This window comes from Elephas maximus, chromosome X, assembly GCF_024166365.1.
Source record: "Elephas maximus indicus isolate mEleMax1 chromosome X, mEleMax1 primary haplotype, whole genome shotgun sequence".
Classification (NCBI taxonomy): domain Eukaryota; kingdom Metazoa; phylum Chordata; class Mammalia; order Proboscidea; family Elephantidae; genus Elephas; species Elephas maximus.
In genome coordinates, this window is record NC_064846.1 from 66500633 (window position 1) to 66572721 (window position 72089).

Here is a 72089-nt window from a genome sequence, read left to right on the forward strand (position 1 = left end):
CCTATAAAAGGACTTTGTGACATCAATGTTAAGTCCTTGCTTCAAAGATGTCAATTATAATCATCTGGAAATTTCTGATTATGTTTTAAAGATATATCTAAACTAGATACATTTAAATTAGTTATTTTTTGTGAAAAATATTCATTATCTAAAAGTTTTTACTTTAATTTCAAATGGAGTTTTAGCTCCTAGAAGCCTAGAAGTATTCACCATTGGAAGGAAAAACAAAAACAAAACCCCTAAACTGCAGGCAACAATTATGGCCTTTTCTGGCACAGAGGCATTGACCGGCTATTTAAAGTCCAGGAATAATTCTAACAACACAAGAAAATGCATGCATTTTGGTAAATATGCTCTAACTTTCACTGTTGAAATTTCCTTTAGATCTTGCTTTTTCAAATAAGGAAATCTGGCTTTTTTCCTTGATATTATCCTGACTTGTGACTTAACTAGAAGACTTCTTTTTCTTCTTTTTACTGTGTTTCTTGTGCTGTTTCTTCTTCTTCTTTTTTGCTTTTTCCATTGTTTTTTCTTGCTCTTCACTTCTTTTCTTCTTTTTTGCTTGTACCTCCTCTTCATAATCTGATTCTGATGAGGACTCAGATGATAAAGGTTTATCCCCAGAATGGATCTTCTTTCTTTTTTTGCTAATATACTTTTCCTTCTCTGTTTCATCCTTTGATTTCTTTTTCTTTTTTAAGGATTCTTTGTCCTCTGATTCAGATGTAGAGCTGTATGAAGATCTGAAGGAACGATTCTTCTTTTTCTTTCTCTTTTTCCCTTGTCTCTTATCCTCATTCTCAGAATCTGAAGAACTGCTGGAAGAGTCAGAGCTTGATGAAGAAGATGAAGATCGATAAGATTTCTTCTTTTTCTTTTTCTTTTTTTCTTTTTTTTTAGATGAGCTCACATTTCCACTTAATATTTTCTCTCTGCTTTTTTCTAGTTCTTTCTTCCAATTCTCATTCATTTTTTCTTCAAATTCAGCTAATGCCTTGGAGCCTTTCTTTTTATTTTCTAGTTGTTTTTTCACTTCTTCCCAGGTAGGTCTTGGCCGATTCAGATAATCTTGTATTGTTGGCCCTATGTACGGAGATGTGCCCTTCCATCTGGCCATTGCTACAGGATTCATATAGGCCACCCGATTATCTCGCTTTCCCATGGTTGCCTGATGCTTGCCAGGAGAGGTTCTCAATCACTAAGGAGAAAAAGAACAGACACACTCCTTAAGTTTTTCATCCACCAGTATACCAAACAGGCTCTACTCTGTAAGAGAAGCAGATGGAATAATTACAAAACACATTTAATACAAGGCAAAAATAAACACACTGTGGTAGATTAATTACTTTTGTGTGTGGGTTTTCTAGCCATGCTCTTTTAACTCCCACCCAGGTGACTGGGCAGGACCGTGTGATAGGGTAATTATGGCCTTCCAAGGGGATCAGTCAGTTTTGCCTTAAAAGAAAGCCAGTCCCAGGGCAGAGAGGAGAACCCTACCATCACCAAGGAAGAACAGCCAGGAGCAAAGAGCACATCCTTTGGATCTGGATCCCTGTACTAAGAAGCTCTTAGGAAGCAGGAGACCAAGGGAGAGCAAGCTGTAACCCTGAAGCCAGTGAGAAGTGGTGGCAGGAGAGACCCAGCAGCAGGAGACAGCGTGGTAGGCTTCCTGGCCCACAGAAAGAGAAAGCTGAGTGCCACTGGGTAGAGGCCTAGGGCCAGGGGGAGCCGTGCCTGGGAGCTCGGTTGGGAAGAGGCTATCCTGATGGAAGAACTGTATCCTGAGTGTTCCTGAGCCTGAATTTTAACTGTTACTTCCCTTATAATAAAACTCCATAACCATTGAGATGATCTTTGAATTTCGTGTGGCCACTGCAATGAATTATTGAATGCAGCAGAGAAATAGAGAGTGTTGTGGGAGGGATGGTTTATGTCAGAGTTGGTAAAGATGTTGGAGAGAGAAGTGTGTCTAACCTCTGCCTCCTAGGATCAGCCTTGGGCTGTTGACCTCGGTTCTCCTTCCCCTTTGTAGGGTTGGAGGAGGTAAGTGACCGCCTCCACACCATTTCTACACATATCAACTTAACTATTCACTGCCTATCAAATAGTACAATTGAAATTTATAAAATCTTTTATCTTGAGAACAATACATACACTTAAGATGTTTGCATGGTTTAGACACTGTTGTATGAACATAAACTTAGTATTTTGTATACCTCGTGTAAAGTTCTGACAGTTCTCTAAGATATTTAATAACTATTTCCTTTTTTATATTATATGATAATTACCTCTTTCCTTTCTTTCATTCCTGCCTTGTACGGTACAATCAGAGAGAAATTTCTATAGCTAAAATCTGTTCTAGGCAGCCCTTCTCTAGTTCAGGAAACGGCAGCACAATTCACTTCACTCCTTATCACAGAAATCTAGAAGTCTTACCTGTCAAATCCTCCTTCAACTTTCACACCTAATTCACATTAATAAATCTTGCTGAGTAACCTCTATAATAGGTATCAAATCTATTCACTTCTCTCCAAACGTACTGTCTTCATCTCTCACTGGGACTACTAATCTATATATATATAGAGATTTTTTTTTTTTAGTATCTATTAACTGTTTATTATCTTCTAGGAACTACTTAGTGCTTTGCAATGCATTATCTCATTTAATCCCCAGATTAACCCTATGAACATCATCCTATTATTATCCCTGTTTCACAGACAGAGAAAGGAAGGCTTAGAGAATTTGAGTAACATAAAGTCACAATGCTAATAAATGGCATAACCAGGATTCAAAGTGAGGCAGTCTGACTTCAAACCCTGAACACATAACACATTATATTGCTTCCTTACATCCACCTCTTAATTGATAACCCGATTTCAGCCCTTACTCCCTTCCAATGCAATTTTAGACAGTAATCAAAGGGATCTTAAAACACTCCAGTGGCTTTACATTTTAACAGGAATCAAATCCAAACTCCTACAAAGGTCCTATATGATCTGTCCTGCTTATCTCTCTTAATTTCGTTTAGGGTCAGTCACCCCCTTTCTCAATTTCATCACCTCCTCTTTTCTTGGTTCCTGGAACATGCTAAATTCCAAGCTTAGCTAGCTCGGCCAGTTCTACTTCATACTTCAGGTCCCAGTTCAAATATCAATTCCTCAGAGAGTTATTAGGCTTCCAAACCCACTGCCATCGAGTCGATTCCGACTCATAGCAACTTATAGGACAGAGTAGAACTGCCCCTACCTTTTGGTAGGCAGCCGTAGCACTTAACCATTACGCCACCAGGGTTTCCTATTAGGGTTACCTGTATAAAAATTGCCAATTTTTTTTAAGGATAAAAAGTCAAATATTGGCAATTTCATAAGGCTCAATCTTATACTAAAATAGGTTGCCTCTGTTTACTCCTATCCTCATTACTCTGTACTCCAGTTGTTTGTTCATAGCAGTTATTAGTCATTATTTTATTTGTTTGATCATTTGGTTTTTTGTGTATCTTCACCACTAAATGTAAGACCAAAAAGGCTAAGGGCCATGTTTTTTCTGTCTTACCATGGTGTTCCCAGTACAAAACACAGCATCTGGCACATACTAAGCACTCAATAAAAATTTGCTTAATGCTGAACAAATGAATGGATGGATGGATGGATAAGTAACACTGGGAGAGAGGTGGATTCAGAGAAAACCTCCTGGAGTTGTTAATGTCTATACACGATTCTGAAGGATAAAAAGGAATTCACCCAGGAAATACGGAAATGAAGGTCATTCAAATCAGAGCAGGAATGTGTAGGAAAAAAAAAAAAAAAAAACCAAGGATCTGAAACAGTGTTGATGGAACATAAAGCACAAGAAGCCGGTGGCAGTAAGTGAGGCTGCACTGACAGGAAGGGTCCAACCCTAAGCCCAATCCTAATACTAGGTAATTTTAAATTTTTTGGATTTTGTCCTATAGCTGGCAGGGAGCCAAAAAGTGTTTTAAATAGAAAAATGATCAGGCAGATCATAGATATTTCCAACAGCCTCCATCTTGATTCTGACCCTTAAAGTCAACCTAACATACCTATGCATCATAAACTCAGTGGCAAAAATAAGATAAAGTAAAGGCATTTCAGTGCCTCTTGGTGATAGTTTCCCGCACTTGATTTGCTGTGTTCTTCACCTTATTTACCTTCCCCTTCAGTTCAGCCAAGCTCCTCTTAAGTATTTCTGTCATTTTCATAGTTAATGTTACCCTAAATACCTGGCAAATATCATTCTTTCCCTGATTTGACCACCAGACACCCTTAAGGACTTTATTTATACTCAACTTCCTGGTACCTTCCGCTACTGGAACTTAGAATAACATAAACCATTCAAAGCTCAGTTCCTTACAAGCTAACCCTAATATCAGTTAGAAAGATAGGCAAGGTCGAGTTCACAAAGACCTTAGATGTTATGCTGAGGAGGCATTCTGTGAGTTAAGTCAGTGGAAAGATAGTGACATTTTCAGCAGGAGAGTGACATGGTCATAACTGAGTGATTCAGAGACAATTTTTTTTTTAGAGTGAAAGGTAGACTGGAGGCAGGTAAGACTGAAGGCAATGAAACCACTAAGGATTAGTACAGAGTAAAAAAATGGAAGAGTCTGAACTAAAATAGTGACACTGTGAAGGAAAAGAGTGGGAATGTGTAAGATATGGTGAGGGATTGTATTGAAATTAGTGACAAATTGGATAAAAAGGGAGGAATAGGAAGGAATCCAAGATAAGGTTCTGGCTTGAGAGACAAGTAAAAGGTAGGTAATATACAGACTTTGATAAAATGTTCAATTTTAGTAATGTCTGAGGTACCTGTGAGATATCTGAATGAATCTGGATATAGGAAATTGGACATATGGATGCTGGCACTCTGGAGAGTAATCTGGGTTAGAGATATACATTAGCTCATGAGAGAAAATGAAATTACCTTAAAGGAGGACACAGAATGAAAAAAGGTTTGAGCATTAGATCCAACTGAACTCCAACATGCAAGGGTTGGCAGAGAACAAATGACCTACAAATAACACTTTAGAAAAATACAGAGGAAAGAGTCAGACAGCAGGATCAGAGAATAAGGAATCACAGAAGCATAGGGAGAATAAAGTTTCAAATTGAGGACAATAATCCTCAAAGGTGTATGTTGACTCATTTTATCTGAGCAATTGTTAAATATCAGAACTTGGGGAGGGGAATGAATGTTCATGAATAGGGGATGGATTATATCAATTATACAATTATACTTATATAATTATAATGGGTTATATCAATTATACAATAGAATAGAATATCCAGAACATATTGTTAAATGAAGAGGTTCTCAAAATGTAAACAGTGGCTATCTCTGGATATTGAGAATTACTTTCTTCTTCATGTTCTTTTGTAATGTTTATATTTCTCATAGTAGGTAATCTGTTTATTTTCAATAAATCCAGAAGAAAAGAAGGAAAAGATGTAAAGTACAACAATATTAAATGCAGCAAATAGGTCAATAAGGTAAGATCTGAAAATGCTCACTATATTTGGCTATTAGGAAGTCATTAGTAACCTTTGTTAATGCAATTTCAATGAAATAGTGGGAGCAGAAGCCAGATGACAGTGGGTTAAAGAGTAAACGGGAGGTGAGAAAGTAGAGACAGAGAATCTAGGTTCAGTTGAGAATGACAGTAAAGAGAAAAGAATGTAACTATAATGAAGGACGTAGAGTTAAAGAATATGATTTTTTTTTAAGCATGGAAGAAATGAGCATATTGATAGGCTGATTCAAAGGATAAAGTAGAAGGACATAGCGTTTTTAAAAAGTAGGAAAGAAGAGGAAATAACTGATGTTGCAAAATCATAAAAGAAAGAGGAGTCAATGTCACAAGTAGAAGACATCTTTTCTTCCAAGAGCAGAGGTAAAGTATAAAGGGTATGGATGCAGTAGTCCTACTGGTAGAGTAGGTTAAGAGCTTGGCTGCTAATCAAAAGGTCGGTGGTTCAAATCCACCAGCTGCTCCTTGGAAACCATAGGGTCACTATGAGTTGGAACTGACTCAGTGGCAATGGTCTGGCTTTTGGTTTGGTTATGGATGTGGTTATTTTTTTGGGTGGGGGTGAAATGGAGGAAGTTGAAGTGTTTCTCACATAATTGCTGCCTTTTTCACTCAGTGGTAGGTGCTCAGGTCATCTACTGAGACTAAGGCAGGTTAAGGTATCACAGGGATTTTGAGACCAATACTTAAAACTTGGAATAACTGCAGAGGGGAATGGGAAAGGGTGCTGCCACCAGACAAGTGTTGTAGGAGGCCTTCAGAACTGAAAAATCTGTGTGTTCATTTCCCGGATGATAAAGCACACGAATAAAAGAGAAAAAGTAACACCAACAAAGTCACTTATTCAAACACTCTTCGTTTTAAAAGTGTTTTGGCTTACTTTCTCTGTTTCTGTTATGCAACAAGGAGAAACTTGGCTCACTGTATTTTGTTTATTTGCATAAAATATGCTAACTTTGTGTAAAGATTAGATTTAAATTGTGACAGCCCTGCTGATAATCTGGGTGTTTTAACAGTCATTTGTTCATTCATTCATATAACAATTCTCCTTTGATCATCTCTTATGTCCCAGACACTATGTTTTATGCCATGAAGATTATGGTATAGTAACGGTTATAGTCATGACACCACTATCAAATTGTCATTTGGCTTATGTCCTCTCCTCACTATATAATTATAACTGTGAAATGAAGGAAAAGTATAGGATGCTATAAAACGTATATAACACGGAACCTAATTTAGAATGAAAGGTCAACTCTGAGATAGTGACATATAATCTGAGACCTGATGGATAAGCCAGAGCTAGTCAGACGAAGGGCTTAAACAGGTTGGAAGTAATGTAAGAGTGAAAATGGAATGAATGTTCCAAACACAAGGAATATCAGATGCTAAAGCCCTGAGATGAAAAGGAAAAACCAAATACAATGCAAAATATTCACATTATTACACTGTATAGGATAGTCATCATACCACTTTCTCCTTTTTGAAAGTGACTATATTTGTACTTTTTGTCATTGATCAAGCTCAGGTAAAAGTTAATGGGAGTACATAAATCGGATAAGAGTCTAATACACAACATATATATTTAAAAAAAAACTTTTACAACTTAACAAAAAGAAAAACAAATCAATCAAAAAATGGGCAGAGAACTTACACATTTAACCAAAGAGAATATTCAAATAGCCAACAAGCACATGAAAAGATGCTCAATGTCATTAGCCATTTAACAAACAAACAAAAAACCCAATTCTGACTCATGGCAACCCATTAAAAAAAAAAATGGCAACCCATTAGGGACATGCAAATCAAAGCCACAATGAGATACCATCTCACTCCCTTTAGAATGGCAATGATTTAAGAAAAAAAAAACCAGAAAACCACAAGTGCTAGAGAAGTTGTGGAGAAACTGGAACCCTCATCCATTGCTGGTGGGAATGTAAAATGGCACAGCCATTATGGAGAACAGTGTGGCAGCTCCTCAAAAAGTTGACCATAGAACTATCACATGACTCAGCAATCCCATTCCTAGGTATATACCCAAAAGAAGTGAAAGCAGGAACACAAACAGAAATCTGCATACCAATGCTCACTGTAGCACTTTTCACAATAGCCAAAAGGTGGAAACAATGGAAATGTCTATCAACAGATGAATGGATTAACAAAATGCAGTATATACATGCAATGAAATACTACCTAGCCATAAAGAAAAATGAAGTCTTGATGCATACCACAACATGGATGAACCTGGAAAACAGCATGTTGCATGAAGTCAGTTGCAAAAGGGCAAATACTGTATGATCTCACTTATATGAAATAAGCATATATACAGAAACTAAAGATTATTAGTGGTTATTGGGGTGGGAGGGAGGGGGAAAGGGAGAGTTTTGCTTAGCAGATACTAAGTTTATGTTGATGGTAGTGGAAAAATTTGGAAAAGGATAGTAATAAATGTTGTTAACATGAATGTAATTAACATCACTGAATCGTACCTGTAGAAATTGTTGAATTGGTGAAGGTTTTGTTGTGTATATTTTCAACACAATAAAATTTTTTTCAAAGTCTGAGAATGTAAGTTAATCAAAAGCCTATTTTAATGTTTTGGTGTCATTTCTATTTTAAGTATCACCAAAGCCAGCGATTTTAGAGACTTATTCTCTTTAACAAATAATTTAATAACATCTTCAGTGAGATGTGTAATTGTAGACAAACTCTCACACAGACACATGCACTTGAGTTGAAAATCCTATTCAAAATAGTTGGCAATCTCTGAGACTGATCTGAGGCACCCAAACTTTTCTGCAAAGGTCTGAGCCTTCGGATGAGGCCACTATAAAAAGAAGTTTTATGTTCTTTGTTCACACTAGTTAATGTAAGTTTAAGTACCATGCTACTGAAATAAATGCCTTTTATAAAGCTAGGATTTAATATAGTAGCAACTTATATACTGCACTACAAAATGATACTAATCTGCACATATATACTACAATACTGTTAATTACCACACTATGTTTTGCCATCTTACGTTGCATGATAGTACAGAGAACAGACGTGGTACCATCTAATTCATAGGCCAGATAGGAGAGAGGGTTTATGGAGAAGTTGAATGATACCCTGCAATTTCCTGAAAATCTCTAGCTCCAGCAAGTGTACATAATATGATACCCTTACTGCTTAAATAAAACTCAAGCGTGGAGGTATCTTATTCTAGTTAACATTACTGTTCTGTGGGAGAAATTATTGTTCCTGTCTTAACTGGGGTCATCGTGATCGAAAACTGTACTGTGTTGAAACCGTTCTCCTCATGTGAATGCCCTCTAGCATAGTTGTGTCATCAAACATTTGTCATTCTAGGGAAAAGGTACAGAACTTAAAATGCCTCCTCTTCTTCCCTCTACAGAGTTGTCAGTCTGTACTACTTGAGGATGATACCAGAGAGCTTAAAACAGCAACAAAATATTGCAGACATAAGTGATAAAATAGAAAAAGAATAGGTACGAGAGGGAAGAAGCTCTAAGTATAAATTTTAGCCAGCTATTTGTTTAATTAAAAAAAAACCACTTTATCCTCTTATTTATCTTAATATATTAATATTTTTTGGATTTGATATTCAGAAAAACAAATCCCTCTTCACCTTCTATGCTAATGTGGCAAAATTTTTTTAAACAGACTTTTTACTTTAGAATAGTTGAGAGGTTAAACTAGTGCCATCGAGTTAGTACAGATAATTCCTGTATACCCTGCACCTATTGTTAATAACTTATATTAATATGGTATATTTGCCACAACTAATGAACCAATACTGATACACTATGGTTAACTAAAGCCCACACTTTCTTCAGATTTCCTTAGTTTTTACTTAATGTCCTTTTTCTTCCCCAGGAACCCATCATTTCTCCCACGCTCCTCTAGATTGTGGCATTTTCTCAGAGTTTCCTTGTTTTGATGACCCTGACCATTTTGGGAAGTACCAATCAGGTATTTTGTAGTGTTCAATTCCTGATGTTTTCCTCATAGTTAGAAGCAGGTTCTAGATTTTTGGGAGGAGGACCACAGAGGTAATGTGCCATTATTATCATATCAAGGGTACATATTAACAACATGACTTAACACTGATGATGTTAACCTTGATCATGTGGCTGAGGTAGTGTTTGTCAAGTTTCTCCACTCTAAGATTACTCTTTCCCTCTATTTCCATACTGTATGCTTTAGAAGGCACTATGGCCAGCCCACACTTAAGCAATGAGGAGTTATACTCCACCTTGAGGGGACAGTATCTACTTAAATTATCTGGAATTCATCTGTACAAGATATGTCTATTCTTTACCTCCATTAATTTATTTACTTAATCTTTTACATCCATATGGATTCATGAGTATTTATTTTATACTTTGAGTAATATTCCAATACAATTGTATTTATTTTGTTGCTCAGTGTTCCAGCTTTGGCCATTGGGGGCTCTTTCGGTTGGCTCTTGCGCCCCTTTTACATGTCCCCATCATTTAGCTTTTTCAGCACTTCCTTACTTTTTGGCTCTACAAGATGCTCCAGGCTCATTTTGTATTCCCTGCCTCAGCCCTAGAATTAGTTATTTCTCCAAAGAGCTTTGGTTTCTTTATTGTAGAAATGTATCAGAAACTAAGACCTGGATGCTGGGTGTGCTCATGGTTACTGGGTATCACTGCTTCTCGGCTCTCAGTGGACAGAGCTAGGAAATACATGAAATGTTTTCAATTCATTCAGTCACATATTAAGTTTGAATGACATGCCTGAACTGTGAATACAGATATGAATTATTTAGAGACAATATGCAGAACACTGTGTTAACTATAATGTGACCATCTAGGTGACATGACTGACCTGTATCAATAGGATCCATGTTATTCATTTCTCCAATAGAAGAATGGATCTTTCCTGCATACATTTCTGAGATTGTTTGAAAAGGCTAGGATTATAGTCTGAAGAAAACAGCTACGGCCCACAGAAAAACTAAATTTGCAAGCTTAACCACTTTTAGCACTCTGTTCTAGCAAAGAAACCATGAACAAAATAACAATATTGTTTATAGCACCAGTGTCAGTGTTTTAGGAATCCTGCTGAAGAAAACCTTATGTACTTAAGTACCAAATTCAGCTAAGCATTTGCCAACAACATACTTGTTAGTGCATTTGATGTGTTTTGGACCCTCACTAGCAACTTTTTTTTTTTTTAATTGTGCTTTAGGTGAAAGTTTACAGGGCAAACTAGTTTCTCATTAAACATACACATATTGTTTTGTGACACTGGTTTCCAACCCCTCGATGTGTCAACACTCTCCTCTTCTTGATCTTGTGTTTCCTATTTCCATTAGTCCCGCTTTCCTGTCCCCTCCTGCCTTCTTGTCCTTGTCCCTGGGCTGGCGTGCCCATTTAGTCTCCTACATGGTTGAACTATGTTTGTTACTGTTTGTTTCATAGGCCTGTCTAATCTTTAGCTGAAGAGTGAACCTGAGGAGTGACTTCAGTACTGAGTTAAAACTAGCAACTTTCTTGATTCTTCCTTGAAAATAGATTATCTCCTAAAATGTTTCATTTAGATGTGATAGAACGTGGTTGTATGTGATGCAACCAAAATGTCCCAGAGCCCTGAAAATTCCAGTTCCTCTATTCAGGGGGTCATCTAACATGGACCAAAGCTAAAAGAATACTAGTTTATTTCCATCTGTCTAACAAAACTACTTTCATAAAATATACCTCTAAAAAATAAGGTATGCCACAATATCCTTTCCCAATTGTCCCAGTTTCTATTTAACAAATGTCTTATAACAGGAATTTTGTAACAATCCTTGGCAAGATTTTTCAAGTTATAAAGCTTAAGTCAGTGCTGTTCAACACTGAACATCTAAAATCAATTTCATTTACATTTTACCAGTGTGCAAATGAAATGGCACACATATATTAGGCATCAAAGTGAGTTAGAACTGCACATTCCGGTTATTCCTTATAATCTTATCTGCATTTTACTGGTAAACTAAAATTTTCTATTTTATAGCAGAGGATAAGATGCCTCTTGAGACAATGCACTGTGCATCCAAACTGATTTGTAGTCTAACGTCTATCAACTTTTCCCTAGGACCTAGTTGTACTAGGATACACATGTCATCTCTTCTAAAGATTTATAAAAGATAAGGACTTGAGCACAGGAAGCAAAATACCAGGGGAGCTCCTTACACATTGATTTATGCCTGGCTGTAAATAGCCTACTTGATTTTGCATGTATCAATGTATCAATCACTATTTTCTCCACCCTTTACCTTCACATGAATTTTCAAATGTATTTCTGAAAATAAGGAACAAATAATTTGGCAGAATGTATACATGTGAACATACTGGTTATGAAATACCTAAAAATGTCAGTTATTTATTGAAGGTGGGTACATTTACATGAGTCACATTTCACATTAGAAATGACTACATACGCACATTTCCTAAAAATTCAAAGGACAGCATATAGACTTAAATTCAAAGGTCAGAGTATATAGGCTTATCTCATAACTAAATTATAGATATCTTTGAGAAATAATAGTAGGGAGCATGACAAACGGATAAAAGCATCACAAACTGCAAATCTGTAATAAACTTACATTATGATGCTGGAATCAAAGGGGACAAGATTTCCATGACTGGCCTGTCATGGATCTTATACGGAGGGATCGCTCAATATTCATCCTCAGATAGAGGAAAAACAGTTCCCAATTCCAGGAAGAGTAGTGAGGAGTTTTCTGAATGAAGACAGAATATCTCAGGAAAATTTACTAGACGGGATATATTAACTTCGCTGATATAGCAAATTGTCATTACAGTTCATTATCATTAGGCTTCAAGGCTCAGCTCCCCATTTACTCGCTGAGTGTTCTCAAGCAAATCATGTAACCTCTCTGATGTTCAGTTTTCATATCGGAAAAATGGAGTTAATATATGATCTTTCCCTTTCACAGTCCATCCTCTTCCCCTAGGCTCAAATGATATACTCTTTGGCCATGATTTGAAAACTAGAGGTCTATATACATGTAAAGAGTTGCTGTTATTGCTATGATTATTATCACTGTAACAATAATTACAACTATTCAATCTCATCATAAACAGGTACTCTGTTCCAAATGGTTTGCATGGATTATCTCATTTAATCCTCAAATGTCACAGGCCAAATGCTTCCCTGAATGGGTAGAAAAGAGTCGGATGTTAGTAAAATCAAATTTAAATTGGTTGATAAGATTAGTTTCTTTAAAGTGAGACAAGTTGAAACAACTGTTATGCAAGTTGAAACAACTGTATGCTAATTTGTCAAACCAATCTAAAATTTTCAGATATATGAAATAAAAATCTGAGTTGTGGGCTGGCAGTGAGATGGGAGTCTAGCCTAAACTAGTCAGTGTATTTCTCTGCACTGCCATGCGACTAGCTACAATTAACATTTATGGTAATAATGATAATTTGTAAAAATGGAGATAAATATACAGAAAATCTAATAATGACATTTAAGTTATTAATTTTGACTTCTTTCCCTACCCAACCTCAATCATCAGAGCTGTTAAAATGGACTGATTCAAGTTTTCCCTTCTCTCTTCACAACTACAAGTCTCCTGGTGGAGATTCTGAATGAACAGTGTTATTTAAAATCAACAAAAAAAGGTAATGGAAACGACCCAAATCAGCCTGGATAGTCTAAAAACTCTACTAAGAATTTCTTACTCTTATATTACAGGTTACTTATAACCTGTACCTGTTTCTTAGTATGGCTGTATATATGTATGTCATATTTGTAGATCATCATTTATAACTTCATTTTCCCTCACTGGACTGCAGATTCCTAAATGATAAAGGCTTTACGGCATTGCCAGACTACCATACTCTATGCACTGCTATGGCAGATATTCTGAGTCACAGCATTTGCTAACTCGACACTCGACAATATGTCGTATAGACTTAGTTTATCAGTCATTTTTACTTATTATATCAGTGCCAGCAGCAGTTGTCATGTAGCACTCATGAATGTAGAATAATTTTGCACTGGGAAGTCAGCCATTTTCATCTATACTCTCCTGAAGCTTTCCCTGTGATTGACACTGAAAGCATCTCCCTATATAACTGCTTAAATCAAAAATCTGAAGATTCCAGTGCATTTGCTTGATTTACCCCAAACTCAGTAACTCTAGATAAGTTTTTTTTTCTCTCTCTCTCTCTCTGGAAAAAGTCACTTCTAATCTGAAATCCTTCAACAGTCCTGAATCTGGCCATACAGATTACACTTATAAGCAATTTCTGAAGTCTTCTGATAAGCATCCCTATCAAACCCTTGCAACTGCCTGGATCGATTCTAAAATGTTTGAACATGAAATTCCTCATCACAGAAATAATTTTATTCCAAAAAAATTACAGTGACACTTAAAATGCTCATGGCATGCTAAAATGGAAGACATTGCTTTTCATCAGTCTGAACTACAGGTTTAAAAAAATGCATCACGGTTATATAGATGTATTTCATGACCATACTACAATTAAAAATAGAAAAAAATACATTGGACTGAGGTTAAATCTTTACGGCAAAAAAAATATAATTTGAATGTAGGTGATTCACTCATGCATTAAACAAATGTGTGCTGAGATCCTACTATGAGCCAGGCACTGGTGTTAAACAGGATAAAGTCCAGGGCTTTATGAAGCTTACATTTTTAGAGGAGGGAGATAATTAAAAATTTTGGATTTCATTCCAAATATGTCAGGAGAAATCTCAAGCCTTAAATAGAAAATACAGGGAGGATAGAGGAGCATAGCAAATGACATAATTAGGAAATAACCAGAAAAATATAGAATATGGTACATTCTATAAAATAAACAGCCCGACTTCGAAAAAGCAATTTAATGGCGCGGGGGGGGGGGGGGGGGGCGGGGCGAGAAATACCGGTGTGGGAAAAAAGAGATTTAAAGAGACATAACAACCAAATGGAAAGTGTGAACCTTGCTTTTATCTAGATTTAATTTTTTAAAAAATGTAAGGTTTCTTTTTGGGGTGATGGAAATGTTCTACAATTAGGTTGTTGTACTAGTTGCACAACTCTTATAAATTTGTAGAAAATCACTGAACTGTGTGCTTAAAATGAGTGATCTTCATGGTATGGAAATTATATTTCAATAAAGTTGTTAAACATTTAGGGGAACAAAGTGGGGATATCTGAATATTGATTGGGTTGTAGATGTTATCAGGCAATTATTTTTAATTGCCCTAAATATTACAGTACCGTGAGGAGGAGAATGCCTTTATTTTAGGAGATGCATGCTGAAATATTTAGGGGTGAAGCATCATGACATCTATAATTTACTTTTAAATACTGTCTCAAAATTGAGACAGCAAGTCCGACAAAATGCTAAAGTTCTTGATGCCAGGTTGTGGGTATATGAATGTTCACTATAACTGTCTTAAGTTTTACATGTGCTTGCAAATTTCATAATAAAAAGTTGGAAAATATATTAATTTTTAAGAAAGAAAAAAGAGCCATTGAAAGATATTAAGTAAATCATGACATGATCTGGCATTCTTGGGCATCTTAAAGAAATTGGACCCGCTTCCTGTATGATTTCATCAGGTAGACAGGAATCTCTCAATGGCTGAAAGATGCATACATTTAAAAAACTGGAAAATAATTGATAAAGAAGCTACAAATATACCTGGCCTAATGGTGCGTCTGCAGTAATATAAATAGTGGCCCTGCACTCCATCTTTCCATTCTGCTTCCTGTTCTACCATCTGCCTTTCAATTTTGGCTGATTCACTTTTGTTATATGTCTAACATGTAATATCAAGGATTCCCATTGTTCTTACCATAAAATACAATGTCTTTAATTGAGTCTATCGGCCCCAACCTAAAACAATATAGCCACTGCTTACGTCTTCAGGCTTATCTTCTGCCACACTCCTCCTTCCTCTCTTTGCTTCAAACTCCGTGGCCTTCTTTCAGTCTCTCAGATACACCACATTCCCTCCCCCTAGGGCCTCTGAACCTATCATTCCCTCTATAAGTGCAATATGAATAACATTTGTTTAGAGAAGCCTTTCTTGATGTCCTTGGCTAATTTCTGACAATTATGCTGTAATAAAACTTGTATGCTTCCTTTTAACACTTACAATTATAATTATCTAAATATCTGTATAATTATTTAATACCACTTTCCACCATTAGATTATGAGCTTTATTGGGCTCACCATTCACACTCTCAAAAAACATCAGTATACAAAAATGCTGTTATTTCTGTCATTTAAAAACAAAAAAAAAACCCACCTCCCTCAATCCTATTTCCCCAATCAGCTATCATTCCATTTCTATGCTTCCCTTGCAGCAAAACTGAAAAGAGCTGTTCATATGTACAATTTTCAACTCTTCTCTCTCCTTCCACTCTCTTCTGAACCCACACCAATCAGGCTTTCACCTCTACCACTCCACAGAGACTCTTCTTGTCCAGGTTACCACTGACCTTCACGTTGAAAAATCTAATGATCAATTCTTAATCTTCACATTAACTTCATTCACCATCATTTGACAGAGTGGATCCTCTCACTTCCTTAATTAAACACTTACTTTTCAACTGGCTTCCAGGATCACACACACTGTAGGTTTCCATCCCACTTTTCTGGCTACTCCAGTCCAGTCTCCTCTGCAGGTTCTTCCAATTTTACACAAGATAAATAAGAAATGAGCTAATGTTTGTTAAAGTCTTTGCACTAACTTGGCAACAAGTTTTAGGTTACAGGGCTAAAACTTAGAAGTAGCAACAAAATGCAAGCAAATTGCAGAGATGTGCTGACCAGAATAAAAGGTTCTTCAGGAAATGCAAACACCCTCCTTAAAAGGTTGTGATTAGCATATTCTCACCATTATAGTTATCTATTCAATTGTAAATAACTACAGATTACTCCCCCTTCCTACCTAAGCCTGGTTGCCTAATTAACTCCTTCCTCACTGCCTATTGAAATTTCTCTATGCTCGATCAAATCATTTGTTCTGAAATCCAGTTTGTTTAAACAAAATTCTGCCCCAATGCCAGGACTCCTTTTTTATATTTCTATAAATAGTGCTTTAAAATTTACAAATTAAATAAACAAAAGAGCAATATTGGGGTAAATTTTTAAATAATTTCCCCATCCTAAACAATCTAAGGAACAAATTTTTTTAAAAACAATCTAAGGAACAAATTAATTTTCTACCTTCCTCAGTGTCCCTAAACTTTGTTGACCAACATAGACTGACCAACAACAGATCTTTCTGATGGCAAGAATGGATATCACCCTAAAAGACGTAGAGTGTGTGGTCCAAGGACCGGTGGGGGCCTCCAAGATCCTTTTAGAGGGTATGCAAGGTTCTCCTTTTTCCAGTTACATATTTGTGTGTGGCCTGAATTGAATGTAAAGACATGTGAAAATTATTAAGCTTAGTGACAAAGAGATTTGAAAAATATAAGATAATACACCTCACTAAATATTTTTAACTTGGAAAATAGTTGTTTTTCATAAAACGTTAAACATGTAATGGGCTTACTATTAGTATTTTTAAATGAATTAATAGACATATTTTGAACATTTCGCAGTTTTAGGTTTTTAATATCCTAAATATCAGTAGCTATTATTTACCACAAAAACAAACTCTCTTTGAGTTCCTCAATAATTTATAATAGCGTAAAGGAACCCTGAGACCAGAAAGTCTGAGAGCCATTGTTCTAAGAATATGTTTATCTAATTATGTGAACTGGCCATCTCTGTCAGAGTCATCTCGGATACCTGTTAAAAATAGAAATTTCTGGACTCCATAGAAGATTCACTAACTTCTGTGGGACTGGCCATGAATTTATACTTTTTAACACAGCCCCCAGGTGATTCCTATGCACACTAAAATTAGAAAAATCTAATGCAGAGTTGAAAAGATTGGAATCTGGGTTCAAACCCTAGCTCGGCCACTTCCTGACTGTAACCCGTCTATACTCAAAAAAACCAAACTCCTTGCTGTCCAGTCGATTATGACTCATAGCGATCCTACAGAACAGAGTAGAATTGCCCCATAGAGTTTCCAAGGAGCGCCTGGTGGATTGAACAGCTAGCGCTTTGGTTAGCAGCCATAGCAGTTAACCACTACACCACCAGGGTTTCCGAGTCTATACTAAAACCCTCAACGCCAATTCTCTGCTCTTATTTCCCCTCCCCCATATCCTGTTATATAATGCTCTTCCTCTATTACATAGTTGCCCATTTTCAGAGAAAGCTTTTAAGTTTCTACATAGGAGGAACAGAGAGGCAGCAATCTGGTCCTTGGTGGCCCTTAAACTCACTGCAGTCGAGTGGATTCCGACTCATAGCGAGCCTACAGGACAGGGTAGAACTGCCCCATAGAATTTCCAAGGAGTGCCTGGCGAATTTGAACTGCCGACCTCTTGGTTAGCAGCCGTAGTACTTAACCACTACAGCACCAGGGTTTCCGTCAGGGGACTTGAAGTTGTGCTTCTATACGAAGCACATTGTTTTTACTTAAGATTGTTTTATTTGGGGTGGTTTTTAAGAAGATGATGAAAATTCTTACAGGATAAATTCTGCCAGACTGCTCCTTGGCATCGCCACTTACCGATTTGCTTCTGCTTCTCAACAGAGAAAGCCTTCTCAGAAGGATTTTATTTCCTAATCTTCATCTCAGAGTACCAAGGAAACTGACCCAAACCAGTTAACCCTGTATAGGGGACACCTAGTGCCTCACCACGGGCTTTGATTTGAATACACAGTTCTGACCAGTCTCAGGCCTGGAACTGGTCAAGTTATTGATTCAGCCAATTAACAGCAACCTAACGGAAACCCTTGAAATTTGCCCCACCGTGAATTAACCCTTTAAGAACCACAGGCGTATTTAAAGACAGAAATGTTCTTTTCCATAGAACAAAGTTCTTCTCAAAGTGTAGTCCACTAACACTCAAGGCCAGAATCACAGGATGTTTTTTAAAAATGCAGTTTCTTATGCTCCTTCCTAGACCAATTGTAGGAGAATCTCTGGGAATGACATTGAGAAATATGTAATTTTAATATTTCCTCAAGTGATTATGGTGTAAAGTCTGAAAACCACCATAAATATTGAGGATAGGAAAAAAGTATCTCTTCTAGTCGCATCTAGTTTCTTTTATTGATAGCAAACGGAGGGATCATGCCATCCACATGCCCTGCAGTACAGACACAACATTTGCTTCCTTCCCCATAGGCAATACCTACTATTCTGTCAATGTGCCAATAATATCAGGATGAGGGCAGCCAATTTATACTAGCTAAAGTCACAAGATATTGATGCACAAATCATAATGCCAATCTATCTGTTTATAATGGAAACTATTATTATAAATACAGGAATGTTGTTCAGTTTAATAACCAGCATATGCTGGCAGATATTTCCTTGGTGAGCCTGAAATTACTAAAAAGAGAGTCAGCAGATGTTCTTAATGATTACTGCCTTCAACATTTAATCTGATCTACCTAACCATCTTCACCATTGGGGATAAGACTAGACTACTCCAGTCTGCTAACCAAGGCACCCTTGTTCAAAAGCAGTGCTGGAAACCCACAACTAGCTCTTCAATTTTCCCTAATGTGATCATTTTCTGATAATTTAGTCTTCTGTTAAACTGTGTGATGTAGTGCCATCTATTAGATTTTACCTTTTTAATTTATAATAATCACATTTTATTCATGCTTCCCTGAGACTCAACCAAAACTGTGTGTTTCCAAATCTAAAATCTACTTACAGTCTCTTTGGTTACTTTTGTAGGTGGTTAATCTCGTTGGGTAGATTTAAACTTTTCCTAATTTCACCTTGAGTGTCCGGCCTTTTTGTATTGTTTTATACGACACTTGGAATTTAAAAAGTGCAAGCAATAAATTTTTAAATAGCTCTTAAGAACGTTTAGTACAATACATATATTTTAATGGCAAAAGTGCCATGCAAAAATTTTACATTTTAAGTGTCATAGTCATTTGGGAAAATTTTAAAAACCTTTTCCTGCATTAAAAAGCATTCCATATGAAGTTATTATAAGTAACATGCATGAAATGTCAGCTTTTACAAATTATGTCCAGTCATATTAGCATTTCTATCATTTTGCATTTCTACTCCAACTTCTTTTGGTCTTTCCCTCACCTTCTAAAAATAATAAAAGGACTCCTGTTCTGCCAATACAATGTAATTTTTCTATGTGGGCACTCATTCTTTCCCTTTTTAAATAACCCCTGGAATTTTTAAGGGTCTAAAAAAATTTTTTTTTAAATATATACACTTCTTTTTATTGGATGATAATCAACAAAATTAAATTTAATAGTTGATATTTGCATTTTAATGTAGATTATGTTTATAATCCATTTATCTAAAGAATTCTTTGTTCTGTCTTTGTTCAGTCCTTTTAAATTATGGAAATCCCTCAAAATAGCAACTTGAAGGAAGAAAATACCAATCTTGTTACTTTAAATTTACAAAAGTTACAGAGCAACAGCAGTAAAATTAGAACTAAAATGCATGGATGTACGCTGCTTTGAGTCAGGCCTTCGAATAAACTTTAGAAAAGCTGGGTTTTAATGCTGCAACTCACATTTACTAATTGTATAACCATAAGCCAGTCATTTAGCCTCTGTTAGTACAGTCTTCTTTTCAGTAAAATGAGAAAAGTAGCCTCTGTCTATTTTACGAAGTTTTGTGGAAATACTTTATAAAGGTAAATGAGTCACACAGATGTAATTTCATACTGTTGTAACTGTTATTATTAAGTATCGTCATGATGTCATGGGGGCAGAGAGGGAGGAGAGTATAACTGTATTTAAAAATTCCAAAGCAAAATTTGAAATAAAAGAATATATATTTGAATGATATTACATACACACACACACACACACACACACACACACACAAAACGGTAAGCTTTTGGGGGGAAAAAAAGCTGCCACAGAGCCATTTCTGACTCATGGCAACCCCCATGTGTTTCAGGGCAGTAACTGTGCTCCACAAGGTTTTTAAGGCGGTGACCTTTTGGAAGCAGATTGCCAGGCCTTTCTTTGGGGGCCCTTCTGGGTAGGTTCGAACCACCAACCTTTAAGTTAGTAGTCAAGCACTTAACCATTTGTGCTGGCCAGGGACATAAACAGTACATATTGCTATGCAAATGTTGTACACCACACCAGGTATTCTAAACTTGTATCCTATTATTCTTTACTGCCACTCTAGTTAAAAAAAAAAAAAAAAAAACTCTAGTTACCCACCTTAAAAAAAATATATATCCTCTGATTTGGTCACTCCCTAATGCTTATTTATTTAAATTCAAATTCCTTAGTTTTGCAGAAAGGCCCTTGCTTCAACCTCCTTCTTCAACCTCATTTGCCTTAGCTTTCTTCCCCTTTTTATCTCCTCTTCCTCCATCTACCACTTTAAGCTCTATGCTCTAACCACAGAAAATACTCTCCTATTACTTAAATGGAGCCTTGCTTGCACAGTGGTTAAGACATTGGCTGCTAAATAACAGGTCAGCAGTGCGAATCCACCAGCTGCTTCTTGGAAACACTATGGAGCAGTTCTATTCTGCCCTGTAGGTTTGCTATGAGTTGGAATCTACTTGATAGCAACAGGTTTTTTTTTAATTCCTTAAGTGTGCCATGGCTTTTCCCAACTCTTTGACTTTGAATAAGCACGTTGTTTCTTCTGCCTAGAATACTTTTCCTTCAATCCTTAATCCCTGATTTTCCAGATCCCCCTACCAGTTTAAAAAAAAAAAAAAAGACCCATTGCCATCAAGTCCATTCCGACTTGTAGTGACCCTACAGGACAGAGTAGAACTGCCCCATAGAGTTTCCAAGGAGTGCCTGGTGGATTTGAACTGCCGACCTTTTGGTAAGCAGCCGTAGCGCTTAACCACTATGCCACAAGATCCCCCTAGTAGGAAATAATTTCATTCTCCTGTATTTCCATAGCATGTTCACTCGTTCACTCAACCAATATTATTGAGTGCTTACTGCTTGCCCAGCATTGTGCTAGGAGATGTTATAGGTACAGAAGTGAACAATACAATCACAGTCCCTAACTTCATGGATTTTAGGAATGTACATATTAAATAGTCTATAAATAAGTAGATAATTAAAACTGCTATAGTGCAATAAATGAAACAAACAGGATTATATGACAGCATATAACTAGTACCTACTCCACAGGACTAAGAAGACTTCTCTTTGAAAGTGGGGTTTAAAATAAGGCCAGAAGGATGAGTCATCCTTAAACAGGTAAAAAAAAGGGGGGTAGGAACCTGTTTTTTGGCAAAAGAACAAGCTTGTGAAGGTACTGAGACAGGAAGGAGCTTGGCTTCTTCAAGAAACAATAGGCCAAAATGGCTGGAGGGTACTGATCAATGATGATGATAGTATGGGATGATGCTGGAGAAATGAGCAAGAGCTTGATCATACAAGATCTTTTAGGGAATATTAAAGATTTTGAATTTTATCCTAAGAGCTATATGAAACGTTTTGAACAGAGAAGAGAGAGATGTGCTTGGATTTGCGTTTTAGAAAAATTACTATGTGGAAAATGGAAGGGAAGAAAGTGGATGCAGAAGGGGTGTTAATACAGGTGAGAGATGATGGTTATTTGGACTCGATTAGGGCTAGAATGTTGTGACCTTTGAGCAACAGCTTTAATTGAACATTATACTTATAAGGGAATTGTGGATCCAGAGAAAATTTTAAGCAGGGGACTGACATGATCATATTTTCATTTTTACGAGATCATTCTACCTCTTATAAGGAAAAATGAAGACTGAGAGTGTCTATAAACATTTTTTTCTTTCAACCAAAAATATCTGCTGAAAAAAATTTTAAATATAGATTAAAAAAAAGCAACCATGTACTACACCAACAACATGTAACCATAGTTAATACTTCATTGATCGTATTTCCAAATATTTTAATGAATACTTATAGCCTTATCTTTTCAAAAATAAGTTCATATACATAATATTTTAACCCACTTTCATTATTAAATACTATATTCTTATACTAAATATGAATGAATATTCATCACTAGTGATAGTGTTCCTTTGTGTAGATGTACTTTATTTTATTTAATCAGACTACTGCCATTCCTAATTATATTAAAGTTAAATTTATAAAATTCTCTTTCAACATTTTACCCCACCTTTGTGTTCTCCAATACCATCTATTATTTTTTCCACCTTGAACTCTCTATCCAAGATAAGGCAACCTGTTTGTCCCTCTTATATATATATTGTCAATTTCTATTTTCTTTATCTTCCTATATACCCTCAGCACTGATAAAAAAAAAAAATTCACAAGGCATTTTTTACTTATTTGTGTAATTGCTCCTGGGGTGCTTCATGCTTTTATTTTTTCTCTCCTAAATTAGTTTTTTAGGTACTCCCTAAGGCAATTTTCAAGGTTTATTTTTTTTCTTTACCCTCAAAACAACCACTACAATGTGGAGCATACGGTAGGTGAGTATTAAATTAATATTTATTTTAATTAACAATTCATATTCTTCATTTATAATAGATTTGTGAGCACATACTACGTGTATAACACTGGGTTAAGTCCTATCAAGGAAACAAAAAAAATATATAATACATGATCTCTCAAGGAGTTTATAATCTAGCTGGGAGAAGTAAGGTACATGAATGACTAGGCAACAACATACCATTCAAAAACATGTCAAGATCAAAGATTTGACTGGACTATAATACATAAAATGATACTGGTGAGGAGTATGCTTCTTAGCTCAAGTAGACACATGAGATTACGTGGGCAGCTCCTGTCTGGAGGCAAGATGAGAAGGCAGAGGGGAACAGGAGCTGGCTGAATGGACACGGGAAATACAGCGTGGAAAGGAGGAGTGTGCTGCCACATTGCAGGGAGAGCAACTAAGACCATGTAACAATCTGTGTATAAGTTTTTGTATGAGAAAATGATTTGAATTGTAAGCTTTCAGTTAAAGCACAACTAAAAAAAAACATGTCGAGAAGAAGTCCATGATAAAGAGCAAATGAGGGAACAGAAAATCAGTGACTCAGGGATCTGAAAAAGGAGAGCTAGACTGAAGCTTAGAAGAGATAATTTGGATATTTAAAATTGAGAGAGGTTGAGAACATTTCAGGAAGGAAAAACAGACTGACCAAAAAGATCAGAGATGAAAATTCAGGGGTTGTACAGACAATATGGCAGAAAGTTAAGTTTTGAAAAGATAGGCTGAGGCCAGGTTGTGTATGGTCATTAATGCCTGATTAAGAAGTCTAGACTTTGGGAGGTGGGGCCAAGATGGTGGAGTAGTCAGACACTTCTGGTGATCCCTCTTACAACAAAGACCCAAAAAAACAAGTGAAATGATTATATATACGACAAGCTAGGAGCCCTGAACATCAAAGGCAAAGTTAGATAATCTGACTAAGCAGCAAGGGGAGGAAGAGATGGTTCAGAAGCAGTGAGGAGCTGCCGGACCTGACTCAGTGGGAACCGGCGTCCCTCAGACACTATCCCCTGGAGCGACCAAGGCGGGGCTGGTGGTAGTGTTTGGGGGGAGCAGTTTCTTCAGGGAGAGAGTCTACTCACACCTCTGGAACCAGAGAACAGCCCTCTCAGCAAAAACTAAGTACTTGCTTTTACTTTACCGTGCCCCCAGCCCCCAACCCGGCTTCAGTGACTGTCGATTTCCCTGGGCCTGAGATAGGTCCTGCTGCATGCCCTAAGCCACTCTCCTGGCTTTGGAGAAGGAATAAATTAACAATTGTGGGAAAAGATAATCTGCCAGCTTCACTAAGTTGGGGAGCTCAGGGCAGAAGCAGCTCCTGTCCAGGCACAAATAGTCTGGGGACTTGAATACCTTTTACCCCTGAATGGACCTGTGTGGGCCCATTTCAGGAGATTAAGCCCTTATTGGCAGACTGCAACGTGTTACAGCTGTGGGGTGCAGAGGTGGGTTTTTGATGTTTGACACCACTTTGCCTATTAAACAGGGTCCTCACCTACCCACATCAGGGGCCTGAGGACTGGTGCCTCCACCCACATCACCTAGCCAACCACGACAGGGGTCCAAGGACAAGTGGTGCATCCCAGTCCTTACAACCAAAAGCATTGGGTGCCCATGGTCTGGTCGGAGAACTCACCCACCTTTGCACTCCAGGGAACAGGGACATGCTTTCCCCACAGATACTTGGGGGAAGATTCTCAGCCCCCTGTCTTGTTCAGACAGTGACCCCCTGCTGCAACCAAATACTTGTGCCTACACCAATCAACCCTGCCCCTCTAACACTGTAGGAGAGAGCCTGTACCATACACTTGATGACCAACTACCTGGACACCTGAGCTGAATCCATACAAGAATAGTGAATGGACTGCTAGGCTCCTATACCTGGTAACAACTCTAGCCATCTGGTGACAGGACGTTAGAGCTTCAAAGGCACAAAGAATCAAGCTACTTCACTCAAGCAGCTTATTTGGGCATATCAAGACAAAACAAAGCAAGAAGCTGTGATACAGTAAGCAAACATAAAATTAATTAATACAATAACTTATAGATGGCTCGGAGACAACAGTCAATATCAAATCACATAAAGAAGCAGGCCACGATCACTTCAGCAAGCTCTCGAAACAAAGAATAAAGGAATCCTCTGGATGAAGTCTTCCTGGAATTACCAGGTTTAGAATACACAAGATTAAAATACAGAACTCTTCACACGGAACAAGCCAAGGAACACACACACAAAACAGCTGAAGAAATTAAAAAGGTTATTCAAGAATATAATGAAAAATTTAATAGTCTACAAGAATCCATAGACAGACAACAATCAGAAATTCAGAAGATTTTAACAATAAAATTACAGAATTAGACAACTCAACAGAAAGTCAGAGGAGCAGAATTGAGCAAGTGGAAGGCAGAATTAGTGAGACTGAAGAAAAAAATTAATGTAATCCATCACATAAATAAAACAAAAGACAAGAACCACATGATCTTATCAATTGATGCAGAAAAGGCATTTGACAAAGTACAACACCCATTCATGATAAAAAAAATTCTCAGCAAAATAGGAATAGAAGGAAATTTCCTCAACATAGTAAAGGGCATTTATACAAAGTGAACATCCCACACCATCCTAAATGGAGAGAGGCTGAAAGCATTCCCCTTGAGAACAGGAACTAGACAAGGATGTCCTTTATCACCACTCTTATTCAAAATTGTGCTGGAGGTCCTAACCAGAGCAATTAGGCTAGAAAAATAAATAAAGGGCATACAGATTGGCAAGGAATAAGTATCTCTATTTGTAGATGACATGATCTTATGCACAGAAAACCCTAAAGAATCCTCAAGAAAACTACTGAAACTAATAGAAGAGTTCAGCAGAGTATTAGGATACAAGATAATCATACAAAATTCAGTTGGATTCCTCTACACCAACAAAGAGAACATAGAAGTGGAAATCACCAAATCAGTGCCATTTACAGTAGCCCCCAAGAAGATAAAATATTTAGGAATAAATCTTACAAGAGACGTGAAAGACCTATACAAAGAAAACTATAAGACAATACTGCAAGAAGTCAAAAGAGACATACATAACTGGAAAAACATACCTTGCTCATGGAAAGGAAGACTCAACATTGTAAAAATGTCTGTTCTACCAAAAGCAATCTATAGATACAGCGCAATTCCAAACCAAATTCCAACGACACTTTTTAATGAGATGGGGAAACAAATCACCAACTTCATATGGAAGGGAAAGAGGCCCAGGATAAGTAAAGCATTACTGAAAAAGAAGAACAAAGTGGGAGGCCTCACACTACCTGATTTTACAACCTATTATACTGCCACAATAGTCAAAACAGCCTGGTACTGGTACAACAACAGATACATAGACCAATGGAACAGAAGTGAGAATCCAGACATAAATCCATCCACATATGACAATGGCCCAAAGTCAGTTAAATGGGGAAGAGACAGTCTTTTTAACAAATGGTGCTGGCATTACTGGATATCCATCTGCAAAAAATTGAAACAGGACCCATACTTCACACCAGGTACAAAAACTAACTCAAAATGGATCAAAGACCTAAATATAAAATCTAAAACGATAAAGATCATGGAAGAAAAAATAGGGACAAGCTAGGAGCCCTTATACATGGCATAAATGGTACACAAAACATTACTAACAATGCACAAACACCAGAAGAGAAACCAGATAACTGGGAGCTCCTAAAAATCAAACACCTATGCTTCACCAAAAGGGCAAAAAGATTACCTACAGACTGGGAAAAAGTTTTCAGCTATAACATTTCTGATCAGCGTCTGACCTCCAAAATCTACATGATACTGTAAAACTCAACTACAAAAAGACAAATAACCCAAATAAAAAATGGGCAAAGGATATGAACAGGCACTTCACCAAAGAAGACATTCAGGTGCCTAACAGCTACATGAGCAAATCCTCATGATCATTAGCCACTAGAGAAATGCAAATCAAAACTACAATGAGATAACATCTCACCCCATCAAGGCTGGTATTAATCCAGACAACACAAAATAATAAATGTTGAAGAGGTTGTGGAGAGACTGGAACACTTATACAGTGCTAGTGGGAATGTAAAATGGTACAACCACTTTGGCTATCAATTTGGCTATTCTTTAAAAAGCTAGAAACAGAACTACCATATGATCCAGCAATCCCACTCCTTGGAATATATCCTAGAGAAATAAGAGCCTTTACACGTACAGAAATATGCACACCCTTGTTCACTGCAGGACTGTTTACAATAGCAAAAAGATGGAAGCAACCAAGGTGCTGCTCATCAACGGATGAGTAGATAAAAAAAATTATGGTATATTTACACAAAGGAATACTACGCATTGATAAAGAACAATGATGAATCCGTGAAACATTTCATAACATGGAGGAATCTAGAAGGCATTATGCTGAGTGAAAGTCATCAGTTAAAAAGGACAAATATTGTATGAGACCACTATTAGTAGAACTCAAGAAATAGTTTAAACACAGAAGAAAATATTCTTTGACGGTTATGAGGGTGGGGAGGGAGGGAGGGAGAGGAGTATTCACTAATTAGATAGTAGACAAGAACTATTTTAGGTAAAGAGAAAGACAACACACAATACAGGAAAGGTCAGCACACCTGGACTAAACCAACAGCAAAGAAGTTTCCTGAATAAACCAAATGCTTTGAAGGCCAGAGTAGCAGGGCCGGGGATCTGGGGACCATGGTTTCAGGAGACATCTAGGACAACTGGCATAATAAAATCTATTAACATTCTGCATCCCACTTTGACGAGTGGCGTCTGGGGTCTTAAACTCTAGCAAGGGGCCATCTAAGTTGCATCAATTGGTCTCGACACACCTGGAGCAAAGGAAAATGAAGAACACCAAAGACACAAGGTCATTATGAGCCCAAGAGACAGAAAGGGCCACATAAATCAGAGACTCCATCAGCCTGGGACCAGAGGAACTAGATGGTGCCTGGCTACAACCGATGACTGCCCTGATAGGGAACACAACAGAGAACCCCTAAGGGTGCAGGAGAGCAGTGGAACGCACACCTCAAATTCTAGTAAAAAGACCAGACTTAATGGTCTGACTGAGACTAGAAGGACCCTGGAGGTCATAATCCCCAGATCTTCTGTTAGCCCAAGACTGGAACCATTCTCAAAGCCAACTCTTCAGACAGTGACTGGACTGGACTATAAGATATAAAATGATACTGGTTAGGAGTGAGCTCAAGTAGACACATGAGACTATGTGGGCAGCTCCTCTCTGGAGGGGAGATTAGAAGGCAGAGGGGACAGAAGCTGGCTGTATGTACACGGGGAATACAGGGTGTAGAGAAGTGTGCTGTGTCATTAGGGGGAGAGCAACTACGAGTCCACAGCAAGGTGTATATAAATTTTTGTATCAGAGACTGACTTGATTTGTCAACTTCCACTTAAAGCACAATAAAAATAAATAAAAGTAAGAAGTCTAGACTTTATTCAGATAAAACATCCATTTCCTAAGAACCTCTTATACGACTGGTGGTTCACATGCATAGTATACATTTGTTGTTGTGTTTTGGATATCTGGCATCCATTTCTTCTGTCTCATGGCACTCTGATTTTCTTTTGAGAGCAGTCCAGTGAAACTGGTAAAAGAGGCCTTATCCTTCTGAAACCAAGGGGCAAGCAATTAAACTGAAAAGGAAGTCCTAGATTATGTCACCCTTCGTAATATGATTAGACTCTCCTAGCTATGAGGTCCTTGTGCTTTTCCTGCTTCCTTGGTCTCCAGAGCTATTTCAGTTCCCGTCTGTTTCCAGGCCTGATTCACTAGCCTCCACAGATTGTGTGAGACCGTAATATTTTTCTAATGGACTCAATTTTCCTTTAGTTTACTGGAGTCTGTTTCTGATGCTTGTAGCTAAAAATTCCTAATTGATACAGTTAAGTATTCTTATCCACATTTCACTGGTAAGGCAATTGTGGATAATGAGATTAAGTACCCTCCCAAGGACACAGCTAGCAAATGGCAAATGTGAATCGCTTTGACTCTGGAATTTAAGTTCTAGAAAATCATTTACTAGCACCTGGGTGGCATGGCCAAGACTCAAACTCCAGTCTGTCTGATTTTAAAGTCGGTGGTCTTTTCCCCATACTCTGTTGCCTTCCAATGAAGAGCCAGTGCAGATTTTTGAGAAGGGGCATAACATGATGAAAAAGGCATTTTAGAAAGGCTAATTTCATAGCAGTATGCAGGCTGGAAAGGTAAGTGAGAGAGCTTGAGGTAGGAAGATAAATGAAGAAGGTGAGGTAAATAGTCCAGATGGGAAATGACAGGGGTGTGAACTAGTGAAATGACAGTTGGAATGCCAGAGAGTAGAGAACAATTACTACAGTACTTTATCAGTTTTCATAGCTCTCTCTCTGAAATGTGTATCCCATTAATGTTTTTTTTCTATTTTATCCTAACTTTGGTCCAGTAATTTCAAATTTCCGTGCAGTAAGCGTAAGTCTTTTACTGAATTAGGCAGAATACCTTAGTAAGCATATTATAAACTTATAAGCACATGTACATCATTTTCAGCTAAATTATGTGCATATAAGTCACAGCAAAAAATGTAATTTGTCTAGTGATTATGCGATCAAGCAGCAACTTATGGTTTGAAATGTCTTCAAATCATCACAAAACCACAGAAAAAAGGATATCACGCAATCTAGATAACTATTTGAAGGGACTGGCTCGAGTTTTTCCTACAAGGCTAAAAATAAACTTTTCAGAACCGTGTTTGGCCCACTTGTGATCTTCATTTTCCAGGCTTAAAAAAAAAAATCTCTAGTAGCAAAAGTCATTTTCTCCATAAAAGTAGCTATACAAGACAACAGGAAAAGGGATATAAGTTTTGAAATAAGAAAAAAGAAACCATTTGAATGAAAGAAATTTTACAGTACTTAGGTTGTGAACCTAAGGGAGAGGAAAGCAGTGCTGCCTCTGATAATTTCATATACTCCCAACAAAACACCAAGTTTGGGAAAGAAGAACTATATACAAAGGCTTCAAATGTCAATGAGAATAAAGCAGGGACTGGCTGACAAACAGCGCAAAAGCAAGGCACTAATGTATGATGATCCCTCAACCAGCTTTCCTAAGTGCTGCTCAAGTGAAAGGTGGTTCATACTTGCCAAAAGAAGTAATGGGGACACTTCTTCAGCTTTCTACATAAATTTCGCCTGACCAAATAAGAACCCAAATTTTGTTCAAACAATGTCGCTCACTGTTGTATTAAATTCTCCTTTTTTTAATTGAAAAAAAAAAAATAATACACACTTGTGGTTTACAAATTCCAAAAATGCTTCAGTATAGAAAACAGTAAGTTAAAATTTTCTCTTCCACCAAATCACATTAGTTAGGTGTGTATATTTTTCAGACATTTTTCTATATATATGAAAATATACCAAAAAAAAATAAAAACCAAATCCGTTGCCATCAACTCAATTCTGATTCATAGCGACCCTATAGGATAGAGTAAAACTGCTCCATAGGGTTTCCAAGGAGCACCTGGTGGATTCGAACTGCCAACCTCTTGGTTAGCAGCTGTAGCTCTTAACCACTACACCACCAGGGTTTCCTGAATACATACACATACCATATATAGAGCTATATTTTTTATATAGATGGGATCATCCTGAAGACACTGCCTTTTTTATTTGACTCTGTATTGTGGACATCTTTTGTACACATTGAAGAACAGTTATTTTGTTCTAAGTAACCAAGATAAATGTGTTCTGAAGTGCTAGTCTCTGGCATTATCCTCAACCACTTACATGTCTTAACTCCTTTTTGTGTAAAAACAACTTGACTGCCCAAGAAAAAGTATCTTTTAAACAATAATGAAATGGGGGAAGGTGTTATTTAATAACCTGCAAGAAAAATTCAATATGGTATATAGATGATGCTTAATTCAATCAATAAGGCTTTGATAAGAAAAAAAAAATTAATCTGGTCCTCAGAATAGTCATTTGTATGAGATATCAAGAGCACAATTTATTGAAAGAAAAATCCCTGATATTTTGATATATATTTTCCTTTAAATGCCTATTATATCTATTATTTATAAAGTTTCAGATAACAATTCTTCAGAAAAAGTGTCCCTTAGAAAGTAAATATTAGTGTAACAGAAGAGTTAAGTAAAGAGACATTCTGATTTAATATTAAGTGTGGATCCTTATTAGATTCCACAATTTTTCTTCTGAAGACTCTGCATGGCCTCTTAGCTATGAATTGAGTGAGGTGCTCTTACTTAAGAGTTTGGTTGCAAAACACCTGAAAATTGAGTAAACTAATGTGATTTGCTGCATGGCAGTTATGCATCAACAAATTTGGCACATTTAGGGGAAAATTGGTAAATAAAAGTAGGATATAATTAAAGGCTAAATATAGGCTATTCAGGAAGCCAGTTCATTAGCTGAGGAAGTTAGTTCGATAGCACTAAGCTTGTTCCTATGCAGAGCAATACTATTTGTGGGAATAGAGGGATATACTAAAGAGAATACCTTGGTCCCTGTCCTAGGGAGATTAAAAATACACTTAGGAAAAGAAAGTATGTGTGTACACATAAGAAATGACCTATGTGGTTCTGTTATAATGTTTATCAAAAATCATATAAAAACATAATATAGCATGAGTAAATAAGTCCTTAAGGAAAAGGAGAGTTAAAGAATTATGTTCCATTGGGTAAGCTTTCCTGGAGAAGATAAGTTTGGTGAGGAAGTTAGAATTCATATTGATTGAGCACTCACCAAGTTCTAAGCATTTTACATGTATTACACCAATTAATACATTTAATATGGTTGCAGGAGTACATTGACAGGGAAATGCCAGAAATTCAAGCCAGATTCAGAAGAGGACATGGAACCAGGGATATCACTGCGAATGTCAGACGGGTCTTGAGTGAAAGCAGAGAATACCAGAAAGACGTTTACCTGTGTTTTATTGACTACGCAAAGGCATTCAACTATGTGGACCATAACAAATTGTCGATAAACATTACGAAGACTGGGAATTCCAGAACACTTAATTGTGCTCATGCATAATCTGTACATAGATGCAGAGGCAGTCATTTGAACAGAACAAGGGGATACTGCGTGGTTTAAAATCAGGAAAGGTGTGTTATCAGGGTTGTATCCTTTCACCATAGTTATTCAATCAATATGCTGAGTAAACAATCTGAGAAGATGGACTATATCAAGAACTCAGCATTAGAATTGGAAGAAGGATCATTAACAACATGATATACAGATGACACAACCTTGCTTGCTGAAAGCGAAGAGGACTTGAAGCACTTACTGATGAAGATCAAACACCACAGCCTTCTGTATGGATTACACATCAACATAAACAAAAATCCTCACAACTGGACCAATAAATAACATCATGATAAATAGAGAAAAGGCTGAAGTTGTCAAGGGTTTCATTTTATTTGGATCCACAATCATGACTCATGGAAGCAGCAGTCAAGAAATCAAATGACATACTGCATTGGGAAAATCTACAGCAAAAGACCTTTTTAAACTGTTAAAAAGCAAAGATGTCACTTTGAGGGCTAAGGTGAGCCTGATCCAAGCCACGGCATTTTCAGTTGCCTCATGTGCATCTAAAAGCTGTACAATGAATAAGGAAGACCAAAAAAGAATGGATGTATTTGAATTATGGTGTTGGCGAAGAATACTGAACATACCATGGAGTGCCAGAAGTATAAACAAGTCTGTCTTGGAGGAAGTACAGCCACAATGCTTCTTGGAAGTGAGGATGGCAAGACTTCATCTCACATACTATGGACATGTTATCACGAGGGACCAGTCCCTGGAGAAGGACATCATGCTCAGTAAAGCAGAGGGTCAGCAAAAAAGAGAAAGACCCTCAAGGAAATGGACTGACACAGTAGCTACAACAATTGGCTCAAACATAACAATGATTGTGAGGATAGTGCAGGACCAGGCAGCATTTCCTTTTTTTTTGTACCTAGGGTCACTATGAGTTCGAACCAACTCCATGGCCCCTAACAACAACAACAACATGCCATTTAAAACTCCCATGACTCTATGAGCTAGGTATTATTATTATCCTCATTTTACAAATACGGAAACTAAGGCACAGGGGGCTGAGAAATTTGCCCACTTTCACTAGAGGATAAAAGACCCAGCTTGTACTTATACACAGGTCTGTTTTCAGACAGTGGAGTATCACTAAAAGTTTGGAATTAGGGCACAAATATGATAAAAGTTTTCAGGGAAATTTTTCAAAGAACTATGATAGCACATATTAGAAGCTAGGGAACAGCTTGGAGGCTGCTGCAACAAACTAGTAGTATAGTCTAATAATTCATGTAATTCTGCCTTTTTGTCATATGTAACCTTTCTTACAGAGAAGTCTAGACACATTCCTTTGATGTCAGATAATGAAATAGTGATAATTGGGACACTTGTCATTGTTAGCTACCACAGAATCAGCCCCTGACTTATGGTAATGCCATGCGAAATGAAATGTTGTGATCCACAGGGTTTTCAATGGATGATTTTTGGAAGTAGATTGCCAGGCCATTCTTCCTAGTCCACCTTATTCTAGAAACTCCCCTGAAATCTGTTCAGCATCACAGCAACACGAGTGCCTCCACTGATGATGGATGGGTGGTGGCTGAGCAGATGGTGTATTGGTTAAGAATAGAAGCAGGGTCTCCCACATGGAAGGTGAGAAGGTTATTGCTAAACAAAGAATGTTTAATTACTTCTTTAGACAAACTTTGGTTATAATAGAAGATAAACAAACTGTGCTCAGTGTTATAATTTTGAAATTTTGATTACATCTGTTTCAAGACAGTCACTAAAACAAAACAATGAACCTAGAGAATTTATGGCTCTGTCTTGTTTCTTTCTCTGTATTAAACAGATCTCTCAACGATACTAAAAGCAGCAATTAGTCAATTAGACATCCTGTTCATTTACTTACTTGTAGTTAGCTACTCAGGATGCAATTGTCTCTCTCCCTCTTTCTTTCTTTCATTCCTGAGTTAAGGAAAAGTGGAGTAGTAGCTGCGCATCTAGTAAAGAATACTGAAAATACCATGGACTGCCAGAAGAATGAATAAATCTGTCTTGGAAAAAGCACAGCCAGAATGCTCCTTAGAAGTGAAGATGGCAAGGCTTCATCTTATGTACATTGGACATGTTATCAGGAGGGACCAGTTTCTGGAGAAGGACATCATGCTTGGTAAAGTAGAGGGTCAGTGAAAAAGAGGGAGACCCTCAATGAGATGGACTGACACAGTGGCTGCAACAACAGCTGTGAGGATGGCGCAGGAGCAGGCGGTGTTTTATTCCATCATGCATAGGATCACTATGAGTCAGAACAGACTTGACAGTAAAAAAAAACAGTAGCTAACAACAAAAACAAGGCATACACAGCAAAACCTGAAAAAGCAGGAGCCTATGCAAGGCAGAAACCTGTCAGAGAAGGTCAACTGAATTATTTTCCACTATCGAGAGAAAAAAAAAATTTTTTTTTTCTTTTTTTTTTTTTATCGAGAGAGAAGGAAAAGGGTAAGGTTGCACCCTGTCAAAGGCAGAGAACTTTCTAGGCCCAGGAAAACAAGGCAGTCCGGTCTAGTCCCGGCTCTCACAGGTTTCACTGTAATTCAAATGTCTGGGCAGTGCAAATGGTTTGCATTCAATTACTAACTGAAAGATTGGTGTTTCAAAGCCACCCAGCAGCACCACTAAAGAAAGCCCTGGTGATCTGCTTCAGTAAAGATTATAACTCTGTGGAGCTCAGTTCTACTCTGTAAGCACTGGGTCACCATGAGTCAGAATGGACTAGAGGGAGGTGAGTTTCTTGGTTTTCGGCATATAATTCAATAGAAAAAGCTGTCAGAGTGGAGAACGACTAAACCAAGGACATTAATTCTCATGTTAACAACAAAATGTGGCCTGGGATGCAAGCTAAACTAACTTATTTCCTAAGTTGAAAGGGATGGTTCATATGTAAAATAGAGCAACTCAGGCTGATTAAATTCATTAGCCTTGGCCCTCGGTCAGGCTTCTTTAACTGGGATGGGACTCCCTATCTGGCCCTGGGAACAGTAAAATAATAATGTTGTTGTTGTTAGTTGCTGTCAAGTCAATTCCAACTCATGGCAACCCCATGTGTGCAGAGTAAAACTGCTCCATAGGGTTTTCAAGGCTGTGACTTTTCAGAAGCAGATCCCCAGGCCTGTCTTCTGAGGCACCTCAGGGTGGGTTTGAACAGTTAACCTTTCAGCTAGTAGAAAAACTTTTATGCAGCTGATAAGAGATTTATATAAATTATTGCCTTAATTCTTGTAACAAACCTATGGGGTAGTTACTATCATTATCTTCCTCTTACAGATAAGGAAACTAAGGTTCAAAGAAGATTTGTGACTTGTTCAGGGTCATACAGCCAGTACCCGGCAGGATTTAAACCCAGGCAGCCTGACCCCAGAACCTGCGTGGTTTGTTACCTAAAACTTATAAGAATAGGGATCATCAAAGTGAATCTTCCTGGAACATCAGTTTTACTCAGCAACAGGAAATCTTACTCTCTATAAAAACTAATGTCAATAAATTATGGAATACAGCTCAAATGTTCAAAATCAATTTACAGTTAAAATATACAGATTTTAAAGGAATTTCAACGGGTAGCTCCAGACCATACTCTCAGGTCCCTCAAAGTACAGATTTCATCGCTGCAACCAAACCAAAACCAAACCCATTGCCATCGAGTCAATTTCGACTCATAGCAAATCTATAAGACAGAGTAGAACTGCCATTCTTAAATGACAAATTCCTAGGATATTTCTTACTTAATTTTGAATTGAATAGGTTGGCATTTACATTAAGCTCTGACCTCCCAGTGTCTGGCTGCTGACCAAATAATGTCATTAGGCATATTAGAATTAATGAAAACCATCTCTTTCATTAAATTAGTTTGCTCTGGTATGCCTTATATGTTTGAGATAAGACTCTTGTGTAAGCCAGAGGAGCTTGAAGACTAGTTCCCCAAAAGCTTCTGACACCATGAAAACATAAACTATTGTCAAAGGAATGGAAGAGTACCCATAGCTGTCACTTAACTCCAGTTCCAGCAACTGTGTACAGGAATTCATTCACTTTTGTTCATTGATGATGCTACAGTAAGAGTGGTTAAGAACTCAGCATCCAAAGTCATCCCATCTGGTTTCACAGTTGTGCTCTTCTAATTATAAACTATGTGAGCTTGGATAAATTACTCACTAAGACTTAGTATACTCAGTAAGTTGTATGAGGATTAAAATGAAATAATAAAAGTAAAGCACTTGGTCTTGTATCTGATACACTGAAAGTGAGAAATAAAGTTAGTTGTTACTAATTCAGTGACAGCTAAGAATTTACTACATAATGCTTAGGTCAATTACCCATTGTAAAAGGACCTGAGTGATCTTCATTTACTCTTTTATCTGCCCCTAAACCAAAACCATTCACATTAGTAAAAATGTGAATTCATAATGATAAATGCAAAATTGTTTGTAGTGGCAAATAACTTAAAACACCCAGAATGTCTATCAACAGGGAAGGCCTCAGTTTCCCCAATCTGTATAAGGAGATTTATCTAGATGATCTCTAAAATCTAAGGAGATTTGCCTAGATGATCTTTAAAAATCCCTTCCAGCTCCAACAAGGAAAAGATTTTCACACAGCTGTTATTCAGGTTTGAAACCACTACTTTAACCAAAACAAAAAACAAAACTAAGGCATTGGTAGGTATTTAAAATTAAGTCATAATGCACAGTACTCTAAACTTAACCAATACATAAAAGGTAACCAATAATAATAAAAAAGTTATTAATATCAAGAACAGAACTCATTATTTAACAATTGGGAGATATTATATTTTAAGATATAGGTAGATAATTTTATGGAACTTTTACACTCCCCACTTTTCTAAAGGTATCAAAAACAAATTAACTGGGACAACTAGATGTCCACATGCAAAACAATGAAGTTGTACCCATACCTCACATCGTGTATAAAAATTAACTCAAAATGGATCAATGGCCTAAACATAAGAATACCATACAATTCTTAGAAGAAAACTTCAAGACGTTGCTTTTGACAGTAGATTCTTAGATGTAACACCAGAAGCACAAGCAACAAAAGAAAAAAAAATAAACTGGACTTCATCAAAATTAAAAACCTTTGTGCATTAAAGGACTTAATCAAGGAAGTGAAGAGACAACTTACAGAATGGGAGAAAATATTTGGGAACCATATACCTGATAAAGGTTTGATATCCAGAACATATAAAAAACTACTCCAACTCAACAACAAAAAGAAATAACCCAAATTAAAGACAGGCAAACGATGTGAATACACATTTCTCCAAAGAAGATACAGAAATGAATAATCAGCACATGAAAAAATGCTCAAAGTCCTTAGTAGTCACGAGGGAAATCAAAATCACAACAAGATAATACTTCATACCCGCTAGGTTATTACTGGAAAGAAACAGAAAATAACAAGTACTAGCAAGTATGTGGAGAAACTGGAGCCATCCTGCATTGCTGGTGGGAATGTAAAATGGTGCAGCTACCGTGGAAAATGGTTTGGTGGTTCCTTAAAAAGTTAAACATGGTATAAACATATGGCCCAGGAATTCTACTCCTAGGTATATATCTAAAAGACTTGAAAGAAGGGACTCAGATTTGTGTACACCCATGTTAACTGCAGCATTATTTCACAGAACCCAAAAGGTGGAAACAACCCAAGTGTCCATCAACAAATGAACGGATAAACAAATGTGGTATATCCATACAATGGAATATTATTCAGCTGTAAAGAGAAATGAAGTTCTAATACATGCTATAACACTGAAGGACCTTAAAACATGCTAAATGAGATAAGCCAGACACGAAAGGATAAATATTGTATGATACCACTTACAAAAAATATCCAGAATAGACAAATGCATAGAGACAAAAGTTTTATTAAATGGTTACCAGGAGTTTGGGGGAAGGAACGTATGGGGAGCTATTGCTTATGGCATACCAAGCTTTTGTTTGGGATGTTATAGAACTTTTAGAAATTGATACCAGTGATAGCTGTACAAGATGGTGAATGTAATTAATGTCACTAAATTGTACACTTAAAAATGGTCAAAATGGAAAAAAAACTGTTATATTTACAATAAAAGTACAAAGAATTGAAATACAAAAGCATGAGATAGAATAAGTTTAAGGTTTAGATAATGCAGTTCGTATAGCTAAGGATTGTCAGGAAGTAAGATAACTCTTGGCAAAGGGGGCTGTGTATGGGATAAAGTAATAAAACCACACTCCATTGGGTATTTTATTCAAAATTACTTTGATTTTTTTTTCCTTTGAAGTAACAAGACACATTCTGTAGGCAGATAATGCCAAGCCATGTAAGTGGTTGGCTATTTGACCTTAGAACTACCAGAGCCTATTATTAATATCAAGGTATTGCCAATATCCATGAAATTTCCACCCTCATGTAAATTAGGGGTGTAAAATCTGTCAATTTTTAGATTCCTATGCTGCTTATAAAGAGTCCTGGTGGCACAAATGTTAAGAGCTTGGCTGCTAACTGAAAGGTTAGTGGTTCGAACCCACCAAGCAGCTCTGCTGGAAAAAGACCTGCCTATCTGTTTCTGTAAAGATTAAAGCCAAGAAAACCTTATGGGGCAGTTCTACTCTGTCACATGGGGGCACTATGAGTTAGAGTTGACTCAACAACACCCAACAACAACACGCTGCTTCAAAATTGGAAGTTACAGTATAGTAAAAAAGAAATGCTATTAGTGGCTTGAGACTGTATAACAAAAAAAGGTTTCTTTACAATAATGATAAATAATAACAATATTATGAAAAATAGCAAAGAATATTGAATTTGCCTTCTTTTTGCCATTATTAGACCTGTTTTATAGAGGAACAGAGGCACAAAGAAGTGAAGTAGCCTACCCAATACCATACAGCTTGTAATGGAACAGCCAAGATTCAATCCCAGGGATCTCCAGAGCCTGTACTAACATCTTTCATGTCATATTGTCTCACTAGAGAAATCAAATTCTTAGGCCTTATTATTACTGGAATTCTTTTCTTTTTAACCCTAAGAATGGGTTTTGTGAATTGTGTGTATGCTCTTTGGTACAACAATGACCACAATCTCTGATATGCTGTGGAATATGTTTTGTTTCCATCAGCAGGAATGCCTGTAGTACTATAATACTATTTTTTTCTGAGAGAAGACAGCTAATCAAATTAATAGAATTGCGTACTCTGGGTGAAAATTGGCCAAAAATATCCATTTTGATTTTTTTCTACCTTGTCCAAGTAAATTATAAAATTGGAAATGACTACAGTAATATATACATGAACATTGTTCACCATCCAATTTTTTTGAATTTTTCTTTCCTTTTCAGTAGAATGAAATAAAATACTCCCAAACTTGAAATAAAAAAAGTTTAGTTTATTTTAATTTTAGTGTAGGCATTCTTCAGATAGGTAAAAGATTCTACATACCCTTGTAAAAGTATTCCTCTGTGACGTGGATTTACATTTTTGAACAACGTATGCTATAGCTAGTTGAAAACCAGTATTAGAACCAAACCAAAAAAAGCCAGCGCTGTCGAGTCAATTCTGACTCATAGTGACCCTATAGGACAGAGTAGAACTGTCCCATAGAATTTCCAAGGAGCACCTGGTGGATTCGAACTGCTGACCCTTTGGTTAGCAGCCATAGCACTTAACCACTATGCCACCAGGGTTTCCAAGTGTTAGAACAAATATCCAAATTAGCAACTGATTTTCCTTATCTGCATTGAATTGATTGTAACTGCCCTTTTAAACTCCATGTAGTTAAGGCTATAGTACCAGAAATGTAATTCACAAATACTTCCTTAAAAAAACAAATGCTACAGCCACAGGCCATACTCCATTTATTCATGTGGATCCTTATGATAGAAACAGTATGAAATGAGATTTACTTCAAAAACTGTAGTTTGAAATCATAACAAACTTTTATTACTATTCCTCTTTTAACTCTATTAACAGCTTCAAAATACCTTCTACCTCCGTTTTAGCAACCAGGTATCTCTTATCAAATCCAAGAAAAATAAAGGCATTATTTGTGCTCCTGGATAATGCTATCATTCCTGTGGCTGGTCATATACTGGAAACCCCCCAAAATAGGAAAACATTTATGTTTCGATTTGTCTTCTAGGTTATTACTGTTATCTACCCCTTTCTCTCAGATATTCAGGAGCAGAAGTCAAAGGCTGAGGATGAAGGTCCAGCTGCTGCAACTGGTTCTGCTGTAATGAAATGCTGTTATCCCACAATTTGCTTCTCATTCCCTCCCAAATATATCTAACAAATGGATATTTTCTAATTAGGTAATGAAAATCAGTACACAATGCAACAGAATAGAAAGTTCAGAAACAGTCCCACATACAAGGACAAATTATTTTTGACAAAGGTGCAAAGGCAATTCAGTGGAGAAATGATAGTCTTTTCAACAAATTGTGCTGGAACCACAGGATATCTATACACATAAACAAAACAAAACTTTCATCCATATGTTGCAACATATACAAAAACGGATCAGATCTAAATGTGAAAACTAAATGTATAAAACTTCTAGAATAAACATAGGTGAAAATCTTTGTGACCTTAAGTTAGGCAAGACTTTTTAGCGATGACACTAAAAGCATGATCAATTGAAAGAAAAAAAAATTGATAAACTGAACTTCAAAACAAAATTTTAAAAAATTCTGTTCTTTGTAAGGTACTATTAAAAGAATAAAAAGAAAAGCCACAGACTGGGAGAAAATATTAGCAAAGTTTATATCTGATAAAGGATTTGTATCCAGAGTATATAATATACCCTGTAAACTCAACTCAATCATAAGACAAAAAAACAATAAAAAATGGGCCAAAGATTTTAACAATTCACCTAGCAAGATAGGTGGATGGCAGGTAAATACATGAAGAGATATCATTAGTCATTAGGAAAATGCAAATTAAAACTAAATTTAAAAAGGCTGGCTACACCAAGTGTCGGCACTGTTGGTGGGAATGTAAAATTTTACAATAACTTTGGAAACAGGCAGTTTCTTTAACAGTTAAATGTATACCTACCATATGACCCAGGCATTCCACTGCTAGGTATTTATCCAAAAGAAACGAAACATATGTCCGTACAAACACTTGTACACAAATGTTCATAGAAGCTTTAGTCATACTAGCCCAAAATTAGAAACAACACAGATGTCCGTCAACATATTGTGGTACAGAACACTACTCAGCAGTAAATTGCTATTTCTAGGAGCCATCGAGTCAAATTTTGACTCCTAATGACCCAATATGACAGAGTAGAGCTGCCCCATAAAGTTTTCTCGGCTGTAATCTTTACAGGAGCAGATTACCAAGTCTTTTCTCCCACGAAGCTGCTGGGTGGGTTCAAACCACCAACCTTTCAGTTAGCAGCCGAGTGATAACCTTTGCACTACCCGGGCTCCTTCAGCAATAAATAGGAAAAAAAGAAACTTGATATAGGCAACATGCATGAATCTCAAAATAATTATGCTGAGTGAAAGAAGGCAGGCAAAAAGAGAAACATGCTGCATGAGTTCACTTACACAAAATGCTAGACAATGCAAGCTAATCTATTGGAACCAAAAGTAGATCAGTGGTTACACAGGAAAAGGAAAAGGGGTTACAAAGGGACATGAAGAAACTTCTGGATGATAAAAATATTCATTATCTTGACTGTGGTGATATTTCATGGGTGTATATATACATTTACCAAAACTTATCAATTGTACACTTTAAGTGCAGTTACTGTGTTTCCATTATACCTCAGTAGTTTGGAAAAAAAAATTAACTTGTATATTCAAGTAAAGCCTTCTAGATGGAACAAACAAAACAAAAATAATTAAAAAAAATGTTCTGGGTAAAGAAGAACTTGCAAGTCTTGTAAGTATCTACAACAAAACGTAATGCAGCACTTGTCATTACATATTTTTTGAGTGTGTGTGTGTGTGTGTGTGTGGTGCAGGTGGGTGAATGGTGGGATAGTGTATATGCACTTATCCTGGAAAGTGTAAACCGATACCAAAGAGCCATATTCACCCTGATTATACCAACATATTCTGTGTGAAGCATCATCTCATGTAGTAATACGGACACTTAACCCCGAAATGAATATCAAAAAATAATGGAATAGAGAACATATCACTATGCAAGTAATTTATATATAACCTTATGAATAAAATAAGAACTACTGCTTATAAGATATTTACACCAGAAAATATATGACACAATGCAAAAATTAAATCCATTATATGAAGAAAAATTATTTTCTTTTAGAGACCTACCATTATAAAATTAAGTAAACTAATAAAACAAAAACAGCTACAAAAAATAAAAGCATGTTACTAGAGAGCCTAAAGCAGAACATGCACATGAAAAAATAGAGCATTGTAGTTGGACAAAGTCACCTATTTCCAACTATTTTCATTGTCTACAGCTAGAAAAAATAGTTCCAAATTGAATATCAGAATAGTTCAGTAAAATGTTATCTTTATATGTTTGTTTTATTTTTTTTTCTTCTTCCTGTCCTATTCCAAACTTTTCTAGTGTGAATGATAAAGTATTGTTCCTTGAAAATCATCCAAAAAAAAAAAAAACTCCAAGTAGATAACTTTAGAATGAAAGCTGTAGTTTAGTCACATTTGTCCAAGATTATCTAGTCAATTGGGATAAATTTTTAAGAAAAAAAAAATTGTCACTGTGACAGAGAGACCATTTTAGGGGGGCTACATTTCCTCAAATGTGTCAAAACAGAGATATTTTCTTGTAGTCATACTTGCCTTAAATCAAGGCCAAAATTATTTTGCTATTAGGATAGGATTTGGCCACCAATTAATTTCTTTTCTAATCCTGTAGAAAAACAAGCAAAGGGCATGGATAGACAATTCTCAAATAGACAATAAACACAGGAAAAGGCTTTTAATCTTACCACTAAGTTTTTGGGTAATGTAAGAATACAAATAAATAATAATGTGAAATTAATTTGGAGATGTTCATAAAAAAATGTGAATAGTAGTGATTACCTCATAGTATATTTTGGGCTACTTTTAATTTCTTCTTTGGATTTCAATGTTGTTGTTGTTGTGTGCTGTTAAGTCGATTCCAACTCATATCGACCTAGAGTTTCCAAGGCAGATTGCCACATCTTTCCCCTTGGGAGCAGCTGGTAGGTCTGAACTGCTGACCTTTTGGTTAACAGCTGAGTACTTTAATCACTGTCCCACCAGGGCTCCCTGGATTTCCATGTACTGCTTGATTTTTTTTTCAATAAGCCCATATCATATTCATAAAATACAAAATTATTTAAAAGCAAAATAAAATGGCTCATTAATTGTTTGCAGAAAAATTCTGGTCAATGGATCAAAATAGAGAATTCAGAAATAGACTCAAGCAATTTAGTTAATATGATAAAGGTGATATTTCAAATAAGGGGGGACAGAAAGATTATCAAATAAATGGTACTAAAAAAACTGGCTAATAAAAATAAATTTAAAAAAATGGATCACTAGCTTATTGCTTACTCCTAAACACTAATTCCTGATGGTACAAAACATTAAAGTACTATAAAAAAATAACAACACCCATTAACAAGATGCCCATTATTGTTAAAAGATGTTGATCATTTGACATGAAACTATATCCATTAATACATCCATAATTGATTAATAATCCATAATTAAATGAGTAGTTACAAAACATAATACATTGTTGTATACATAAACCAGTAAATGTAAATAGGTAGGTGTTTATATGCACAAAGAAATTTCTGGAAGAATATGTATCAAAATGCTAACAGTGCTTATTGTTCATTGGTCGTTAAGATTTATGTTTTTACACAACTTGACCAAGGTAAATGATGACACTAAGAAGTACAGAAGAATAAGGGACAATTTTGGTAAACGCCACGACGTATACAATTTTGCAACAACAGTAAAAATAACCAAAAAATATGTGTGTGGTTACATAGGTAGATACGTATGCTTATATATGTATAGGTAAGCACATATGAATATATCGGTGCGCATGTATAGGTATTTCTGTAGGCAAATGTATATATACGTTTGTGTGTGCTGCATATATATTCACATATAAAACAAAGCACGTTGGGGACACAGTTATGCATGCTTCCTAGACATAACCAAATACCTCGAGGAACTGAGTTACTGGGTTTGGCGAGTAGAGTCTGAGGTCTTAAAAGCTTGGCAGTGGCCATCTAAGATACAATTACAGTATGGTCTCTATGCATCTGGAGCAAAAAACAAAGAAGAAAACCAAAGACTCAAAGAAGAAACTAGTCTACAGGACTAATAGTCTACACGAGCCACAGCCTCACCTACCTTGGGACCAAGAGAACTAGATGGTGCCAGAAGAACTACCACTAACGACCACTCCCAACCAGGGACACAATAGATGGTCCCATATAGAGTATGAGAAAAATGTAGAACAAGACTCAAATTCCTAAAAAAGACCAGACTTACTGGACCAGTAGAGACTAGAGGAACCCCTGAGACTACCACCCTGGGATACCCTTTAAGTTTGGAACTCAAACCACTCCCAGTGGTGGCCTCTCAGCCAAAAGGCAGAGTGGCTCATAAAATAAATATCACCCGTGAGTACTGTGCTCCTCTAAACAATCATCTAAATGAGACCTAAAAGTCAACATTTACCTTAGACCAAAGATGAGAAGGGAGGGGGGACAGAAAAAGCTAATTAATGAAAACAGAACAACCAGAATGGAAATAGTGAGAATACTGACACATCGTGAAAAGTGTAACCAATATCACTGAATAGGAGCCCTGGTGGCACAGTGGTTCTGTTTGGCTGCTAACCACAAAGAACAACAGTTCAAATCTACCAGCCAGTCCTTGGAAACCCTATGGGGTGGATAGCTATGGGCAGGAATTGACTTGACGGCAATGGGTTTTGAAATAATATGTACAAAAACTGTTAAAGGAAAACCTAATTTGCTATGTAAATTTTCTCCAAAAACACAGTAAAATATATTTTTTAAAGGTTTGTGTTTTTACTATCACTGCAATTTTCTATACTGGATTTTTTTCTTTGTAATGGTCATATGCTTTGAAGATCAGAAATAAACAATAAAAGTTAATTCATTCACAAATTAGAAAATAAAAGCGTCCCCATAACTTCTGAATTATAAAGCACAAATCCTATAACAAAAAATACAAAGGTTAGTATAATTTTAATATTTCTCCTCATTCGAAATGAATAGTTTAGTATATTTTGTATTTTTATTTACTTATATTCTATGCCCACGTTTAGATAGTGAATATGGTTAAGGGTAATTTTCTACACTAGTATGCCAAATCACCACTATTTAATTTAGATTTTTCTGTTGCCATAGAAATATCAAGCCATCTTCCAATTCAGTCTTTAAAAGACTATATGCTCTGAATTTTTATTCAAATACAGATGGGTAATTCTTGTCATTCATAAATATGGGCTAAATATGTTCCTTACCTTTCAATGAAAAGTAAACAGTTCTTTTTAGTTGTACCAAGGGAGCTGTTCTGTAGCAGAAAATAATCCTGTAAATAGAAATAAGAGATACCTGTTTTTAAACTTCAGTTTGCAAGTTTATTCACATATTACTGGATATGTAAATTATAATCTGGCATGGCTAGAACTTTACAATGTTAGAAGAAAACTGGTGGTAGATGACACTGTAAAGTATACCCTGATAGAAGATGCACCTTCATTAGCACAAATCCCCTCTTCCATCCTGCTACTCGTGAAACTGAAACCTGCTGCACACAAGCATAAAGTAAACCTTTTGCTTTTTAGTAGTACTACCTGACATTTGAATACCCCTTTGTTTTATCTCCAAGGTTGTTGCAAGCTTTGAGAAGTGCTACCCGTGGCAAGTCAGCAGCAAGGTTGGGATATTATTACATGCCAGCTTTAACAGAAAAAAAAAATACAGTAAAAACGGTGTAACTGACTCACGGCATCATGGGTGCACAAACCTTGTAGCTGGATATAAACCAGGCTTGCCAAACATCACAACAGCACTTATTAAAACTGCTACGTGGAATGCAATATGCCTGCTATCTAGCCCCTCCCCCCTTTGCCAATAAGCGACTCCCCCCCCTTTTTATCAGTATACAAATACATGCTCATAAAACATTTATAATATAGAAAAACGCAAAGTAAAGAGCTGTTTAAAAAATCATCCACAGTCACGCTACCCAATGATGCCATTTGGAGTATTTTCTTCCAGTCAAAAAAAATTTAAACAGATTTTTGTCAGGAGGCCCGTGAAAAACCAAACGTAATTTCAGGTTGGTTGGATGGAGAGAAGGACACGTCTCTCCCCTTGTTAGGAACTATGGCTGATTGATATTTTTACCCCATGTCTAAGCTTTTTTTTCTGAATTATAAAACTATAAAGACAGCGTTTTGAGGAGGGAAAGAAAAGTCTTGCAAATAATATGTGCCTCAACCACCTAGGAGCGTCTGGGAAGGTGGGCGGAGCCGGGTGGGAAAAACGTTGGGTTTGGTCATTCATTGGGTCTAGAATTTGTCAATCAAGGTTTCCCAGCAAATGAAGTGCGAAATAAAGGCACACCGGGAACGAAATTAACGGGAGATCTGGCTGCAAAGGGAGGGGGCTTGAGATCGGAACCGAGAAGAGATCTTGGGGTCTCATTCTGCGCCATTCGGCTGCGGCACCGCCTCCGTCCACCGCAGCTGCAGCCAGGAGAGGCCTTGCCACCGCCGCTGTCGCCCAGGCCTCCTCCCCTGTCGCTGACACCTCATCGGGGGTCACTGCAGCCCCCGCCCCGCCTACCCGAGCGCTCCTGCTGCTGCCATCGCTGCTGCCACTTCCACAGCTCGGGCCTTCGCCGCTACCGCCGCCGCCGCCCAAGCATCCGTGAGTCATTTTCTACCCATCTCTGGGCGCGCGGTCTCTGCAGTAGTCGCCACCTTAAGAGGTTTGCAGCCTTGCAACATGGCGGACACCTGTTTAAAAAAGGTATCGGAACCTGCCGCCCAGGGGGTTGCTGAAGAGGTGATGGCTAGCTCGTCAAGAGATCCTGGGGAAGAATCTGACAGCAGCAGCACTAGTTGCAGCAGCACTAGTTGCAGCAGCAGCAGTAGCCACAGTCGCTCACATAAGAAGAAGAGGGTACCTGGGCCTTCCAGAAGGGTGCGGGGGGCTCGGTCGGGTAACCATTTCGTGGATAGGCTGCCGCAGGCAGTTAGAAATCGCGTGCAGGCACTCAAAAATATTCAGGATGAATGTGACAAGGTAGACGCCCTGTTCTTAAGGGCAATTCATGATCTTGAAAGAAAATATGCTGAACTCAATAAGCCTCTATGTGATAGGCGATTTCAAATCATCAATGCAGAATATGAACCTACAGAAGAAGAATGTGAATGGAATTCAGACGATGAAGTGTTCAGCAGTGATGAGGAGGTGGAGGATGACACCCCTAGTGAAATGCCTGCCCTAGAGGATGAAGAAGAAGATGAAGACCCTAAAGAAAAGCCTGAGGTAAAGGCTGAAGAAAAAGAAGTTCATAAAGAAATTCCTGAGGCAAAGACTGAAGAAAAAGTAGATTCTAAAGATATTCTGGAGGCAGAGCCTGCTGTCAAAGACGATCCTAATGAAGTCCCCCAGGCAAAGGCAGAAGAAAAAGAACAGCCTAAAGCAACAGAGGCAAAGGCAAGGACTGCAGTAAAAGAGGCTCCTAAAAGAGTTCCTGAGACAAGGCCTAAAGAAAGAATTAATCTTAAAAGAGCTCGTAGGGGAAAGCCTAAAAAAGAAGATCCTAAGGGCATTCCTGACTATTGGTTGACTGTTTTAAAGAATGTTGACAAGCTCGGGCCTATGATTCAGAAGTACGATGAGCCCATTCTGAAGTTCTTGTCAGATGTTAGCCTGAAGTTCTCAAAGCCTGGCCAGCCTATAAGTTACACATTTGAATTTCATTTTCTACCCAATCCCTACTTCAGAAATGAGGTGCTGACAAAGACATACATAATAAGGTCAAAACCAGATCACAGTGATCCCTTTTTCTCTTGGGGATGGGAAATTGAAGATTGCAAAGGCTGTAAGATCAATTGGAGAAGAGGAAAGGATGTTACCGTGAGAACTACCCGCAGACGTACAACTGCTACTGGAGAAGTTGAAATCCAGCCAAGACTGGTTCCCAATGCATCATTCTTCAATTTCTTCAGTCCTCCTGAGATTCCCCAAATCGGAAAGCTGGAACCACAAGAAGATGCTATCCTTGATGAGGACTTTGCAATTGGTCAAATTTTACATGATAATGTCATCCTGAAATCAATCTATTACTATACAGGAGAGGCCAGTGGTAGTTTTGAAGATGGTAAAGATTATGGAAACAGGAAATACCAAAAATAAAAATAAGGCTGTCAGATTGTTCAAGAACCACAAAACTTCAAGAAGAAGTGAAGCAGGTTTATATAGCCTTGGGAAAAAAAAAAACCTGCTCTATATCCTGAACATTAGTATTCCTTACAGTTGTGTTTTCGTATTTTCTTGGTAGTCTATTTAAAAATTGTCCAAAAAAGTGTCTAAGTATTTTGCTTATTCTATTTAGCCTGTTGTAGTTTAATATTCTTCAAAATATATAGACTGCTATCAGTTATCTAGAGCATGTTAGTTTGGTGCTACAGAGTATTGATTTTTGTGAAGTCCTTTTGTCATATTTCTGTTAGATTTCAGCTGTGAAAACTCAGAATTGTTAACTGAGAAATATTTGCTTGGAAAAAAAAGTTCCTGAAGCACCAATGCAAGTGTTTTTTTTTTTTTTTTTTTTTCTTCTGCCTGGAAGACTAAGGGTTTAAGTCTGCTTGTACTACTTGTGTCTTCATTACTTTGCGGTAGAAATACAGTGCTTATACTAAATAGAACAGTGCATTGTAAAACCTGACTGTTTGAAAAAAGATTAGCATACATTTAGGAATGCCCATCAATACCATATATAATATGACTGTGAGCTTGTTTATGTGACATAACGGTCTGCGAATAAATTGAATCATAATGAAATCATTGTTTTCCACTGACTGTTAATATAACATGTTTTTAAAAGTTTCCTCATAGTGTGTAATTGTAAAGTTACTGAACACATTTTCTTTGTAATATGTTCTACTTTGCCTTTCACTGAAAATGATCACTTTACATCATTTGATACTTTTTCATGTTCTTTTATTGCAACCTAAAATAAATAAATGTGAAATAAAGTGTTTCATGTTATAAAAATCTAGCATTTTCTCCTAATTATGAAAATGTGCTGGTTAGCATAGAAAAATTTGGAAAATACTGAGGAAAAGAAAAATAAAAAAAAAAGATGATTATTAACATTCTGATGTATTTCCCACATCTTAGATCTTTTATTGGAGGATATATATTCAAGTAATTGGAGAAGTATTGGACAGGATAGGAGGAAGGTGAGAGTGAGGAGGGGAGGGGTGGAAAAAGAAGAGAGGGAGGGAAGAAGAGAGGGAGTGGAGGACAAGGGGAAGAGGGCAATGGGAGAAGGGAGGGGAAGGCAAAGGTAGCAGGGTGGAGGAGAAGGGAGAAGAAGAGATGGAGGGTGGAGAGAGTGGCAGGGAGGGGAGTGAAAGGGGTGGCAGAGGATGGAACTGGGACATTTGTCATTTTCACTTCCACATATATTTTCCTTCAAGACCTTCCAGTGAAGAACTGCGGCCTGAGGAAGACAGGATTTGAGAGTTTCTGGGTCCTAGTATAGGGTTGCAATGAGTCGGAATCGACTCGACAGCAGTGGGTTTAGTGGGTTTTAGTCATAAATTACCTAATATTCTTCCTAAATCCACCGTACATAGTTCAGTAACTCCCTTTTATCCCATATTAACCACGGTTTGCCCTTTTGTGTCTATAAATGTAATAATATTCCAACCTATGAACATACTGTGACATATCCAACCAATCACTTATGGTTGGATATTCAACTTGTTTATGAGTTACACAAAATCAGGAAGACTAGTGTTGCTTTTAGTGCCTTTGTTTTATTTCTGAGATTTTTGCATCCATTAAGTATGGGATATGGCAGCGGATTTACATATATGATGTATCTGGATCACCCCTCCATAGGTTCCCAAACTTACTTATATACGTTACGCTTGCCAGACACCACAGATAGCAGAGCCCTTACAATTTCTACATGAAATGCGGCATCATTATTGCATCTTACAACTCTCACTCAATGTATTTAGTACCTTCCCTCTCTGGATTTTCCAGTACTTAATGAATGCATGCTCGTTATAGAATATTTACAAAATAGAAGCAGAAATGCAGGAAAAAAATCACTCGCACACTATATGAAAGTATGCCCTGTTTGTAGGTTCAAGTGTTTCTGCAAGTGTGTCCCTAAGGTTTTTGGCTCAAGTCCTTGGCTCAAACCAAAAGGTGAGTTCAAGTTGGGTGGATGTAAGAGAAGCTAATTGGAAAAACAGCTTACTGCTAATTTTAACTTGTATGTTTAAGGTTAAGAATAGGGGCAGATGCCGGGGATCAGACAAGCTGATGTTGCTGTTCTGGGCCTTCGAGTTGATTCCAACTCATAGTGACCCGATAGGGCAGAGCAGAGTTGCCCCGTAGCGTTTCCAAGGAGCAGCTGGTGGATCCGAATTGCTGACCTTTTGGTTAGCAGCCCAAGCTCTTAACCAGTCCGCCGCCAGGGCTCCTCGGTAAAGCTAGGGTTGCTTCTGGAAATGCTAGTGGTCTGGGGTAGATGCTTCAATCACCTTGGCACGTAGAGGAAGGTGGGTAGAGCTGGGAAACCAGTTGGGCTCAAACATTCATTAGGCTGGACGTTTGTCCATCACACCCGCTCGCCAGTGAATGATGTTAGAGAAGCCCCAAGGAATGAAGCTAATAGGCAGGGGGCGGAGGCTGAGATCCAACAAAATACGCTTAGTAAGGTCTTCCGCCCCATCTTTCTGGTGCACGGTTTCCCTTTGCTATGATTCAAGGCTGAGGTCAGCGCTCCGTTAGCTGCCCCATCCGAACTGCCGCCGCCGCTGCTTCCTCCTGCTCCTGCTCCTCCTCCCTTGTAGCCTGCCTTTTCCTCCTTTATGAGTTCTTTTGTATCCTGAGTTGGACACTAGTGTCCATGGTAGTCACCCTAAAGGTTTGCTCTTTTTCGTTGACAGAGCATACTCATATAACAAGGGACTTTAGCAAGCTAGCCAAGAGGCTGCTGAAAGAGGTAATGAAAGCAACTGTTGAGATGAGTGAGGAAAGTGACAACACAGGTAGTCAAATGATGCAGATGTCCTACTGGGCCACCAAGAGTGCTCCAACCCCTGGGGGTGCTGCTGCTTTGTCTGGGGACTCTGGTGTCCTTGTCCTCAAAAAACTTCAGGAGCGATGTCATAAGAAAGAACCCGAATTTTAAAAGTAATTGAAGGCTCTTGACAAAAAGCATAAGCCCTCACTTGAGGTGTTTGAGCCCACCAGGGCACGTATTAGGACAATGTGGGGTCATGCCTGCAGATAACACACTGAGCATTGTGAAAGTGATGAGGTGTTGAATAATGAGGATCTGAATTCTGAGGCGTCTAGTAATGTTGAGAAACAAAAAGAGGGGACAAAGTTTGAAAAGGAGAAAAAAAGATAAAAAAAATGTTAAAGTTCTGAGTGTTTTCACTTTTTAAAGTTATACAATTAAATTTCATTTTAATAAAATGTATATTTCAAAACTAAGATGTTGGAGAAGATAGGGGCTCACGTTAAAATCAAATTTCTTGATCCCTTCAGCTCTGAACAGAGCCCTGATGGCGCAGTGGTTAAGAGCTATGGCTGTTAACCTAGAGGCTGGCAGTTCCAATGCACCAGCCACTCTTTGGAAACCCTATGGGGAAGTTCTACTCTGTCCTATAGAGTTTTATGAGTCGGAATATGCTCGATGGCAACGGGTCCCCTCTGAATGTTCAGAAATTGAGTTTTGCGTATGGTGTCAGGTAGACCAGAGTGAATAAAAGAATGCCCCCTAAAAGCCAAGGCAATCACATTTTATATGGGACACTCCAAACCCAAACTCCAAACCAAACAATTTCTCCAAGTCTTTTATTTCCTTCAGTTCTCCCGATATTTTACAGTACAGGAAAGTGAAGTCCATGAAAAAAAAAAATTACATTCATTTATGACTTTGTAATTGCTAGAATTTGCTATGCTTTTCTAATTCAGGGATGAGAATTACCCGTCACAGGAGAGTATGTTCAAACTAAGTATGAGAGCAAACTGATATACTGATGGAGATCCTGACTCGACTATTTACCAGACAGGAAAGCTACATTTTCGAGACCTGAAAAATACATTGAACATCTGAGTTTAGAAAACAATATGATTTGGTTAAATAGTGTGTATAACCTGCAGTATAATAACTTTAACACAATTATTCATTATTTAAAAATTTTATGTTTTATGATTTTTGTAGAGTCTATTTAATAAGGTCAAAACAAATGTTTAAGTACTAAACACAACATTTAGAAATATAGTTTTCTTTGAGAAACGTTGTGTGTTTCGAGTCAAGCCCACCTCACAGCAACGCTGTAGGACAGGGTAGAACTACGCCATAGGGTTTCCTACGCTGTGATCTTTATAATAGCCCTGGTGGTGCGGTGGTTTAGAGCTTGGCTGCTAATCAAAAGGTCTGCAGTTTGAATCCACCAGCTGCTCCTTGGGAACCCTAAGAAGCAGCAGAATCTAAGATCTCAAGGTCTTTTCTCATGTAAAGCATATGGTGGGTTCAGCTCTTAACCATTTCACCACCAGGACTCCTTTCAAGAGACAAAGGATGAAGCAAATTCTCTAAAGCCTGTTTAATCATTACTATATAGATTCGATGGCATTTTTTTTTATATAGATTAGTCCATAGGATATCTTTTTGTCATATACCTATTACAGAGTAACTGAAACTTATCAGAGCTCTTCACTGAAGCTAATATTTGCTTGGGAAAAAAAATATATACTTGAAGAACCAATTCAATTGTGTGACTTGCCCCCAGCTCGGAAGTAGGAAGGGTTTAAGTCAATTTGCACCAGGTATGCCTTCATTTTTTTTTTTAATGCCTTCATTATTTTGCTATAAAAATGTGACATTTATTATGCCATGGTACATTACAAAATTTTCTACTTGAAAAACTAGTGTAATGAATTTTCAAGAACACTAATATAATAGCCTAGATTGTTTATGGTTTTGAATTTTGCATGACAGTGATTTATAAAGAAAAACATAATTAAAATGAAGATGTTATTTCCCAATCTGACGTTAATAAAAATAAGTGTTTGCTAGTCTTCATCATCTTTTACTCTTAGTAAACTAAGGTAATTAAACATATCTTCTTTGCCTTATGTTTCACAGAAAGTTATCACTTTATTATTACTACATTACATTTTCTCCTACTTATAAAATATACTCATTGTAAAAGATTTGGAAAAAAATATACTGAAAAAAAAAGTATAGATTAATTTGGAAAAATTTTATGTCCACAGATAACCCATTTCATAGGAAAAAGAAATAATGTCATCATATTAAAATTAAGGTGCCCTGGTGACACTGTGGTTAAGAGCTCAGCTGCTAACCAATAGGTTGGCAGTTTGAATCCACCAGCCGCCCTTGGGAAAACCTATGGGGGCAGTTCCACCCTGTCTTATAGGGTCACTATAAGTCGGAATCCACTCAAGGGCAATGGGTTTGTTTGTTTGTTTTAATTAAAATTAAATTACTCCAGGATGGTAAAACATGAAAGATAAAAGATTTCCTCTCCTCATGTTCACTGCCATGTCCATAGATAACCACTACTGAGTTTATAGTTTTCCCGAAAGTATACACACACCAAAAAAACCCATTGCCGTGGAGTCAGTTCCGACTCACAGCAACCCTACGGGACAGAGTAGAACTGCCCCATAGTGTTTCCCTCTGGTTAGCAGACTGAGTTCTTAACCACTGCACCACCAATATAACTTTATTGACATGATAACTAATATTCTACTCACTTTCATTTTTATTCGTTAAATTTTGGAACTCTTTCTATATCAGTGCGTGTTAAGTCATCATTCTTTTTTAACAGATACATTGAATGGATATACTATAATTTATTCAATCAGTCCCTTATCATGGGTGTTTAGGTTAGAGGCATCTTTTTCTAATTGATTAGTAGTTGTCAGCCCTGTCTTTGAATTAAGTAAATATGTTGCAGACTTTTTTTTTTTTTTTGCTTTAGATTTGGTTCTTTTTTTCTTCCCTGAAGAATACTTTTCATACTAATATATTCACATTTATATGTTTTCCCCCATTATGAATTTTAGATATTTGGCTTAGAAAGGCCTTTCTACACAAAGATTATTATTTTTAATTGTTCATGTTTCCTTCTAGTAGTTTTACAGTTTCATTAAAAGCTTTAAAATCCTTCTAGAATAATTTGAACATAAGATTTAGGTAGCTATACCATTTTTTCTCCCAATACAGCAATCCAGTTATTTTAACTCCATTTATCAAATAATGAATATCCAATATAAGTAACTGCTACCTTTATTATATAATACATTCCCTTACGTAAACACATGAGGGAATTTATTTAGACCTATTTGTGGACTGTTCAGTTCAGGGCTGTTATTCTTATGCCAGTATAAATATTTTTAAACATACATTTCTTAAACGCATTTTAATATCTGGTAGGAATAGTTCTTTACAAAATTGCCTTTAAGAGTTTTCTAGTCTATTTTCACCTATTCGTTTTCTAAATGAATTCAGTATCATTTTGTTTTTCAATCCGCCCACCCCATCCCTACCAAGGCCTATTGAGATTTTGATTGGGGTTTGTTTGCATTTATAGATTAATTTACAGAGAATTGGAAACTTCGTAATATTCTGTCTTCTTATCCAAAAACAAAGTGTATCCTTCTATTTAAGCAAGTATTTTTCAGGGCTTCGAACCAGTCCTAAACGGTTCAGTCATGGCCAACGTAAACACAGGAGGGCTTTCAACCAGTTCAAAGTGGTTCAGTCATGGCCGATGGAAACAAGGGTAGCATATGTGTTGCATAGCAACGAAATCTCTTGTGCAGGCTCTTGGCCCAAGTAGTAAACAGGCAGCTGTGCCCCACTCAAGAACCTCAGCCGACAATGCTGCTTTGAATGTGTGTCACTTTCTACAGTCCTGCCAGTAATCCAATCTTCCACGTCAGGAAACTTTCAGGAGACTGATGTGGGAGATTGGATTATTGGCAGGACTGTGAAGAGGGACACACATTCAAAGCTGTGCTGTCAGCCACCATCTTTGAGTGGAGCACCGCTGCCTATTTCCTACTCGGGTCCAAAGCCCATGCACAAGAGATTTGTTTGCTGTGCCACATGTATGCTACCCTTTTTTCTGCCAGCCATGACTGAACAATTTAGAACTAGTTCGAAGCCCTGGTATTTTTAATATCCTTCAGTAAAGTTCTGACGTTTGTCTTTTAAATAGGTTGTGACTTTTTTTTTTTAAGTCTATTCTGAAGTGTTTTCTTCCCTTGTCTGCCTTTTGATGATGCTATTTTGCTTCTTACTTTTAAATTTTCTGTACTTAGGCTGTTTTTTTTTTTTTTTTCCAGCTTTGAATAAGGGTAACTTCCTACTGAAGTTTAATGTGTGAAGAGGTGGGAGGAAATGAGCTTGGGCATCTCAGAATCTTCAAGTTTGTCTCAGATCATTCTTTCTGAAAATTGCTGTCTTCTGCCTGAGGCCATTTCTCCCCTCGATTTATGGTGTTCTTTCCTTTCTCAGCCCCCGCCATCTCATCTCCAGCTTTGTAGCAAGCAGGAGATCAGCATGACTCAGACTAAAACACTTTCAGTTAGAGTTGTTCTTGTGCCGACCTTGTAGTTAATGCCTGCTTAACTTTCTAGTCAGCATCTGCAGAGCTACTTATTTCTTGCATGTCTCTCCCCTCATATTGAAGCAGAAGCTCTCAGGAAATGATGATGTGCTGTGATAATTTCTCCATTATTTCAGCTCCCTTCTATTTTGTGTCAAGTTCATCCATTGCTTCTTTCACTGTCTGCCTACAGCCCTAAATCAAATGATCAGGGATTGGACACCTGAGAATCTGTTCCCTACCAGAGATCTACATAGCTAAGTATTGACTCAGAGTCTTCCATTGTTTTGTTCCAAATTTCACTGTACCTGGAAGATATTCTTTCCACTGTGTGGATTGGGATTGTGGCTGTTACTTTGATCCTTAAAGATAATTTCTTCCGTTATTTTTTATTCAGATAATTCTGATGCACAACCAGGATTGAGAACCACAGAACAACATAGAGGGTAATCTCCAAGAGGGAAGTATGTAGTATTCTCTAAATGTACATGACCTCAACAATTTTTCAGCAGTACAGCTATTAACAACTCCCCTAACTAAATAGTGTTTCCTGAAATACCAATTTGGTGAATACTGACTTTGGCCAATGCCTTTGTTATCTAGTGTTGCTATAACAGAAATATCATAAGTGGATGGCTTTTTTTTTTTTTTTTTAGCAAAGAGAAATTTATTCTCTCACAATTTAGGAGTCCAGAAGTCTGAATTCCAGATGTCACCTTGAGGAGACGGCTTTCTCTCTCCGTTCTGAGGGAAGATCCTTGTCATCAATCTTCCCCTGGTCTAGGAGCATCTCAGTGCAGGGACCCTGGGTCCAAAGGACATGATTTGCTCCCAACTCTGCTTTCTTGGTGGTAAGAGGTTCCCCTCTTCTTTGCTCGATTCTCTCTTATATATCTTTTAATTAAAGATACAAACAAATCCTTTAGATTGAGTTCTGCCTCATTAACATAACAACAAACAAACCCCTTGTCCTCGGGTGGATTCTGACTCATAGCTACCCTGTAGGACAGAGTAGAACTGCCCCATAGGTTTTCCAAGGTGCGGCTGATGGATTTGAACTGCCAACCTTTTGGTTAGCAGCCCAGCTCTTAACCATTGTGCCACCAGAAAAAAAAACCAAACCCAGTGCCGTCGAGTTGATTCCAACTCATAGCAACCCTGTAGGACAGAGTAGAACTGCCCCAAAGAGTTTCCAAGGAGCGCCTGGCAGATTTGAACTGCCGACCCTTTGGTTAGCAGCCATAGCACTTAACCACTACACTACCAGGGTTTCCTGTGCCACCAGGGCTCCCTCATTAATATAACTGCCTGAAATCCTGTCTCATTAACATCATAGAAGTAGGATTTACAACACATAGGAAAATCACATCATATGACAAAATGGTGGACAGTCACACAACACTGGGAATCATGGCCTAGTCAAGTTGACACACAAGTTGACACATTTTGAGGGAAACAATTCAATCAATAATAGCCAAATATGTAAATTAACCTATTTTCATTTAAAGGTAAAATTATTGTTAATTACTAATTTGTTTACCGTTTTACTTTGAGATCATTGTAGACTCACAGGAAGTTGCAAAAGTAGTACTGAAAAGTCTGTGTACCAGGAATATATATACCTCATGTAAAACTCACTATGATCCATTATCCCTGTGAAGTAGGTAAAATTATTTATCTCTGTTTAACAGATGGGGAAAATGAGGTATAAAGAGAGGCTAATGAACTTGCCCAAGCTCACAGAGCTGGTAACTGACAGAGCTAGTCTTTAGTCCTGCTCAGTCTGTCTTGAGTTCAAAATTAATATATTATACCCCCTCTCTACCACCTTCTTTGCCCATACTCAGGACTTGACAGGGCCTGAGGGAAACTGTAGGAAAGAAATAAATACAACCTGGGGGCAAGGAAAAGCCCCTCTGTAGAGGAAAATGAATAACTTCATCTTGCAGTGGTGCCCACCAGAATCCTCCTCTAGTTCTTATCTGAGTAACTCTGTCAGGGTTTACAGCATAGTGTATCCCCTTGTTCTATTCAAACAGCTGTGTCTTGGTCTAAGTACAGGCTCTTCATAAGCACAATTAAGCGTTTTGGAATTCCCATTCTTTGCAAGGTTATCCATAATTTGTTATAATCCATACAGTCGAATGCCTTTGCATAGTCAATAAAACGCAGGTAAACATCTTTCTGGTATTTTCTGCTTTCAGCCAAGGTCCATCTGACATCAGCAATGATATCCCTTGTTCTACGTCCTCTTTTGAATCTGGCTTGAATTTCTGGCAGCTCCCTGTCGATGTACTCCTGCAACTGCTTTTGAATGATCTTCAGCAAGTTTTACTTGTGTGTGATATTAATGATATTGTTTGATAATTTCTGCGTTCTGTTGGATCACCTTTCTTTGGAATGGGCACAAACATGGATCTTTTCCAGTTGGTTGGCCAGGTAGCTGTCTTCCAAATTTCTTGGCATAGACGAGTGAGCACTTCCAGTGCTGCATCCTTTTAATGAAACATCTCAATTGGTATTCGATCAATTCCTGGAGCCTTGTTCTTCACCAATGCCTTCAGTGAAGTTTGGACCTCTTCTTTCAGTACCATCAGTTCTCGATCATATGCATGCTAGTTGAATGTCAACTAATTCTTTTTGGTACAGCGACTTTCTGTATCCCTTCCATCTTCTTTTGATGCTTCCTGCATTGTTTAGTATTTTCCCCATACCCAGTGAACCCAGTGCCGTCAAGTAGATTCTGACTCATAGTGACCCTATAGGACAGAGTAGAACTGCCCCATAGAGTTTCCAAGGAGCGTCTGGTGGATTTTCCCCATAGAATTCTTCAATATTGCAACTCTAGGCTTGAATTTTTTCTTCAGTTCTTTCAGCTTGAGAAATGCCTAGCATGTTCTTCCCTTTTGGTTTTCTATCTCCAGGTCTTTGCACATTTCATTCTAACACTTTACTTTGTCTTCTCAGCCTGTTTTCTCAACAAGGGGATTTAAAGTTTAAAGTCAGGAAAGGTATGTGTCAGGAGTGTATCCTTTCACCATACTTATTCAATCTGTATGCTCAGCAAATAATTGGAGAAACTGGACTATATGAAGAAGAATGGGGCATGAGGATTGGAGGAAGACACATTAAAAACTTGTGATATACAGATGATACAACCTTGCTTGCTGAAAGTGAAGAGGACTGGAAGCACTTACTGATGAAGATCAAAGACCACAGCCTTCAGTATGGATCACACCTCAACATAAAGAAAACAAAAATCCTCACAACTGGACCAATAAAAACATCATGATAAATGGAGAAAATATATTGAAGTTTTCAAGGATTTCATTTTACTTGGATCCACAATCAACAGCTATGGAAGCAGCAGTCAAGAAATGAAGTGAATCTATTAAGGAAACATTCTGCATCCCACTTTGAAGAGTGGCATCTGGGGTCTTAAACGCTAGCAAGCAGCCATCTAAGATGCATCAATTGGTCTCAACCCACCTGGAGCAAAGGAGAATGAAGAACACCAAGGACACAAGGCGATTACAAGCCCAAGAGACAGAAAGGGCCACATGAACCAGAGACTACATCATCCTGAGACCAGAAGAACTAGATGGTGCCCGGCTACAACCGATGACTGCCCTGACAGGGAACACAACAGAGAACCCCTGAGGGAGCAGGAGAGCAGTGGGTTGCAGACCCCAAATTCTCATAAGACCAGACTTAATGGTCTGACTGAGACTAGAAGGACCCCGGTGGTCATGGCCCCCAGACCTTCTGTTGGCCCAAGACAGGAACCATTCCCGAAGCCAACTGTTCAGACGTGGATTGGACTGGACAATGTGTTGGAGAGGGATGCTGGTGAGGAGTGCGCTTCTTGGATCAGGTGGACACTTGAGACTATGTTGGCATCTCCTGCCTGGAGGAGAGATGAAAGGGTGGAGGGGGTTAGAGGCTTTCAAAATAGACACAAAAAGAGAGAGTGGAGGGAGAGAGCAGGCTGTCTCGTTAGGGGGAGAGTGATCGGGAGTGTGTAGCAAGGTGTATATGGGTTTTTGTGTGAGAGACTGACTTGATCTGTAAAGTTTCACTTAAAGCAAAATAAAAATTATAAAAGAAATGAAGTGACACATCGCATTGGGCAAATATGCTGCAGAAGATTTCCTTAAAGTGTTAAAAAGCGAAGACATCACCTTGAAGACTAAGATGTGCCTGACCTAAGCTTTGGTGTTTTCAATCACCTCATATGTATGTGAAAGATGGAAAATGAATAAGGAAGACCGAAGAAGAATTGATGCCTTTGAATTATGGTGTTGGTGAAGAATATTAAATATGCCATGGACTGCCAGAAGAAAGAATAAATCTGTCTTGAAAGAAGTACAGCCAGATTGCTTCTTAGAAGCAGAGAAGGCGAGACTTCATGTCACATACTTTGGGCATGTTATCAGGAGGGACCAGTCCCTGGAGAAGGATATCATGCTTGGTAAAGTAGAAGGTCAGCAAAAAAGAGGAAGACCCTCAATAAGATGGATTGACATAGTGGTTCCAATAATGGGCTCAAGCATAACAGTGATTGTGAGGGTGGTGCAGGTTAGGGCAGTGTTTTATTCTGTTGTACACAGGGCCGCTAGGAGTTGGAACAGACTCAAAGGCACCTAACAGCACAACATAGCTTAGTGACTGTATTGGATAGGGGTGTGATGAGAAATGGCTTAGTAAATTTATATTTTAATTAAATGCAAGGTAACCTATTACTATTAATGATTTCTTTTAGCTTGCTTTTTAGCCTGTTATATTTTTATCATTCCCTGTTCATTGCTCTGTAGTTAGCATCAACAAACAGCCATTAAATCAATAGACAAAAGAGGGCAAAAGAAACTGTAAAAGCAATTTATTCCTCAGCATCGATGAGAATCCAAAGGGGTATTTGCAAGAATTGGGCATTGTAAAGGTTAAGAACATGGCTTTGAAGTCTAATAGACTTGGTATTGTTAACCCGACTCTACCAGGCCCAAGATGGAGTCACTCACCTATGCTATGCCCCACGTCAGCAAACAGAAACCTAATTAAGTTTCTATTTCCTGTAAATGCCTGACCTTCCCAAAAGTGGATACCTAAGTCAGCCAATTTGCACTTGCGCCCTTAGTTATAGTATATGATCTGGCTTCAAAAGTTCCCAATATGCCATATAACGAAAGTAACTTAGAACTAGCTGATTACTTTTCTCCCAGTATCGTTTCCTTGTTCTCCTGTGTCTGTTGCCTATAAAACCCTTCTGCTTTGTAGTACTCATCGGAGCTGTAGTCTGACTTTAAGACTAGACACTGCCCAAGTCATGAATTACTAAATAAAGCCAAATAGTTCAAACAAAAAATTAATGTTTTATTGAAAACTTTAGTTAACAGTATTGACTCCAACTTTTGTCACTTTTTGCTTGTATGACTTTGTACAAGTGGCTTAACCCCTCTAATCCTCTGGTCTGGAGACCACACTTTGGGAAACAGCATTCTAGAAAAGAGACATCGTCTTTCTTTAAGTTTTTCTTGAAGGATTTTCATTACTTCGGGAGAATGAGCAAGAACAACAACAAAATTTTCCTTATCTATAAAATGGAGCCAATATCTGTTGACTTCATAGGATTGTAAGGCTTAAATGAGATACTGTTTATAAAACACTTAACATAGTGCTTTGCATGCAGCCACCACAGAAATAATGAATATTATTGTTATAATCATTGTGAGTGGATTTTATTTGAGCTTCCAGGTAAAATATCATAATACTAAAGATGTTAAAATTGGTAGTAACTCACCCAGGCCTGTCTTACTTCAAGGGAAAATTCTCTTTCTTTCATGAATTTCCTGTAACTGTTCCTGTGCCTTCATGTATTCATCATCTATACGTGCATAGCTCTTTACCAATTCTTGTAAAAGATTTTCTTTCTTATATCATACCTATATCTTCAATTCTCCAAGGTCGTTATGAATTTTTATCCACTCTTCCAGAGGGCCAGTACTCTACCAAATATGTTGTCTGATCAAGTCAACGATTTAAACTTTTTCCTTTGGTAATGTTGACTAAAACTGGACCATTTCTCTTGTAGACCCCCATTTCTGTGTTTGTATCTCATTGATAACACCAGCGGAACTGTGAGATAGGAAATTAAAACATATTTTCAGTAAGGGATGTTTTCCTCGCAGCCTGTTTTAGTTTTGACCAGAGTATTAACAGAGGACACAGAAAGTGGGTGAGTGACTTTTTGCCATGGTTTCTCAATAAATCAATCTTTTGCTCTTTTTTTGCTCAGGGAATTAATTTTTAAGAATTGCTTGTAGAAGTGTAAGAAAACACAAAAGGTGAAAGGCATTGAGTGGCATACCAGATGAGATCTACTTAAAATATGTTACTGGCCCCAGTAAGAAATGAAATTTGATGAAAGCAAGGATCTGTCTTATACTATTTTCTTTAAACTGTAACCACTATTTACAACTTCAGGTAAAATATGGCAATGTTAAGCATGCCAAAATTGGTGTTAACTCACCCCAGCCTGTCTTGCTTTAGGGGAAAATGTCCCTTCAATCCAGTAAAAATTAAGGAGTATGGGAATAAGATGCATTACTTATGATTATTTAGGTTTACTTCAAGTTTTAACAGATTTCTTCAGTGTTTTACTTGAAAGACAAGTAAAATTAGTATACCAGGACAAATAAATTACTTTAAATGATTTTTTTGTTGCTATTGTTGGTTGGGTTCATGGTGCAAGGAAAGCATTTCAATGAGTGTAATTTTCTTTTAAATATTGGAGAAGAGTTGGATTTTCACAGCACAGTAACTTGTGTCAGTAGGTTGCCACTTAATTGTTTAAATTCTTCTGTGCAATGACACCAGCTATATTAAATCAGGCATAGGGGCTAGAGAAAGAACACAGCTATATTTTTTAAATCAGTACAGATGATGAGGTTTTACAAAAACGAATCCTGATTTATTGCCACTGAATCTATTATTAAAGGAACAATCTATAAGCAGCACATGGGAATACATCAGAAAATTTCTCTAGCTTAAGGAAATCCTGGTTGATCTTCTGAACAGAAGTTTTGGAAATAATTTAGATCTTTCAAATGTTGTGTTTTTCACTTGTTTAGCTTTCGATTTAAATATTCCAGTAAGTATAATTATTAATGATAAAAATAACTTCACAGTATAATTATTAACAATAAAAATAACTTCACAAGAACCAACTGTGGTGCAACGGGTTTTCTTTCGTATAGCCTTTCTGGCCCTGGGTTTGTAATCTTCCAAAGGATTTGTCGGTTTGCTATCTGCATAAGCAGGTTGCAAATCTACCCAGTAGGATTCATCAGTTTACATCCACCTAAGGGATTGGTCAGTTTACAAAGCCTTGCGCTGAAATTGACAAGGAGTTTTCCTATATAAACTGCCAATCTCACAGAGGCTTGTGGGGCTTCCTGATCCGTGAGAGCTGGAGGGGGGCAGTGTAGTGTGTCCTTAGGTCACGAGGCCCTGTGCTGAGAACCTTTTACAAGAGGTATAATACGGGCTTTCTCCCCTACGATGCTAAGTGGGGTACTCCGGGGCTGTAATGCTGAGCTGGTAAGCCTCCCTGAGCTGATAAAACTGAAGACCTAGAGAAACGGCAGCAAGCACAGCAGAACCAAGCAGCAGAGAAATGGCGGCAGTGGTGTGAGCTGCAGGAACTATCAGTCATGAGACTGGCAGACAGCAGTGGTGGGCAGAGCCGGCCTATGGAGAAGATGGTGGTGGCGGGCTAGTGGACCCCCGAAGTTAAGCTAAGCACCTCTGGGCAGGAGGTTGCCAATAGAGCAGAGGCTTGGCCATACATCATACAGGCGTTACCGGTAAAAGTTCTGCGTGGAGAGTTGTCATAATGGTGGCCTAACCCTGGCGCTGGCCCGGGGTTGTCCCAAAGCTGCTGGTTGAGAGCTGGACCAGCAAGCACAGGGGGGTAGACCTGACCAAGAAAAGCCTCGGAGACAGAGAGAACAAGCTCAGCCACACCACACGTGACCTCACCTGATGACACACCTACTGAGAAAGAGAGAGACATCTGCTGACACCTGGTCCACGTAGTTGCTGCCCACTGACACAGATTGACATGGGTAATTTGGGAAGGATGAGCGGATCCCCTTTTAGACATGTGTTTTTCTCCCCTGTGATGCTAAGTGGGGTACTTGTGGGGCTGGAGAGGACTGGTTCACCTCAAAACTGTTTTTGTTTATTGTTTATCTTCTGTAAATAATAGCGCCTTTCGATTGCCAACACTGTAAGTGTCTTGTGTGTATGACCCAATCAGATCAGATAGTAGAGTCCTCATTCTAGCAGTCTTATTGTTGCTTGTTATTTTGAGGCAACTGGCGTGTGTTTATGCACACAATTCACCAACATCCCCCTCCCCCGCAAAAAAAAAAAAAAGCTATGTATTAAGCCGCACGTTTGAAGAAGTATTCACTAACCCAGCAGTTTGATTCTCATTTCAAGATATTTTTATGAGGGAGCAAGTGATTACAAATGGTATTGGCAAATCTCAATTATTTTAATATTTATACGTGAAAAGAGAACATTTATTTGAAGCAGAAGTACTTATGTGTGGCTCAAATCGCTGAACTGTCCTAAATAGTAACATCTTTTTTTTGTAAACAAAAGATGTTTGTGTGTAGTGAAGTGCTATTGAGTCTGAGCTTTGTTATTCAGGGAAGATTATCGAATTTTCATCCAACAGAAATGTATTAGGCACTTAAAAAAAAATATCAGATTTATTGGTTTTTAAGATCTTTTGCTTTGTCTGTCTTCTCTATCCTGTAACCTGCGTTTGTGATAGTTTTTCTGAGGGTATCTTTTACCTAAAGAAATGTAGGAGAAAGGAAACTGGTGACATTCTTCATCCAATTTTTGGATCTGTCCTGATATTCTCAATTAAAGAACATACAACTGCCATTTATGAAGCAAATGACAAACTGAGGAGAAAACTATTTGCTAAAAGAAACGACTAGGCAATTCAGAAGAAAAACATATATAAAAAAAAGGGGCTAATAAATATGAAAAATGTTCACCTGTGCTAGTAAAAAAAATATGAAAATTGAAATAACGAGATACTGCTATTCACCTGGATTGTTGGCAAAATTTAAATTAAAAAAAAATCTCATCATTTTTCCATAAAAAAAAACATAGAGTATAGAAAATGTACTGTCACATGTTGCAAGTGGAAAGGGAAAGTGGTACATGGTATCTGTAGTACAATTTGACACTGCTTAAAAATATATATATATTAAAATGTGCATACGCTTTGACCCAGCATATTTTCAAGGAGTTTATCCCAAGGAAATGATAGTGGGAAAATAATTAGAAGAATTCTCATCTCAGAGTTGCTTATAATACTGAAATATTGTAAATACTTTAAATGTGTAACAATAGCCTGCCCATTGCCTTCGAGTGGATTCCGACTCATAGTGACCCTATAGGACAGAGTAGAACTGCTCCATAGAGTTTCCAAGGAGTGCCTGGTGGATTCAAACTGCAGACCTTTTGGTTAGCAGCCAAAGCACTTAACCACCAGATCACCAGGGTTTCCATGTAACAATAGGGGAGTCAATTTATAAGTTATGGTTTATCTATACAGTTGAATAATATGAAGGCATTTAAAATAATAACATAGATCTATACTGACACTGGAAACCCTGGTGGTGTAGCAGTTAAATGCTACGCCTGCTAACCAAAAGGTCGGCAGTTCAAATCCATCAGGCGCTCCTTGGAAGCTCTGTGGGGCAGTTCTACTCTTTTCTATACGGTCGCTATGAGTCTGAATCGACTCAGTGGCAATGAGTTTGGTTTTGTCGTTTATATTGACACTGATAGATAAGATAAAGTGTTTAATGAAAAATGTCACCAAATATCGAAATTTATACACACACACGGCATATGTTGTTGTTGTGTGCTGTAGAGTTGATTTTCAACCCATAGTGACCCCATGTGACAGAGTAGCACTGCCCGATAGGGTGTCCTGGGCTGTAATCTTTATTTTTATGGAAGCAGAAGCCAGGTCCTTCTCCTGCAGAGTCACTGGGTGTGTTTGAACAGCCAACCTTTCCACTGACAGCTGAGTATTTAACCATTGAGCCACCAGGACTCCTTATATGAAATATGGTATACAGAAAATGTTGTTACTGGTTATCTATATTCATGACATTGGATATTCCAAATTTTATATAATGAACAGAACTTACTGTTGTGATCAGAAAAAATATAGTGGGAGAAACAGGAATATGTGGATTAGGTGGGATCTAGGAGACAGTCATGTAGAGCTGGGAAATTGGAAAACAGATACAGAAACTTGAAGGTGATGTATAGATATATGCTCGAGCTATGCAATATTGGAAATTACTTTTTAAATAATGTATTAGAAGTGTACACACATGTGTTGCTCCCTTCACAGTAGTCATCTGAAGATGAAACATTTATTCTAGTAATGTTGTCATCGGCAGAATGTTAAAGATTGTCTACTTCCTCATTTCATAGGTGAGAAATCTTGGGTTCATTGCTTCTAAATACTATCCAAGGCATACAACTGCTAATTAGCTTGATGTTTATAACATCATGCTGCTTTCCCTTATTATTTTTTGGGTAATTGTTGTTAGGTGCTGTTGAGATAGCAACCTATGTATGCAGGGTAAAACTGCTCCATAGCGTGGGTTTTCAAGGCTGTGACCTTTCAGAAGTGGATAGCCAGGCTTGTCTTCTGAGGTGCCTCTAAAACCTAAATTTTTTGAACCTCTCTGGCCTTCAATGGTATTTTCCCCATTAATACACAAATAACCTAGTCTCAGCCTCCCTTTTCCCATGTAGCCTAACTAACCTAACCAAGTAACCTGGTTGCAGCCTAGTTTTCTTCCCCCAAGTATTTCTGAGAAACGCTAGAGAATGCTTGGTTATATGTTCCAAAATGTATCTTTCATGTCGTCTATCACCTCTTGCTTAGGACAGATGCCTCAGGTTTTTCTGTTATCATATTGTGCTGCCTTATATCCATTTCTGTATACAGCAGCTGCTTAACCTAATCAACATTATAGTAAGAATTAACACATTAAAAATGAACATATCACACTAAGAAGTAATTCTCAAAAGCACAATAATATCTGGCTTTGATGTTTAATAAAACTATTGACATTTGGGTGATAGCAGAAAGAAGTTGCCACACAGAAAACGGAAGTTTTAAAACTGGATATCAGATTCGTTGTCTGTGCTCCTGTACAGCCGGGATCCTTAAGGGCAGACCCTCTCCATACTGCCATGTATGTTGGAAGTGCCAGCTTATTATCCACAACTAGGAGTCCCCTTCACCCTTCCTCTGTCCCAGTCAAAGCCCTGTTGTTTTCGCAGTGGGAAAGTGGAAAAACTAATATCCTTCAGCAGAAACCCCACCCTTGCCACTACAAGTCATCTAGCCACAGTGGACCAGAGAAAGTAGTGGCAATAACACATTTCCCCAAATCTGCTTTATTCAGATGTATTTGAAGTATGAATTTCCTTCTGTGAACCAACAAAAGTATTTTGACATACAGGGCCTAAATCATCTTTTCAGCAGCCTTTCTTTCTTGTTTCTCCATGACTTCTTGTTTCTGCCTGCCTCTCTGACTTTCTCTAGTGTTCTCCTCTTTATGTTTATTTATCTTCACTCCTACTCTCTTCTCTTTTTGCATTTTCTCTTGCTTTTGACCTCCCCAACAGATGGTTATGTCAACTTTGGCTTGGCCGTTGCATTTCTGTACCGTTTTTTGCATAGTTAAGTATACCGTAATATGTGAAGATGAATTGGAAGGTTTTGGCAGGGTGGGATGCAGGTTAGAGGATAGGTAGTTGTTTTTATTTCTAAATGGAGTAAGATAAATTGATCAGTCAAATTAATCTGGTTCTTAAAAATCCCAGCTGAGGCAATGACTGCCCAACAGAGATCACTACGTATTCATTAATATTAGCAGCAGCACCCTCAGTGGCAGAAAATGCATGAAAAATTCAAACATCCCCAGCATAGGAATCAAAATAGAATAAATTTTTATGTAAAACATAGTTTATACCTTTTTTACTTTCTCCACTCTAAGACTTCAAGTTCTCTTGTCAGTAATTGAATATGTTTTCTGAAGTTACTAAATCCCTGAAACATTAGTCTATGAGTTTCTTTTTTAAATATAATATGGAAGTAAAAAAAAAAACTTAAATGTTCTCCTCTCTGCTTTCCCGTCATCCTCTCCACAAATTCATAGAAGAAAAATCAAGAACTTCACTCCCTCCTCCAACCCTCCAAGGTAATTATTCAACTATTTTGCAGTTTTATTCTTTTAAATAACAGCTTTATTGGCATATAATTCACATACATTACAATGTGTTTTTAAGGTGTACAATTCAGCGTTCTTAGTATAATCACAGATACATGCAGCCATCACCACAAACAACATTTCCATCATTCCAAAAGAAACCCTGTAACCATTTGCAGTCACTCTCCATTTCTCCTCATCCCCCACCCCCCAGCTCAAGGCAAACATTACTTTCTGTCTATAGATTTGCCTATTTTGGATACTTCATATAAATGGAATCATACAATATGGGGTCTTTTGTGACTTGCTTCTTTAATTTAGCATAACATTTTCAAGGTTCATCCATGTTGTAGCATGTATCATTACTTCATTTTTTGATGGCCAAATAATATTCCATTGTATGGATATACCACATTTTGTTTATCCATTCACCATTTGACGACATTTCAGTTGTTTCTACTTTTTGGGTATTATGAATAATGCTGTTATAAACATTCATATACAAGTTTTATGTAAACATAAGTTTTCGTTTCTGTTGAGTATACACCTAGGAGTGGAACTGATGGGTCATATGACAACTCTATTTTTAATATTAATGTGGAACTGCCAGACAGTTTTCCAAAGTAGCCTCACCATTTTACATTCCCACAAGCAATGTATGAGGGTTCCTATTTTTCTACAGATTTGTTAGCGCTTAGCTGTATTTTCGTCTTTTTGATTATAGCCATCTTAGTGGGTGTGGAGTGATAACTCATTGTGGTTTTGATTTGCATTTCCCTGATGATTAATAACGTTGAGCATATTTTTATGTGTTTATTGGCCATTTTTATATCTTTGGAGAAATATCTGTTCAGATCCCTTGGTTGTCTTTTTGTTGTTGAGTTGTAAGAGTTCTTTATATATTTTGGATACAAAGTGCTTATCAGATTTGAAGAATGGTTCTCCAATTCTGCAGGTTGTCTTTTCACTTGCTTGATGGTATCCTTTGACACACAAAAGTTTTTAATTTTGATGAAGTTCAATTTATCTATTTTTCTTTTGTCTCTTGTGCTTTTGGTGTCATATCTAGGAGGCCATTGCCTAATCCAAGGTCACAAAGATTTATACCTAAGTTTTCTTCTGAGAGTTTGGAGTTACAGCTCTTACATTTAGGACTCTGATATATATGGAGTTAATTGTACGTACGGTGTGAAGTAAGGATTCTTTTGCATGTGGCTATATAGTTATCTCAGCACCATCTATTGAAAAGATTATTCTTTCCCGTATTGAATTGTTTTAGCATCCTTGTCAAAAATCAATTGACCCTAAATGTGAGGGTTTATTTCCGGACTCACAATTATGTTTCATTAATCTGTATACCTATCCTTATGCGAGTACAACACAGTATGATTACTATAGTTTGGTAGTAAATTTTGAAATCAGTAAGTGTGAGTGCACCAACTTTGTCCTTTTTCAAGCTTGTTTTGGCTATTCTGAATGCCTTGAATTTCCATATGAATTTTAAGATCAGCGCAGCAATTTCTGCAAACAATATAGCAGATATTTTGATAGGAATTCTGTTGAATCTGTAGACCAATTTGGGGAGTGTTGCCATCTTAACATATTAAGTCTTCTGAGCCATAAACATGGGATGTCTTTCCATTTGTTTAAGTCTTCTTTATTTTTTTGACAATGTTTTGCAGTTTTCAGAATATAAGGTTTACACTTCTTTTGCTAAATTTATTCCAAAGCATTTTATTCTTTTTGGTGATATTGTTAATGGAATGGTTTTCATAATTTTATTTTTGAATTGTAATTCTATTATTTAAATAAATTGTAGATATTCTTGGTGTCTCTAGACTTTTATCTCTTTTGGCAAAGCTCTTATGATTTTATGAACTAGTTGGTCCATTAAATAAATCCTGTATTAAGTTGCCATCTAAACCACGCTGATTCTCCTTTGCATACCGGTATAACACAGACATAGATTTACCTGCCCAACCCATTTACATTTTAGATGTAAAACATGTATAGCACATAATGTCTATGCAAATGTATAATTCTACAAATAGTGCATTATAAAAATAGAAAGTTTGGTATGTCACTCTTACTCTCTTTTCATAGCTGAATTGAAAAATAATCATAAATTATTGGCCTTTGTCAACATATTTACTATTTCATTGCTTTTCATTTTTCTTGAAATTGTTTTTTCTTTTTGTATAGGTTCACTGTTTTAGTCTGTTTTTGTTTCTCTATCTTCTATTCTATAGGTTTTTTTGTAATATCAGTCATGTGTACGAATCTATATTTCTTCCATAATAAGTTATTAATTGTACTTTTACTTCCTCTTATTCCTCTTAGAGAGCAGTAAAGAGGAAATGAGGATAACCACGTAGCACTCACTGTATGAAGGAACTGGTGATTCAGTCATAGAATTCTTGCCTTCCATGTGTGATACTTGGCTTAGATTTGTGGCCAGTGCACCTCATGTGCACCACCCGTTTGTCAGTGGGGCTTATGTGTTGCTATGATGCTCAATAGGTTTTAGTCGCGTTTCCAGACTAAGACAGACTAGGAAGAAAGGGGTGATGATCTACTTCTGAAAATTAGCCAATAAAAACCCTATGGATCGCAATAGTCCGATCCCCAGCTGATAGTGGGGATGGCACAGGCTGGGGCAGCATTTCGTTCTGTTATGCTGGGGTTGCCATAAGTCCAGGTCCAACTCAAGGATAGCTAACAACGACAACATGTACCACTGTTCAAAATCCACTGCTGTCAAGTTCGACTCATAGTGACGCTGTAGGACAGAGTGGAACTGCCCTGTAGGGTTTCCAAAGCTGTAAATCTTTATGGAAGCAGACTTCCACATCTTTCTCCTGTGGAGGGACTGGTGAGTTCGAACTGCTGACCTTTTATTTAGCAGCCAAGCACTTATTGCTCCACCAGGGCTCCTTGTAGCACTGAGTTGGTGATAATTCTTTCAGTGATAGTTCCCACTTTCATGTAGACCTTTACTTTGGACCCATCATGGGAATTTCATAGTTTTGTGATATTTCAGGTTGCTAAGGTAGTGCTGGAAACCCTGGTGGCGTAGTGGTTAAGTGCTACGGCTGCTAACCAAAGGGTCAGCAGTTTGAATCTGCCAGGCTCTCCTTGGAAACTCTACGGGACAGTTCTACCCTGTCCTATAGGGTCACTATGAGTCGGAATCAACTCGATGGCACTGGGTTTGGTTTTTTGGTTCTTGGTAAGGTAAAAAAGGAGAGGGACATAGCACGTATACTATTTTGATAGTATCTTTCTAATATAGTGTGTAAGAGTGAGGCTCATTCTTGTAAGTAATATTTAGGGAGTTTTTTTTTATCCATACTCCTCTACTTGATCCATTGCTCAGGTGGCTATTATAAGTAGCTCTGTTGCAGAAATTTATAGGAGGAAATATTTAATGTCAGGGACTTAATGTCATGACAGACCTGAACCCTTTATGTTACTGTTATAGTAATCAGCTGTTTCAATATGACCATAAAACCATTATCTGCCTGCCCTAGGAGTGTTGTTTTAGGAGCATTAGTTCCAACAATCACCATTTTAGTGACCTATAACCAGTACAATGACTATTCTCCTTTTCCTTTCTA

At 37.5% G+C, this 72089-nt stretch overlaps 2 protein-coding genes across 2 annotated transcripts; one reads left to right on the top strand and one right to left on the bottom strand.

Annotated features, from left to right (window-relative positions):
* Positions 1 to 445: 445 nt before the first annotated feature.
* On the bottom strand, positions 446 to 45767 carry FAM133A (family with sequence similarity 133 member A). Its single transcript, XM_049872713.1, has 2 exons — positions 45749 to 45767; positions 446 to 1198 (listed from the first exon to the last, which is right to left on the bottom strand). The coding sequence occupies exon 2, from the start codon at positions 1160 to 1162 to the stop codon at positions 446 to 448; it is 717 nt and encodes a 238-aa protein (XP_049728670.1). The 5' UTR covers positions 1163 to 1198; positions 45749 to 45767.
* A 1117-nt stretch (positions 45768 to 46884) lies between these two features.
* NAP1L3 (nucleosome assembly protein 1 like 3) lies at positions 46885 to 48771 on the top strand. Its single transcript, XM_049872126.1, has one exon. The coding sequence runs from the start codon at positions 47241 to 47243 to the stop codon at positions 48657 to 48659; it is 1419 nt and encodes a 472-aa protein (XP_049728083.1). The 5' UTR covers positions 46885 to 47240; the 3' UTR covers positions 48660 to 48771.
* Positions 48772 to 72089: the final 23318 nt, after the last annotated feature.

Bases quoted from the DNA above. Each gene is read 5' to 3' on its own strand.
- FAM133A (XM_049872713.1), bottom strand. From the start codon at position 1,162: ATGGGAAAGCGAGATAATCGGGTGGCCTATATGAATCCTGTAGCAATG.
- NAP1L3 (XM_049872126.1), top strand. From the start codon at position 47,241: ATGGCGGACACCTGTTTAAAAAAGGTATCGGAACCTGCCGCCCAGGGG.